This window comes from Ixodes scapularis, unplaced genomic scaffold, assembly GCF_016920785.2.
Source record: "Ixodes scapularis isolate PalLabHiFi unplaced genomic scaffold, ASM1692078v2 PGA_scaffold10__122_contigs__length_95168666, whole genome shotgun sequence".
NCBI lineage: Eukaryota > Metazoa > Arthropoda > Arachnida > Ixodida > Ixodidae > Ixodes > Ixodes scapularis.
The window spans coordinates 44,527,092-44,599,180 of record NW_024609836.1 but is presented as its reverse complement, the minus strand read 5'-3'; the positions used below and the strand labels follow the sequence as shown (position 1 = coordinate 44,599,180).

At 45.5% G+C, this 72,089-nt stretch overlaps 1 protein-coding gene and 1 long non-coding RNA gene across 2 annotated transcripts; both read left to right on the top strand.

Annotated features, from left to right (window-relative positions):
* The first annotated feature begins 19,655 nt into the window (after positions 1-19,655).
* Positions 19,656-30,504, top strand: LOC115330683. The gene is made up of 3 exons (XR_003920328.3): positions 19,656-19,693; positions 22,450-22,515; positions 30,388-30,504. It is a non-coding gene; the product is annotated as an uncharacterized LOC115330683 (long non-coding RNA).
* A 9,537-nt stretch (positions 30,505-40,041) lies between these two features.
* On the top strand, positions 40,042-64,046 carry LOC8032702 (ankyrin repeat and SOCS box protein 3). The gene is made up of 9 exons (XM_029992598.4): positions 40,042-40,553; positions 41,347-41,511; positions 45,518-45,784; positions 47,797-47,974; positions 49,806-49,952; positions 54,915-55,141; positions 61,234-61,453; positions 62,235-62,416; positions 63,736-64,046. Exons 1-9 carry the CDS (start codon positions 40,355-40,357, stop codon positions 63,909-63,911), a joined length of 1,761 nt encoding a protein of 586 aa, XP_029848458.3. The 5' UTR covers positions 40,042-40,354; the 3' UTR covers positions 63,912-64,046.
* Positions 64,047-72,089: the final 8,043 nt, after the last annotated feature.

The window sequence follows — 72,089 nt, the reverse complement described above, 5'->3', positions numbered from 1 at the left end:
GTCCTTAAACAGCGCGAGAACGGAACGAGCTCCCAGCACATGTCGTGACTGCTGGAACTCGAGAAGGGTTTAGTTCCCTTGTTTCAGTCATTTCCGCCAGCAGTACCTAGAGTTGTCATTTCATCGTTGTGTTGTATGCGTCTTATTGATCTGTGCATTTTGAGCGCGTGTTTCTGAGTTGTGCAAATCTACTCCTATGTTAGCCCTGTGTACCCATAGTATTTCAAATAAATGAATAATTCTCACAAATTCGCAAGTTTTCTCGATCTATTTATTTTTTTCCCTACACAAACTGGGGTACACATCGGGCGACACGCCACGGAGATTGTAATTTAAATCATAATAAACAAATAACTAAACGATTATTAATATTATTATTATTGTTGTTGTGCTTGTGTGACTTCACAGCCGCGTGGTAGTGTAAATAACAGAAGTTAAACAGCAGGAGTAGGGATAAGGCTCGGCTCAGTGTCCCCGGAACAATCAATGTGACGTAATTGTGTACTGCCAAGCTGTATTTCAAAATACATTTTCAATTGTTTTTTCTCCCCTCAGGCCGCTGTAAGTAAACATTCGAAATCTCATACCAAGGACGCCTTTGCGTCTCTAGTATATATATGCGTTAGTCTGCTGAAGATTCTTTTGTGGCTTGATGCAATGCACTTTAAGATAAATTTTCAATTAGAATGTATCGTCTCCAGGTCTACAGCGCCACGAAAAGCTGCTACGAAAATATGATAACACGGCAGTCCCCGAGAAACCCGATAAATTTAGCTGTGTCTAGTGCAGCACTTTGGTCGCTCCCTATGCCCGAGTCCCACTAGAGCGACAAACAGAAGCAAACGACAGCGACAAGCCTCAAACACAGGCAGCATGCTCGCGATGATATAAATTTGGCAGGCGTTTAGTCGTTCGGTGGTCGTGAAGCAAGCACGAGTGATCGTAAGCCTGCCAAAGATACCCTCGTGTGAATGATGCTTGTGTTTAAGCATAGACCGCTTTATTCTACAAAGCCTGTCAAATCGCGAAAAGCTCTAGTTTGAGGCTTGTCGATGTCGTTTGTTTCTGTTTGTCGCTCTAGTGGGACTCGGGCGTTACATGTAAAGACGCGAAGTGGCGTAACGGTCGCGGCAGCGCGTGAAGTTCCGTCACGCGATACATAATTAGGTGATGTTACAGTCTTATATAATATAGTGGCGTGACGCGCTCCCCGCGTGTCGGTGTCACGTGAGTATACGTCATGCTGACGACGTCGCGTGACTTCCAAGTTTCACTTCCAAGTTTGTAGTTTTATGAAAAAAGTAACTTAAAAGTAACGTGTTTACTTGTTAAAATCAACTGCAACTGTGACGAGTTACTTTTTCATCGCGGTAATGGTAACCTCGATACTTTTAACTAAAAAAGAAACTGCAACGAAATTTTTTTTTAAGTAACTTGCCCAAGACTACGTTACCCGTACACTCTAAAAAAAAGCCCGTGCGTCTGCTTTCCCGCACAACACTCGGAGAGCCAATCAGCGCAACTTACGGAGCCAACTCAGCGAATGACAATGCCGAAACATATGGTTAGACCAAAAAAACGCAGTCTGAGTTGTGACATTAAGCAGTGCAAGCGTGACGTTTTGCATTGCTTAATGTCACAACTCAGACTGCGTTTTTTGGTTTAAACGTATGTTTCGGCGTCGTCATTCGCTGAGCTGCCTCCGTAAGTTGCAGTGATTGGCTCTCCGAGCTTTGTGCGTGAAAGTAGACGCACAAACGTTTTTTTAGAGTGTAGGCCCAGGGTTATATTTAACTGCCCATTTCCGGAAAGTAATGCAATGCGATTGGCAAGGGATGAGCCAGCGAATAAATAGGCAGCTTCCGCCTCACCAAAGGCCAGCGGCGGCGCCGACGCTAGGAATTTGGCCCGATCCCGAAGCCGAGCTTGCCAAGCTTTTGCCGATGGAATGTTAATGCGCAAAAAGATGGCTAATTAATTTGTGTTGATTAGCCGGTTTGGACCATCGCAAAAATATCTTAACTTGTTCAATAGGACGCATGACGTACAGTCGGCACGGAATGAAACGCGAACAGTGGGTGCATGGTTTTGGCTAGATGCTGCACCACCTGAACCAGATGGGAGCTGCAAGAAGATGGCTCAGTGCATCCAAACCTTCGGTGTTGCGCCTTTAGGTGACTCAGCGTGGGTCGAAAACCATGTGCTCCATGTTCGCGTTTCATTCCGTGCCGACTTACGTGCCAGCTTCTTTTATTAATTTTCTTAAGTCATGGGACGTGCTTGTGCGTGTGAAACTCTCCTGTGTCTTGACGCCATTTTTACCGTGTTGCTCGCAGTTGGGGAAGATGAAAATGAAGGTAAGAAGCCGTAGTTGTTTCTTATACATGATTTCGGCTAGGGCTCCGATCCCACGGCAGCCATTACTTCAATGCAGAGAAAGCTATTTTTAATCTGTTCAATCTGACGTAAAAGCAAATATATTCCTAAAAGTAGCCTTGCGAACAGACATCTCTTGCTTCAGGACATTCGAATGTAACATATATTAGTCATGAGGTATAACTATGACATTTGATTAAATATTACAGGCGGTTAAATGTTGCTACGGGTTCCTTATTTCTCTCCTCCAATAATAATGGTAGGAGGGTAATAATTATAGCTCGACTACACGATGCTACATAAATCTTAACGAGGGCTTTTCCGAAATTTTTGTTTTAAAGTATTTTTTTTATAAAAAATAAGAAGTTATCTCTTTTTATAAAAAATCTTAATTTATTTTTTAGATTTTTTTTATTATATCATTTAGTGTGCGATGCTGAACGATCACCTTTACCAACTTTAGTATCGGTGGAGAAAATTAAAAAAAACCGTGGAAATAGTTACTCGTTAATTATCTAATTAAATAATTTACCAATGGACATAATAGCTTACCCAAAGGGCCCAAGAACACGAAAAATACGTTAGAAAAGCAATTTCTTCAGATATGTTTTTTAACATTTCTTTCAATAAATTAAAAGTGCTTTGTAACCATTCCAGATTATTGCTCCAAGTCTACAGACTTATAATGTGTTCTTGTTTACTGGTTAAGATGGAGCGAGAATTTCATACGGATCGAATGTTCGCTATGAATGTGCTTTATCATTTCCTCATAAATACGCGCCGTGCAAGCTTTTTCTTTTTTTCACACAGTCAGCGTTGCAACATTTCCTATTGGGCTTTTCTTGATTTAATTTTTTTTAATAAACGTGCCTTTTAAAGATACCGATTCTTAATATCAGCGGGTCACCGTTTTTATCGTTTTTTTTTTCGAAATTCCGAATAAACGAGACAAGGAGCCATCAATTCAAAAACATTATCGTGGTGACAAGACCTATAATTACCGGAAGTGTTTATTAATTTAGGAATCAATGTAGAGATTTAAAGGAAGCTGCAGTTTCTAACGGGTTAACAATGCACTCATTAACGAATTCAGAGCATCGAATTACCACTTCGCAGCCAGTGACATTGAGGCACAATATCAATGACATCGTCAATGACATTGTCAATGACATGTCAGCGGCCCAGGCAACACAGGCCATCGGGCCAGTAGTGGGAATCTCCTGGAAAAACAGGGCCACCGTCGGCCCATTGTGTCTTCTCTATAACCAGCATTGGAAATGTCTCGGAAAAATAGGGCCATGTATGGCTATCTTTATCCTCGCTATTTTCACCTATAGTGGGTATCCATTGAAATACCATGATAGATTGGAAACCACTTCCAATGTCCTATGTCGCCCAATATTGGACGATCGTTGGCAACCCAACGAATAAATTGGATACTATTTCCAATAAACTTACAATGGCATTCCAATGTTGTTTTATATTGGGCAGTCATTGGCGCCCCATTGGATAAATTGAAAACCACTTCCGGTGAACTTCCAATGAGCTTCTAATGTAGTCAAATCTGCGACAGTTAGTGGCACCCCATTAAATAAAATGGATACCAACCCCAATAAAGAACCAATGGCTTCCAATATTGTCAAATATTAGGCAGTCATTGGCACCCCATTGGATACACTGGCTACCGCTTCCAATAAAATGCCAATGTGCTTCCAATGTTTTTTTTAATATCGTACTATTATTCTTGCAAATTATACTATTATTGCAAATCGTACTATTATTCTTGCAATCTTGCAAACTACTGGGCAGTCAGTGGCACTCCGTAGGAGGAATTGGATATCACTTCCAACGAAGTGCCAATAGGCTTCCAATGTTGTCTAATATTCCGCAGTTATTACCACCACATTGAATAAATTGGATGTCATTTCAAATAAAGCACCATTTGGCTTCTAATGTTGTCCAATATTAGTTAGTCATGGGCACCAGATTGGATAAATTGGATTTCAAGTTAAGTGCGAATGGGTTTCCCATGTTCTTCAATACTGGGCAGTCATTGGCACCACACTAGATAAATTGGAAACCATACACTTCCAATGGAGTACTAACAAGCCTCTAATGTTGTCAAATATTGGGGAGTCATTGGCATCTTATTGGATAAAATGGATACTGCTTCCGATGAAGTGCCAATGGGCCTCCAATGTTGTCAAATGTTGGGCAGTCCTTGGCACCCCATCGGGTAAATTGGATACCACTCCCTATGGTGTGCTAATGTGCTTCCAATGTTCTCCGATAATAGGCAGTTATTGGTACCTCCTGGATAAATTCGCCCATGTCAAATAAGTTTCCAACGTTGGACGATATTGGAGAGTCATTAGCATTACTTTTAATAAACTGACTATCCTTTTCATCAAAGTTTTGTATTGGTTTCTAATCTCGCTAGCTATGGGGGAGTCATTTACATTCATTTTGATAATTTAGAAATAAGCTATCAAAGGTTTCTGGAGCGCAGCTCTTAGCCGCCAGTTTCCGGCTTGAGCGGCGTCGCCGTCGCCGTAACCGCGCGTTGCGATATGAGACGTTTCCCATAATGACGCCAAACGTGACGTCACGAGGGTCACTAGGGTCCCGAAAGGCGTCACGAAGGTCACTCGTGAAGGTCACGACCCTCACAGTGACCTTTACAAGGCCTTAAGGAGTGAACTCTGTGACGTCACGAGTGACGTCATGAAGGTCACTCATGAAGGCCTTGACGAAGGTCACGAGTCATGTCACGAGAGAGAGAGGGAGGGAGGGAAGAGGAGGAGGAAAAGGAGGGGATACCCTCCTCTCCATACACTCCCCTCCTCCTCGTCAAGAGCTGCGCTCTAATTCGGCATAACAGGGAATTGTAAACGTCTAGTTTTTTTTAAATATAATTTTACAAGATTGGTAATTCAGCGTATGTTCTGAATCAGTTTTCTAATTGCCTTGAAATGTTCAACTATACTCGAATTTTGGTGGGTAATATATACATTTGCCGCGATGCCAATGACATCGCGGCATTTGCATACTTGTAACAGAAATAAGATGCCACCCAACTTGAACCACACAAATTATAAACAATCAAATATTGACTGAATGAAAGAGGACAACTCCTCGTGGCTCGCCCAAAACACATAGGCACCGATAACTTAAACAGAGACCTGAGCGAGTTTCGGGCATCTAATGGGATTGAGGCATGAGCCGATAAAACACCGAAGAACGAGTCATGAAGCATGAACACAAGGCCACACCCCCGTTTCTTAGGATGTCAATGACTATAGAAAATGCTTTTTTTTTAAACATTTTTTTTAACGCCGTCTTTATTGTTACGTGAAAGCGTCTTCACTATATGTTCTTTTAGCTCGGCGGACATTGGAGGGGCGAACAACCATGGCAGACTGGTGAGTAATTAACTAAAATTCGTTAATTATTTTTTTAAATATTGAAAATAAACACATGGTTCCAATTAGACTCTTGTTGAGCGTCATTTAAAACCCCGTAATTTTAGGAGACAATGAACGCGTTAGAAGCGCAATAGTGCACTTAAGTTACCACTCGTGGGGCAGGTACAAGGCTGGGGCTACGATAAGAGACGGAAAAATCGCGCGGGCACCTCATCGCACCGGTAGCTTTGTACCTGCTGCGCAAGTGGTAATTATAGCGCACTACGGCAACACTCACGCGCTCAAAGTCTTTCTGAAAATTACTGACTTAGTGGTTTTAAATTACGCTCAGAGAGTTTCTAATTTGAACATAAAGAATATTTTCACTAATTAAAAAGTTAACGAATTTTAGTTAATTACTCACCAGACTGTAACGGTTGTTCGCCCGTCGAATGTGCACCGAGCTCAAGAAACAGTGAAGACGACACTCACGTGGAAGTAAAGACACCTTTAAAAAAAAAAAAATATGTTTCGAACAAAAATAATACCCTGTATATGGTCACCGTCAACTTAACGCAAGTCGTTGCGAGTCTCGAGCATAAAATGGGATTGCGGTATTAGCCGATAAGAACACCGACGACCGAGTCACGAAGCGTGAACATGAAAGCCCACACCCTCCGTTTCTTAGGACGTCAATGACTATATATGCTCCCCGACAACTTCAGAAACGCAGGCCATGACTCAATCATTATGTTCACGCTTCTCGCTTTGTGATTAACTCTTTGGCGTTCTTATCAGCCGATGTCGTGATCTGATTGGCTGTGAAGCCAAAATGAGATGCTCGAAACACGCCCCGCTTGGCATTTCTTAATTAAGCTGTCAACGACTGTAGTTGAAATGAAAAATAAATAAATTAATTAATTAATAAATAAATAATAACGCTAGTCTGCTAACAAATGTTATTGTTTGTACCTCCCCGTGACCGTCACAGAAGAAGAGGATGAACCTAACAAGAAAAAGCAGATGAAGGGCGACTATGAAGGTAAGTATCACTATTCATAGAACTTTCATCAAACACTGCATTCGACCGTAGCACCCCTAGCGGCAAGGAGAGTGAACTGTGTTCCCTCGTTGCTTCTTTTGCTAAGGCCCGTTTCAGACGGGGTAACGTTTCCAGCAATTTTATGGTTGCTGGAGGGTTGTTCCCTAGCTTTCCCCAGATGGATACGAATTGCTGAGATCGGGTCCGGCTCCAAACCGGACGAGCAACTCGTACAACTCGGAGACGTTTGAAGCGGCAGCAGCCAATCAGGGACGCGATATTTTCACGTGAGACGCCTGTGGTGGTAACGATGACAGCTAAAGACCTCGTTCTGGTTTGAAATGAATCGTTTTTTTTTTAAATAAACCTTTTCAGAAAGATGAGTTAGTATTCTCAACGCCAATCAAAGGTATCAAAACACGTTTTTAGCCCGCAGATGTGCGTCTAAATACTGCAAGAAAAATAAAATTTAATGATGATGATGGCAAGTCGTAGCAATTCGGTTGCTGCCTGTGAACGCGGGCGGCCCGTGCTGCTGGTGTTGCGACGTCAAGCTGCTGGGTGAAATTGCCCCGTCTGAAGCGGGCCTAAGAGTTAAAACACAGCTTGCACTGCGCTAAGCTATCGCCTGCGCCTGCGAAGTGCGAGCACGTTCCGAAGCCCTGGATCACAGATTTTCGTTTTTAGTGTAACTGCCTGCACTGCCAGCACTTGTACTGGCACACTGGCGCCATATAGGGCAGCCCAGGAACTCTTCCGACATGCGTATAGCTAGACTAAATGTTTTTGCATCATTTGAGAGGTCACATCTATGCTCTATCAATGAGAAATTGTCCCTTATAGCCTTGTCAAAATTATTTCAAGCACACGGTGAAAGAACGCGTTGCGTTAAACGCACGCAAATCAGAAGGGTTCCAGGCTACCCGGCAAGTGGCGCGAGTGTGTTGTTTCGTCATAAGCACAAGTGGTTGCAACGCAGTCGGCCATATTCACACGCAAATATGTGAGCTAGCCTTGATGCAACGCTAAGAATTGCGTAATAGACTCCGCCCCAGAATTTCCTGGGAAAAATGACGTCATTCAATACGAACGGGCTGTTTTCCTGACGTCACGAAGAGGGAGGAGCATCCGTAAGGGCCGTTGACGCCGACGAAAGCAACCTGCTTCGAGTAATGCCGATGTGCCTCGGCGCGTTGGACATTGAATGCAGCGTGGTTTTCGTGGGCAGAAACTCTCCTGCAGTTTATAGCGTTGCAACAGGCGATGAGAGATGCGAGCAGCCTCTGCAGCCTTCTCGGTGGCGCCTTCAGTTTTTGCCCCCGCGGAACAAACATACTACCCTCCGTTCTCGTACGAGTTGACGTGTCAAACTATTGTTTTCAGTCGCTGACAATGAAGATAGTGGGGATGAAGAGCGTAAGTGGTTTCGTATTCTTTTTAAGCGTTTTCTTGTGGTTTTCGCGTCCGTAATTTTTTAAGCCGATCCACCTTTCCCTGTCACCCCGGCCCGAATGTTACTGCTTTAGTTCATCGGCCTAGGGATTTTTTTAAACCTTAGTTTGCAATAGTCTGTGTGCTATTTTTTGTGTTTATTATTATTATTATTATTATTGAGTCGTTTCATTTCAAATCGAACACTCTGGTTTTCTCAATATATAGAATAGCCCCATGTCCGGCAAAAAACAAAACCGCTTATTAAAGAATAAAAACTTTCGTTTTCACGAAAAACTATATTAGGTGGAGCAAGATGAAAATCAAATTGTGTGAGATTTTTGTACACAGTCCTGTTACTTCTATGCATACTAAAACGATTAAGATATCTATAGAAACGTTTCGTGTAAATCTATTGTACACCGAGTTTTTTTTTTTTTTTTTTTTGTTATACACTTGGCAAGTACGCCTAATTTCATTAACGAGATAAAATAAAACGCCAAATATTGTACCTCGACGTTCGGGTGACATATATAGAGCCTCGTATATCCATATTGTTTTTAATTAGCATTTACCCGATACTGTCCTCGTGTAGTCCTATCCGTGGGCTATACGCTGGTAGTACTTTTGTTTCGTTGATATTCACGAATTATTTTATATTAATTTTCAAACTTCATAAAAACCTAAATTCGGCCATATATTGAGGCTGTTCTTTTAAAAAATATATAGTATATTTTTGCTATAATTTTTTAATAGTTCCCAGTCATATTGCTTTCCTAAAGGCGTTGTGTTTTCGCTAGAATACGTCATAATCAGATACATGCACCGGAATCGGCAAATAGCTAGGTTACGCGAGATGGCTTTGTTTCAATGTTCATATATTCCATACCCGGGGTCAACCTTCTGTGGCAATGCAGTCAAAAGTAGGAGCGCGTTTCGACGAGCGCGCGTGCACAGCTTCAATGGGCGCTCAAAGTGCACGAGCGTATGCGCTTCTACTTTTGACTGCATTGCCACAGAAAGTTGACCACGAGTATAGTTTTCAGCCTGAACGTTTAAATATTTGTGCCACGTCAATGAGAAGAAGCGTGTATGGTGAATAATGCTACTCGACTAAATTAAAGATGTCCACTCTATCAGCCACCCCACTAGAATATCCACCCTCGTTTTCGTAGTCAGATTATTTTTCAAACAAACGCACTTCCGTTAGGGTTAAAAGCCCTTATAACTAGATTTACTGCACAACTGCCCAAGGTAAACATTTCTTCTTTCCTTTCAATTGACAAAGGTGAGTAATGCTTAGTTTTCTCCGTCCAGCTGGCAGAGGCAAGCAGCATGACCTTGTGACCCGTATAGTGACAACGACCCGTCAAAGATGCATCCCTTCATACCTAGCGCCAAGACCTACCCCGCTATTGCTTAGGCACGGTTCCTTTAATCTTTTTATTCCTGTTCGCCACATTGTGCTGCTACTACGTCGGCTTGCGTTGTCGTAATAGACACGCTGCTTAGACACATTGCGTGTGGTCTGCAATTGAAAAGCCGTACCGTCTCTGCATGTTTTTCTAGTCGTGTTCTTATTCTAACAAAGAATTTACCAACTCGATCGTCACAGCTGTAAAAGATAACACCAACGAGAATATTGTCCTTGTGTCACAGCGACCCAACTTTCGTCTCCTTAAAACACATCAACATAAAAAAAGACAGAAAAAAAGAAAAAAAAATTTCGGATGTAGGACATCTTCATGTCACGTGCCATCCGAAAAATTTCTAACAGAAAATACCATTACAAGAAAGCAAATGAAAAAGGAAATTAAATAGTAGAGAAATATATAGCTATACATCGTTCCGCCTCAAGTCAGAACGAAGCCAAAACTACGGCGCGAGCCCTAATGCTCTGTGCATACCTGTCTCGCACGCGACGACTCACCGCTGTGCCTGTGTCTCTTCTTCTGCTTGTCCTTGTGTTCGTTTGCGCTGTTTTAATTATATGTTTACAATGCACTACCGACTAGCCCATCTCCAAACATTACTGCACATGATCCTGTCCGGTTTGCTCAATGGCCAACTTTCACACTTCTAATCGAGTGTCCCGCGTTGACTACGATGGTCGCCCTAAAAAGAAGATATATTGTAATAAACGTTTTCGCTCTGTGAAGGATCTGAACATGGATCTGCTGAAGTCAGCCCCCCGATATTTTGTGCCAAAATTGCTTGGCACGTACCGTGCCTCTGAATCAAGCTCAAGTTCATGCCCAAGCGCTGCCTCCGAGCATGATTTACTGAGAGACATTAGTGAGGAGAATTCTGGCGCGGACTAGAGGCAACTCCACTGAGAGTGCCGTCGGCAACCAATCCTAAATACAAAAAAAAAAAAATCCTACGTGGAAAGTGAGCAAGGCGAAATAGAAGTGGCTTTCAGTAGAAATGTCTAAAAAATATTGGCTACTGCCTATACACAGAACCAAGCAGCTCCATGTCTCCCAACAGATTGCTCTTGGTTCATTTGCGGCGACTGGTGGCTAAATATCTGCCTAGCTTTTGTCAAGGCGCTGACAAACAGGGAGACGTGCCAGCTTTTGACAGTAATCCCTGGTTACTTCTGCTGAAGCAAGGATATTAATTCCAGAAGCATCGAAATACCTGTTGCGCAAACGGAGAAAACTGCAGACTGACTATGGTGTCTGGTAATCGTCAGATCCACACACCGGCCACAAGATCGGCGACGATGTCATCAGCGCAGCGACTGAGTATTATACCAACGATGATCTTGATTGTTCCATTCAAAGTCCGAACAAAAAATATGCTATAAATGTCAATAAGGACGGCACGAAAGAAGTCGTAATCAGAAGGTTCATGACAAGGTCTATTCGGGAAACGTACCTAATGTTCAAGAAGGTCAACCCATAGACGAAATTTGGGATTACAAAATTTTACTCGCTCCGTCCGAAGTGGGTGTGGGTGAATTCGAAATAAACAGAAGGCGCCTGCATATGCTGCACGAATTTCGAACTTTATTTTTCCACCGTAGACTCTTGCGTGAAGAAGGAATCGGAAAGCAAGAGCTGATGTCTATGAGCCTTTGTTCGGATCCGACCCGCGTTTGTTTGGGATGCGAATGCAAGGAATGCCCGAACACCCATCCTACTTTAGACTTCTTAGAAAATGTTGAAGAGGAGCAAGTAACATTCTGCGTGTGGGAGAAACGAGATCTAGTCAAGAAGCCAACTCAACGACATGTCTTTCTTGAACAAATACAAAATTGGACCATTCGGTTCATTGCGCATGTTTGCGTTCGAAAACTTCAAAGAGACGAAATTCGGTTCGTGAAAAGCGAGGTAACTAACAAGCGCGTTGTGCTTCATTTTGATTTTGCCGAGAGTTGGACCCTGCACTACCGACTGAAGTTACAAAAGTTGCCATTGGCACAAACACCAGCTTTCTATTTTCACGTGCGTGTCATCAACAGAAGGTCCCTGAAGTTGTGGCGTCGTGTCTGAAGACTTCTGCCACGACTCATCACACGTACTGCTGGCAATTTGAAGGATTGAAGAACGGCTGGGAGCCAACGTTCCGGTTTCTTCAAGCGTCACCTAAGTTTCTGATTAACCTGCATCTCACTTTAAAAACCGATACCAGCACTTCGAGTTCAAGCATAGCGGCCCTGATGAAGCGAAATGGTTGTTCTCGGCATGCGGCCATGGCAACAACGCATGTGACAGAGTTCTTGGCTCACTCAAGCACCTTGCTACGGGGCTTCGTTGAAGAAATCCCCAAAAAATAAACAAGAAACGTCGTCTTTCAGAACTTACCCAAAAGAAGACGTTGAGACATTCAAGCAACACAAGAAAGAACAGTGGGCATGCCTAGGTGCTCACAAAAGGATGCGCTCTTTACATGTTTGGTCCAAGATTCAAGTCCCTGGTCAAGAACCTAAGGTGACATTGGCTCGAAGTGTTCCGTCTCGTCCCTGAGCCCGGCGTGACTATGCGTACAAGAAAGAAGGGAAGTGGGTGAATAAGTAACTTCTATTGTTGTCTGGTAAGTCATTCCTTGTTCGTGATGAACCAATATTTACATCTTATTGTGTTTCATGTGGACGGTGAAAAGTGCGTTCAGAAATGCGTGTAACCAGCGTATTTAATTATATGTAGTAACTTATTTAAAATAAACATCGCGTGTTCCGTCAAATAGTGTGTTTGATGGTGTAATACGCCAAAACAACAAAAACGAAGATAGAACCAGACAGGACGCGGCGTATAGTGTGCTTGTTTCATCTAAGTACTTATTATAATAACCATTTGTGACATATGTTTCTCGTTTAGAATTTTCAGTTCTTATTGACCAACTTTTGTTCCTCATGTTCTTAATAAACCATTTTTGTCTCCGATCCTTGATTTAATTCTGGGACCCACGAACGTACGAGGCAGAAAAAGCTTCTGATATCTCTATATGCCCGGTTATGCATTCAATGGGCTTTTACTCTCCTTATAAGTAGGGTTCTGCGTTTTCGGATAAATCAGTTAAGGCCCGTTCACACTCTTGCGACCGAGTAATACCCCTGTTACACGGGCACACTTAACCGCGGTTAACTAAGCTTAACTGCTTTTGCGCGGCACCACAGATATTGCACTATACTCTCTGACAGCTATTTCAGAAGAAGTGAAAAGCGCGCGCGCACTGCTTCGATAGATGCTCAAGATGCTCAGGCGCACGTTCGCCCATAGCTTTGACTGCATAGCCACAGAATGTTGTCCGCAAGTATTGTGCGCTATCTGTGACTTAGCGTAACTGCAGTTAAGTGTGCCCGTGTAACAATTGGGTATAAGACCGAGAGAGACCAGACCGGTTTTTAGGCCTCTTCTTAGGACCGGATGCGCTGCAGCAGGGCTGGTCCTAAGAGATCGCGAGAGGCTTAAAAACCGGTCTGGTCTTTTTCGGTTTTACTCAGTCGCAAGAGTGTGAACGGCGCTTTAAGCTCCAAAAAACACTCGCCGGTAAAAAAAAAAAAAAAGAAAAAGAAAAATTGGGGATTCGGATTCATCCGAAAATCTCCGAATTTCGAGACTGCCAGCTCTATGAACTCCATTGTTGTTCTTCTTTTTATATATGTTCCAAACAACTTCGGCGCTGCTCTTCTTTTTTTGTTCTAACTTTTGTGCGTAAGCTCCCCAAGAAATGCATTTTGGTTCCCTGTCAACAAAACGCATCGTCAAATCTATAAAGCAGTAGTCGAATATGGCCTCATGTATAAAAAAAACTGGTGGACCAAATTTGCGAACTGCTGTTTTCTTACTTTTATTTGCTGCAGATAAAGGCCGAAAACTCCGAATTTGCGTGTACTATAAAAAAAAGCTCCGAAAAATTCCGAATTCGTTTGAGAAAATGAGCTCTTCTATAGGCCCTCCGAATTTGTTCAAAAAGGAACCCCGAAAACGCAGAATCATACTTATAAACCTCGGCTTTGCGTTTTGATACTAATATTTAAAACAGATTTTCAGTTCAAATGTTTTTGTCACAATAATATGCCCATATAATAGAGTCGAATAATAATATTCCCCCGAAACGACTCTCCCAATTAAAGCGGCACCAAGCTACAGTCTTTCAGGCTAAAAACAAAAACGTATAACCCTTGAAACGGAACCAACTTGCGGAAACTACCGTTCTGCCGATTCAGTCGAGTTGTTGTTTCTTTGACGTCTTCTGGCGAAAATATAACAAAAAAGGGGAAGGGGGGATTCAGATTATCCCGCTAAAAAAGAAATATGACTGGAAATTATTTTAAAAAATTTAAAGAATTTTTTTTTAATAAAAAAGCCACAAAATATGATTAAATTTAAAGTTTTATGAAGTTTCAAAACTTATTATAAAATAGTTTGTGAATATAAATCAAACAAAACTGCTATCAGCCTATAGGCCACAGATAGTACTACACGAGGACAGTATTTAGTTAGCGCTAATTAAAAAGAATATGGAGATACAAGGCTCCAAATATGTCGCCTGAACGTCAAAAGTACAATGTTTGGCTTTTTTTTTAAATCTAGATAATGGAATTTGGCCATTTGTCAAGTGTATAACAAAAATACTCGGAATTCAATAGTTTAAGATGAAAACATCCTATAAGTATTTTAGTATTTTCAGTATGCTTTACAAGAAAACAAATAGACATGGCGTTAATATATGTGTTCAATTGAAGAAATCTACATACCCACCCCTTCCAGTGTATTCGATTTTAAATGAAACGACTCTATTATTATTATTATTATTATTATTATTATTATTATTATTATTATTATTATTATTATTATTATCTTTATATTATTATTATCATTACTTATCATGGCGAAGTGCTGTCAGGCGTAAGTGAACCGAGGGACCTTAGTGTTGTTTTTGATTCAACCCTGAGATTTGACACGTTACCAGAGTGGTTCAGTCGGCCTTGCGCACGTTAGGTGCCGCGTCTCGCATAACGAAGGAATTCAAAAGCCCGCCCGCTTTTTTCACGCTGTACTGTTCCTTAGTTAGATCCCAGCTAGAGTACACCTCGGTTGTTTGAAACGGCATTTCCAAAACTAACAGTTTCTCGGTCTAGCGAGTCCAAAACAAATTTATTTCCATCTTTAAATATCGTTACCTTGAGAAAGGTGATCCTTGTTTAGACGTTGGGTGTAACTCGCAACTCGTCAACTAGTTGAGCCTGCAGCAGCGTCGGGTGAAGGCAGATCAATTGTTATTTTTGTTTAAGACCCTACACGTGTCGGTTAACTCTCCCAGCCTTCTGTACGAAGCGAGCCTTAGAGTTCCATCTGTGCCTACACGGCTTCAATCATGCTTCTATATAGCTCGACATTTTAGCCACTTAAACCCGATCCAAAGGTCGGCTGAGTGTTATAACCGCTACTCTGGTAGGGACAGAACGAGCGGGTTGGTATGGATAGTAAACTTGAGGAAGAAAACGAGAAAGGACGGACAAACACAAACTTCCAACTGGCAACCAGTTGGAAGTTTGTGTTTGTCCGTCCTTTCTCGTTTTCTTCCTCAAGTTTACTCTGGTACAATTGATATTTTTAACTCATGCGGGACCAAGTTCGGAAACGCTGTTCAAAACTTTCTCTTGAAAGAAAAGGACTGATCGGTTGATGGGTTGATGTGTGTCAATCCGATATCCAAGTATTCGCTTTTTTCTCTCACATCTGGTCATGTCTGTTTTGTGTTTCTCATTTCCTTTGTTGATTTTAGTGTCTTTCGTACTTTTTAATATCCTTATTCTCAGACTGGTGAACGTTCCCCTTCTACACTCGTGTGTATGTGTGTCTGTATGTGTGTGCTTTGCTCGTTTTTTTTAATTGTGCCAACACTAAGACTGGTTGATTTTTCTTGGACACTACTGTAAGCACTGATAGATTCTTATTATTATTATTATTATTTATTATTATTACTAATATTATTATTTTTATAATTATTTGTATTAAGGAGCAAGTAAGCACAAAGAATATGCGAATTTTCTCGCCGTATGGTTATAAAAAATTCCCCGCAGCGATTACGCCGGGACATAAACATCTGTCGCTGTGGCACACAAAATACCGCAAATGCACTTGGATGTTTTTTTAAGCGAACCACGGTACCTGTCATTCATAGCCAACATTAGAATCGTAAGCGTCACCTATCTAGTAACCCTAGTCAACACCAAATAGGTGATGCGAGGCGCGTGCATTCCGCCTCATCCACTACGAAACGTGTGGGCGTTGTCCGATGTCAGCGCCCGGATGTGACGTAAACGCTGCGTCATCCTTCGGTAAGCGCTGTCCTCCGATCAAAGCGTCGTGTCAGCGGGACGTCAGGGAGCAAAATGCGATGACGCGTTAGGAGAGCGAGCAGGTAACATGGCCGCTCGCACAAAGAACAAGGACTGGGGCGTGAGGTGCGCAAGGCTGGGCCCGATGCTCAAATTAAAACAACTATAGAAACGCATTACTCTAACGTGTTCGTGGTCTGTCTTGAATTTTCAGAGAGTGAAGAGCAACCGGAAGGTACGTCATTGAGACACCTTGAATTGGGTGTTTTAGTATACTTTCCGATAACTCCGATAACGCTGTCCGATAACGATACGATGCGTGCGCAAAGGGAATGCCGGGTATCGTTAGAGGAGCTATCGGAACGATCAACTAAAACTTCTTGCCGTCAACGACAAAACGCGACACAAAAATAAAAAATAAAAAATAAAACGGGAATCAGATTGAGCCAATGTCAAGAAAAAAAAAGCAAAAATATAATTACAAAAACTTGCAAGTTTTTCGGTTGTTTGAGCGGTTTCAAAGTTCATTGAAGCTGCTTTCAATATGAAGCCTTTCTCGCAGTAAATCGCACTAAATGGTACCAGCCGTTTCCTTTTGTATACCAGTACATGCGGACATGTGCGTAATTACTGTCAAAATACTAAGCACCAAGTATGTGTATAAAAGTTATTATCTATATGTACTAAAATGTTTGAAAAACAATAATTAAAAAAAAAAAACAGATCTAAATTAGAAATGTTGTAAGAATAAACGGCCCCAATCATCCGGACGTAATTATCGTTATTTGTGAGTACCCAAAGTTTTGATAACGTGTATTAAGCGGCGATATTCGAAAGGGACCGCGTGTATAAAGAGATGACTCGAAACCGTAGTGCTCGAAACTTCCTCAGCAGTAGGGATGCTGCTAACTTTTGGCGAATCTGAGGTTCGATAAAAGTTCGAGCGTGACGCATACGCATAGAAGTCGAACTTGAGTCGAACTTTTGTCAAACTTTTGGCCAACATCGTGATAGAAGACCGAAACGTTCGGACCAAGTCGAACTCGAACTTCGGTGGGTTCGCGACATTCCTACTCAGGAGCTCTTGTCCCTTGCTCTCCCGCGATGCACTCAGAACACAAGCCATTGCTCCTCCTTCGGTCAGTTCAACCAATGAGACGGACGACCGAGGTCACGCTCCAATAAGCGTGCCATCCGAATCACCCTCCAATAAGCGTGCCATCTCAACGCAATAAAAATAAAAAAAGAGATCCGTTTTCACGTAGAAAGATATATACAAACAACCAGAATGTCTTAATGAATTACGTAAACACAATCTAATTTCAACAACTATCGGAATAGTCTTTTTTTTTTCACTCTAACGACGTGTTGCTGCGCTCCTTTGTTCATCGCGTGTACTATTCTAGCCAGACATAAAGATAAGACCATAAGGAAGGTTATGGAAGCTGACAATAAAAATCGTTCAGCCTTTCCACTCTCGTGAAGAAGGAAGACCAGCGGAGCTGTACTCGATACTCTGTGTGCTTCTTCGTCGTCGTCTGTTGTTCGCGCCGTTTCCTACGATGCATTCCCCACCAACGCTCCCAACTATCCATTCTTCTATTATAGCTGGAAAGGTTGCCGCCATCTACGAGCGACGGCGGAAACCATACTGGCTGTGTGCTTGCCGCCGTCGCTTATAGATGGCGGTAGCTGTCCAGGCAGGTTTGTGTCGACATAGCGGACACGATCCTGGGGAACCTAGCCCTTAACAGCTCCGCTGTAAAAAGATCCGGCGCAGCATGCGTTAGCCTAGCCTCCATTGAACATGCGGATTAGAAAATCGCATTCTTGCGAGCGGTGGTGAGGCACCGATTTGTTGAGAGTGGTACGATATCACAATGTATATAAATAGTTAAGTATTTTGCCGCGAATAAAAAGTTGAAGGTGAGTGCAAGCTGGCGTTCAGTTCTCCAGCTTTTGTCATTGCCTCCGTTCTCAAAGAGAGAATAAACGTCTTTATGCATCTGAAACTGGTTATTCGCAACCTCCAACCGCGAGATGGAGTGTAACGAAAAACGTTCAGAGAAATTTTCTGATGGTTACGCTTTGGTTGAGCCAGGCCAACCTCGGGCCTCCCTTTCCTCTGTTTCATATTTCGGCCGCGCGAGGAGACGCCATGTTTTACTGCAGGCTTCGACACGCGAGGGCACCTCCTCGTTTCTCTCTTCCGCGTCTTGTCCGCTAGGTGGCGTCGCATTCCTTAGAATTGAGTAATGTGACTTGATTTGGGAGTGTTTCCAACTGCTCGGTCAGGCCGTCACGTGTTTTTTTTTTATTTATTTACTTATTTATTTAGTTACCTACATTGCCCTTACCAGGGTGTTATTGTAGGGGAAAACAATAAAAAAAACATATATAGAATATAAAGTTGTGCCTCAAAAATATTCGTGTGATTCGAAAAAAAAAAAGTTTCAATGACACCAGGAATAAAATATTGACATCATAGAAAATTTGCCACAAAATAAAAACAACAAATCGCAAACGAACCAGCAATCAAAATCACAAAGTGAAACTTAGCCAAACAAGAAGGTCTGCTGAACCGGGAAAAAAAAAAAAAAAAAAGGCGAAACTGGCGAGCACACAATTTCACCTGGTAGGCTATTCCATTCGTTAACAGTTCTCAGAAAAAAATTCGAATTTATATACGTTTATTCTGCTCCTGTACTCGCGGACTTTTAGATGCTGATCTCTACGGGGCGACACATAAGTTGGATCGTTTATGTATTGTTCCTTATGAATGCCATTTCGGCCATTGAAAATGTTGTAAAACAAGGACAATCTCACATACTTACGCCGGCCAGCAAGCAATGGCCACCCTAACTCCTTACAAATAGCAGATGAGATTTTAGAAAAATCATAGTTACCGGACACAAACCGCGCCGCTCGTTTTTGTCTGCGCTCTAGCAGCTCATCCATACTTGACCTGGCGCGAAGGCCCCACGCGGTGCCAGCATATTCTAAAATCGGGAGCGTCTCCTGTTATCCTGCTGTCCTCACAACGCGGCAACGCACACGCGATGAGCAACCAATCTGCGCTGGAGAGGTCCACCCCTAAATCGCAAACGGCCTTCATGGGTTTACTCGTCCCCTCTGGTAAATATAGGCTCTCTAAAGTTGCGAATACCCATGGAGCACGATGCCAACGGCTCTTCTCATTGACGGAACTGATTAAAAGAAGTCTATGCGTAGCACAAGTTCGTCTGCTTCGTTTGCAGGAGTTGTGGTGACGTTAGAACGACGCAAAGTTATGATTGGCTCTGATTGAAGGATAGTGCGTCGACCTCAAAGCAAGCTGCCTTGAGGTCTACCCACTATCCTTCAAACAGACCCAATCAGACCCAACCCCTACAAGAAAAGCAGACGAACTCGCGCTCCGCAATGTTTTAGTGCTCTCAGTAGCAGACACGGAGGAACTTCTGAGAGAGAAGGACAACAGGTGCGGAGACATTCGCGAAAACAGCGAGGGAAAGAACATGGACTTGTACGTTTCAGATAAATCTCAAGAATCGCCGAACTCCGAAGACGAGCCCGAAAAGGAGCCCGAAAAGGAGCCCGAAAAGGAGCCCGAAAAGGAAGAAGAACCGAAGCCCACACGCAAACGAGGTTCTCAAGTTCCACAATCGGTCTCTTTTTTTACGAGTATAGCGACCGTGTCCGTTCACTATAAGTATATTAGTCCGAGAGAAGCCGATGCAACAAGACACGAGATTACGGGACTATGGGACTACGAGACACAAGACCTCGTCTTGACGGGCTTTCTTTCAGCTCTCCAGCGCGCGCTCGTCGCGTGCAGGGGCTCTAATCTGGGCACTTGGCGAAAACGTCGGCAAGGAATCCGGCGACCGTGATTGGCCGGCGCCACTCTTGATCCTGGCGTCGGCCAATCACGGCGGTCGAATCCCTCACCTACGTTTTTTTTTTTTTTTTTTTTTTACCAATTGTCTAGAAGTCCCTGGAGAAAGCTCCTTGTGCAGCTGTTATGCTGCAACAGATGAAGAAACCTGGATGATTCCCGAACTTCACAATTAGCATTAATTTCAATGTCCTGCAAAGTAAGCGGATTACTCGCATGATTAATGTACGGGGAAAGTACAGGGTCTGTTCTTTTAGGCGTTAACAACTTAGCTCTAAAACGCCGTAAAAACCACACTAATGCACTCTGTACAGGTGAATTATACGACAAGGGGGACTTAATATAGAGGAATATTTGTCACGATAAGCCAATTAACAAAAATGTATTTGCTTTTAATTAGGGAAGTTAAAGATGTGGTTTCAATTAAATACTTGCCGAGCGTGATCGAAATTTTTTAGAAATATTTGGGGCGATTAGGAAGCGCCGGTTGCGCAGAAGTTACCACTCGTGCGACGGGCGCAAGGCTGTCGGTGATAACATGCGGAGGATTAGAAACGAAACAGCGCGCTGGCTCGTTTTCGCAACTCCATACTTACGCCTTCTGCACGATTAGAAGGTTTAGCGCAGAGCCGCGCCTTCCACGCGCGTACCAAATCTTTCTAAAGTTTGCTTATTTAGTGGTCTTCGATCACGCTCAGCAAATGCCTAATCGGAATCATATCTTTATCTTCAGTAATCCACTACACCTGCACAGACCTCATTAGTCTATGCGGAGCACAAGTTCGTCTGTTTCTTTTGCAGGGGTTGTGGTGACGTCAGAAATACGCCGAGCTCTAATTGGCTCTGATTGATAGGATAGCGGGCACACATTAAAGGGGTCCTGGAATCATATTTAAGTGTCTGCCTTTTATGCGGTTTCCACGTCTCTTGGGGTTCGGGCAAGCCAGCGGGCACGGAGAGAGTAACTAAAAATCGGTGCATCATATTTTAACCGGACGACGCGGAAACCTCCTCCACCGACGGGGGCGACCTGCGGTACTGAAAGTGCGCGAAATGTGACGTCTTTGGTCCTGGGCTTACTACTGGTCAGAGCCGCTAAAAGCTTCTTTTTTTAGTCGAAATACAAAATATAAGTGGCGCGAACCGTTTCAATTATGTATGAAAGTAGTTTTTGTTCAGTATTTTAGATCAGAAAAGAAACAAATGCGGTTTCTAAAGTACGGAAATAAGAAATGACCCGTCGACATACCCGCCACCAAGCGGTGGAAAAGGCGGCGCATACTAGAAAGGAGTAGTGGGATCACGCGCCGACACGGAAAGGTCCCGGATGTACGCGGCAGCGCTGCGGTCGTTTATGGACTGGAGGATCCGACCGGCTCCGAGCGTTCCAAAGGCCTTCAGTGAGCAGCTTTGTCTTGCGTTTTGGCCGTTTCGCGGTAGGGCAGCGCGAAGTGGCTCCCATTCTTAACTTATCTTTACACCGTGTTTGCTGTTGTTTGTGGCCAATGAAGTGTCATGCCGAATTAGTGTTTAATAACGCAGCAAATGCAATGAGAGCCGCTCTGGATGCCCGCTGTATACAGCCTATCCAGAACACGCTTTAGTGGCGCCCTCTCGCGCCGTCGACACGGAGTGCGGCAGCCGTTTGCGCTCGCTGAGCTCACTATCCCTCCTCCTAGTTCACGGCCACGGAAGCAACCAAGGAAGTCACGAGGGAGGTTATTTTTTGCTTGTTTTTGTAATTTTAATTTCCCTATAACTTTTAAAATAAAGCGAAATTCGAGAAAAGAAAAATTGCATTAAGTTACTGCGGTCAGCGCGCTCAGGTTCGGTGCAAATTAAAATCCAGTAAAAAGTGCTTGCAGGGCCCCTTTAAGGCAGCTTCTTTTGAGGTCTACCCACAATCCTTCCAATCAGAGCCAATTAGAGCTCGGCGTCTTTCTGACGTCACCACAACCCCCTGCAAAAGAAGCAGACGAACTTGCGATCCGTACAGCTTCACGTCTCTTCTAAAAACAGCCTTGTAAAGCCATAAAAAAAAAAAACTGTAACGAAGCACTTACCCGCGCCAAGCAAACGTATTATTCGGAGTCATCTCATTGTTACGTGCGCCCTTCGCGAGCGTGGTCACAGCCGAGAACAGTTTTAAACCGTCGAATGATTTGTAAGGGAACTTCTACAATACCAGAACTTTTCCCGTCCGGCCGTCTGCCAGTCCATGCATTTCCTCGGTAAATTTAGCGGGAAACTTGACGCCGTGACACCAGGATTTGACACCGTGACGATATGTGCCGTCGTGGTACCACGTGACTTGACGGCGTCGAATCGCGATGTCAAGTGATACGAAGTGTTCCACAACTACCCGTTAGATGGCGCCAGTGTGTCTACTTCCGTCGTATGAGATCACGAGAGATCCAGTCAGTCGTTAGCAGTCGGTGGTCTGTGAACGAGCCTTAGGCAAAAGGGTTTGTTGCAAGTGCCTACAAAGATTCACGTCTCCATTCAGCGCTGAAAAAGCCGGCCAAGAAATCGAGGTTGCGCAAGGCATCATCTAAAAATTCCGAAAAGCACGGTAAGCTTGGCGAACCCCATTTTACCAAGGAGTTTTTTATTTTTATTTTTTATTTTGTTTACTATGGTTTTGTTACGCCAGACGAACAAAGCACCGAACACGACTTGTGGGAATTACGAAAGTAGCTTTTCCACAATAAAAAAAAAAAAAAAGATTACAATTTTTTTTTTTTTTGTTACAAACATAAATTACTCGTCGCCGAACGCTCAATCTCTGCGCCCACATGTAACGCTAGCAGGTCCGGACCAGATGACATTCACAGCTTCTTGTTATTTGATTCAAACGCGATTTTCGAAAATTTTCAATGGGAAAATGGTGGCCGATGAATGAATGGTGTTAAAGGGACACTGACAGGGTATTTATGCTCGCCGAGGTTTTTAGTTGTACGTGACATATGAGAGCTCAACTACCCAGAACAGAATTTGCGGCTCGAAATTCGGTTTTTTTCCGCCCGAAAACCGCCGATCAAGAACTGGCCGGTTCGAGTCTCGCTCACTCTCTTTTCCGTGGTCACGGGCCGTTTTCTAAGGTATCGATGCGACCACCAAATTTAATCGAAGTCGTGGGTCACTGAAAGCACACACTCAATATTAAAAATAGAAAAAAATATAAAACCCATTTTTTGTGGCTTCTAAAAAGCTGCAAATACGTCGATTGAAAAAAAAGTTCCACAGACAACCGGAAGCATTCTGTGCGTGCGTCGTTTCGCGTATCGTGGGACTCGCAGGGACGGCGATGGCAGCGGACGACGGGCGTGGGACCTCTATTTCAGAACTGTCGTTCGCGGTACCGGCGAATTTTGTCTGCCTTTAAAAGAGAAATTTGGGACTGGTCAAAAGAATTGGTATTCATCCCGTACGACACGCCCGACCACCAAGCCGATTTGCACGAAGACGTCGCCGAGCCGTCGCTCCCTTCTTGTGGCTGAAGTCATCGCTCGCGCAAACGTCAAGCGCGACGTGTCTACTTCGAGTGGAATATGCACGCGTACGATTTCTCTACTAGGTGAGAATGTCGCCAATGCGTGGTGCATCCCGACTTCGACCCGGGAGTGCTTTTGCTAGAGGAAAATCGGCAGCAAACTTTCCAACTTAGTTTATCGGCTGAATTATTACTAAGGAAAAAGATACCCCACTTTCGATATGCCCCAGTAGCTCAGTGGAAAAGACGTCTCCTTCATACGCGGTAGGACCGGGTTCGATCCCCCGTAAAACCTTTTTTTTTTTTTTTTTTCTAAATATTTTCTGATTTCTACATTTCTTTTTTTTTTTACAATTATTACTGAAGAAACAAAAAAAAAAAAGAAACAAATGTTGTGGACGACGCGTCGCTGAATTAGATGGTATGGGATATCCTTTTTGACACCTGCGAACTCAATGTAATCACTGGTATTCATGTTACAAGGCGCAAAAACACGGACACGAGAGAAAGAGACAAACAGAATACCAGCGTTTACCAACTAGCCCAACTACAAGTTCTTCTTCAATGTAATCACTTTCCACAAAATACAAGGAGCATATAAATCAGGTAGCGTCCGCTTTCCGAGGTGCCCGTAAATGGTTTAGAGGAATTGCAGCCAGCCATTGGTCCCGATCCCGTTGATCTTTCGGAAGCTCTGTCGCACAATGCCACTTCTGTTTCGGACGCGGGACATGTGAGCCAGCTTTTCACGCAACATCTTTGGTGTATTCTTTTCGGAGCCGATCAAAATTCACCACGGGCACTCACTACTCATCTCCAACTCCTCAATGTACAAAACAACTCATCTCGGAGTAGAGAACAACGAGCGGAACATACATAACTGCAAAAGAATCCCACGGCGAGCAGTTCCCAAACACCGCATGTCGTCTGCTACCGGGAAGGAGAAAAAAAAAAAAAAAAAAGGGTCGGGTGTAGCCACGTGACTTCCGCCACTCATTCTCTTCTCTCCACTTCTCCGACCTCAGTCGGGTTTCGGTTTCGGTTTCGAGCAGTTGCGCCTTTTGACTTTATTAAAAAAATACGCTACTCTGTTGCAAAATATTAATTGGGTAGTCCTCCGACACCATAATGAAGCGCCTGGCAAAAAATTAAAAAAAAAATTTGGGGGGTGTCAGTGTCCCTTTAACAACGGGGAACGAGCCCCATTTTCTGTCATGTGCGAATAGGCGACTTTGAGTTCGAAGCGAATTGGAGGCGAATGTTGGTTTTGGACGAATATTTTCGAGTCGGATAATTTCTCCAAAGCCTTTCACCACCGTACACCTTGCTTAAACGAAAATTTAGCTAAACTCGTGCAGGTTGTTGTTCTCAACCTTACACTTGCCGACTTCTAAGCTCGGTTAGTTTTGTTGAACTATGGCATGCAAACAACACCATTGTCACAGCTATCCTAATTGAGTGTATTTGTAAATCTGCTTGCTATATGCAAATACTCTGTCTTAAATTAAAAAAAAATGTACGTAAAAAAAAAAACAAGCACGAATGATGAGCGCGGGTTGTCAAGAAATCGCTGGCCTGACAAATGTATGGTCTTGCATACTCATGGCAGGTCCGGCGGATTAGCCCCGTTAGGTGCGCTTCACAGCAAGCACTTGTCACCGCGGGCGAGCAACACCCGCGGAGCCCGCGATCTTTATGGGTATTGCTTCCCCGTAGTGCGCAGGTGCTTGGCAAGAAGCGCACTCAACGAGCCTAACTCGCCGCGATTAACTTTTCGAAAAATACGAATATCGCAGTTCATCTCGAAGCGACTATCGAATAACGTATTATTCGAAACCACTATTCAAAAACTCGAATATTCGGACAACACTACTTCCCACTGAAACTTTAAAAAAATAAAAATAACATGTTTTAATAAGATGACGGTTAATTATAAAACTTTGGCATGTGGTCCAGACCGTTAGCGCTAGATTTGAGCAGAGGCAGAGCATTCAATGATGCCTTCGGGCTTGTTTGCGAACAGTGGGTTGGTCTATGAAAGCTTACGAAACGCGAAACTTGACCAACTGTACTCTTACAGTTTCTAAAACAAACTTGTTTTTAAAGGAATAATTACGCTCATTTAAAAGTTGTGGTATTCAGACATTTGAAGGAAGATGGAAACTCGGTGGACGTATGCTGTCAATCAAACCGCGATTTAAACTTCTGATTTAGTTGCAAGACTTCTTTTTTTTTATTTGGTTGTCGAATGACACACAATTTGATTCGAACGAGTCGATGCCTAATTAACTAGAGCACCGTGTGTTTCCAATTTCAAATTACAGAGAAAGCAAAGGAGAAGGAAGACGGTAAGATGTCGAATTTCATTTACTTTCAACATTCGTATTCTTTTTATGTACGTCATTGCTGTAATGCTAAACAGCTTCGCCTACGTTTCCTTTTTTTTTTTTTTGTCATCAAAATGTTAGCAAACAGTTAAAGCTTTGCGCTCTCTGTGTGTCTATTAATGTGTTGAACCAATTTCGAGGCAAATAATTGACTATCAGAATTTCTCCAGAGCTGTTCCAATAGACCGATCTCATAGCCAGTTTCACCATACCACCGCTGCCACCGTGCATCGTGGGAACTCTATGTAGTCTTACTGAGCGAGCGATAACCCTGCTGAGGGTCTGCGCGAGCAGAGCACGAAGCGACATGAGCTGTTCCGTGAACTGGTTCCTGCCTCCTATAAACTACAGTTATGGCGGCGCCACGCATCCGTGGTCGAGAATTTAGAAAGGATAAAAGAAATAAACCAAATACGATTTCCAATCAAAGTTGTTTTTGTTTAACTATGGTCTTGTTACGCCAGATGAACAAAGCACCGAACACGACTCGTGGAAATTACAAAAACAGCTTTTTCACGACTCAGAAAAAAAATTACAATGTTTTTTGTCGTTGCAAACATAAATTACTCATCGCCGAACACTCAATCTGTGCCCCAATGTAGTGCTAGCAGGTCCGGACCAGATGACATTCACAGCTTCCCGTTATTTGATTCAAAGGAGGTTTTCGGATATTTTCATTTTCAATGGGAAAATGATGGCCGATGAATGAATTGCGTTAACAACTGGGAACGAGCCCCATTTTCTAGTCATGTGCGAATGGTGAATTTTGAGTTTGAAGTGAATTGGAGGCTAATGTTGATTTTGTGACGAATATTTTCCAATCGAATAATTTCTCCAAGCCTTTCAATATCGTGCGCTGTGCTTAAACGAAATTTCGGCTAAACTCGGGCTGGTTGTTCTTGTTCTCAACCTTACACTTGTCCACTTTTAAAGTCGGTTAGTTTTAATGAACTATGGCATGCAAAAGTCATTGTCATAGCTATCCTAATCGAGAAGATTTGTAAATCTGCTTGCTCTATGAAAATACTGTCTTAAATTTCAAAAATGTACACACACACAACAAAAAACAAGCACGAATGATGAGCACGGGTTGTCAAGACATCGTTGCCTAACAAATGTATGTTCTTGCATACTCACGGCGGGTTCGGCGGGTTAGCCCCATTGAGTGCGCTTCACACCGAGCACTCGTCCACTGCGGGCAAGCAACACTCGCGGAGCCCACGAGCTTTATGTGTATTGCTTCCCCGCAGTGCTAAGGTGCTTGGCCAGAAGCGCACTCAACGAGCCTGACTCACCGCGATTAACTCTTCGAGAAATACGAATATCGAATAACGTATTATTCGAAACCACTATTCAACAACTCTAATATTCGGGCAACACTACTTCCCACTGAAACTTAAAAAAAATAACATAATGTTTTTAATAAGATGACGGTTAATTATAAAGCTTTGGCATGTGGTCCAAAGCGCTAGCGCTTCATTTCGACAGAGGCTGAGCATTCGGTGGTGCCTGCGGGCTTGTTTGCAAACAATGGGTTGGTCTATCTGGCCGCTGAAAGATTACGAAACGCAAACTGTGAAACTTGAATTACAGTTTTTAAAGCAAACATTTTTAAAGGAATAATTAGGCTCATTAAAGAGTTGATGAATTCAGACATGTGAAGGGAGATGGAAACTCGGTGGACGTACACTAAAAATCGGATCACGATTTAAACTTCTGATCAAGTTGCAAGGCTTTTTTTATTTTTTTACTTGGTTCTCGAATGACAAACAAAATTTGATTAGAATAAGTCGATGCCTAATTAACTAGAGCACCGTGTGTTTCCAATTTCAAATTACAGAGAAAGCAAAGGAGAAGGAAGACGGTAAGATGTCGAATTTCATTTACTTTCAACATTCCATTTTTTTTTTATGTACGTCATGGCCGTAATAAAAAAAAGTTTTGCCTACGTTTCTTTCGTTTTTCATCATAATGTTAGCTTACATTTTAAAACGTTGCATGTCCTGTTTTTCTATTAATGTGTTGAACCAATTTCGAGGCAAAAAACTGACGATCAAAATTTCTCCGGAACTGTTCCAATAGACCGATCTCATAGCCAGTTTCATCATACCACCGCTGCCGCCGTGCATCCTTGGAACTCTATGTATTCTTACTGCACGAGCGATAACCCTGCTGGGTCTGCGCGAGCAGAGCACGGAGCGACATGAGCTGTTCCGTGAACTGGTTCCTGCCTCCTATAAACTACAGTTATGGCGGCGCCACGCATGCGTAGTCGAGAACCTTGAAAAGATAAAAGAAATATACCGAATACAATTTCCAATCAGTTTTTTTGTTTAGCTTTTTATTGAGGGTTGGGAAAGATGTGCGATGATTTCTTCCTTCGCAGATGAAAATACTTAGTCCAAAGAAGAGCTTCTGACGACTGTCATTTTGGATGTTGCTACGTCTGACCCGTATATCTATGTATATATAGAAGCTCGTCGCCTCGTCATTTGACGAGAGCCAACAGCAAATACTCGAAGCCTGCGCACTAGCATTTTTGACGACATGATAGTGAGATTAAGCGTAGACATATATGTCGGATGCTGGCCCTTGATTATTCTACGTGGTCGTGGGAAACCCTTGTCGGCTAAACCGCTTTCATCGCCACACTGCGCTGTTACTTTTTATACACATGGAACTGTCCAATCCGCGGCTAATTGGCTCTTCTGATCCTTTCGTAGAAGAAGAGCCAGCAACCAAGGGTAAGCTTTATCGTCCAAGGAAAAGAACGTTCGTGACACTTTGCTTGCACGTTTGCGCAAGAATAATCTTTTAACTAATAATTTCTGTGCACTTTTGAGGAGAGATGTTACGTCACGAACAATCGTAATGCCGTCGGCAAAATGTAACGTCACGGACGGAGCGTACCGTCGCGCGCAATATGAGCTGATAAGAGTGTTTCACGGCTCTTAAACGCACCTGGCAATTTTTTTTTTTTTTTTTTTTAGGAATTGAATGCGAATTTGAGGTCCCATATACTTGGGACTTTTTGACGGGAATGAAGACGCATACAAAGGCCTGATCGGATGCTTTAATTCCTATTATACTTGGTTTCACCTCAAGTATACACGCAGCCGACGTTATCAGTTCATATACAAAGCACACCATCCTAGTGCTCGTCAAGTTTGTACGTGTTCCATTATCGCTGAAGCACCCATGAACAGAAAAGGCCCCGTGACTTACGCCTCTGTCGCTGCTTGGTTGGGCCCGTTAGCTGGTATAGGATCAATAGCGGCTGGACTGAAGCTGAAACGAAGCATAGGAAGTATTCACTGGCGGCCATAGCTGTGTGAACGACTGCTGAGCGCGTGCTGATGGCGAGCTTCCAGAGTTCTTTTGTAACGTGCATTCCGCACCCTCAAGATTGCCGGTCTTAGCAGCCTATTAATGTGGGCTCGTTCAGAGCATGCGCTCTAGACATCACCCACAAATATGGCCGCCCAGTGAATATTCCTTATAGAGGGTTTTAGTGGATCGTTGCAATGCACCCGACAACGATACGGGATACGACGCTGCGCAAATGCGGCTGCCGAGTATCGTTATCGGAGTGATCAGAACGATCTACTCAAACTTTTGGGTACATTGTCAAAGCTTGTGCAGCAGTCCCGCATTGCTGTGAGAGCAAGTGGTTTTGCCTTTTGCGCCTCATTCGCATGCGCTCGCGCAACTAGCTTTAGCAGAGTTGGAGCATTGTGGAAGCTGCAGGTGAGCTTTGACAACGTTGTACAAAATAGTGCAGCTGTCGAATCCTTGTACGACGGCGGACTAAAACCGCAACGTCACGGCGCCCACTTCATGCGTTTGGCTTTATTAGATAGCAAAAACACACACACAGAAAAAGGGGATGAGCGCAGTGACGTCGCACTTTTGATGCTGTTTGATTGGATCGTCGGCTCTATAGCGTTGGCCGCGCTCCGACTTTCGCTATCACGTGAAATGACTTGCACGTTCCACGATGTCAGTTGTTCCGCCATTGTGCATGGATTTGAACCTTCTACTGGCGCGAATTTCAAAAAGTGTCTATATTATTCTCAACTTGCACGACCTGGGGCACTAAGCTCGTCAAACACAAAGTTGGAGCCAAAAGTTTGCGGAGCGCGCCGATTGGACGTCGGCGACGAAAGCGCAAAGTCATCGTCGTGATATTCCAATTGGTGCGCTCGGTCAACCTCGGCCCCAACTTTGTCTTTGACGAGTTTAGAGGTCCTGTAAGGGCGCACTGGCACCTATCGAAATGACTGTCATCAGAATGATCGTCGTAGATCACAGGTATCTGCGACGCATAAGTAATTCTAATTTTGCTATGTCCGCGCGATATTAGAGACATTATTTTTTCACGTCACAAAAGCGTAAGCAAGCACCTTTATTGTGAATCCGATCACCCAGGAATCAGGCAGCGCGATTCTTACACCGCGGTGCACATTGCTGAAAGTAGCGATTTTTGTGTGTTTGTGTTTGTGTAAGGGGGGGGGGGGGGGAGAGGGCGGGGTTTAACTGACATAACATGCTGCGACTTTTACAGAAGTGACCCTGGATGCGAGCCCGTTGCCGAACAAGGACCGATGATGGGGAGTGGACGGCAGGTTGTTTCCTCCCACGTCACCTCACGAACAGTACAAGGGGGATGAATGGGCCTGCACGTGGCACTTAAAGCGTTGGTTTTTTTTTTTTTTTTTTTTTTTGTGTGTATATTTTGAAACAGCCCCGTAATGAAAAATAAAGCGGCCTGAACAACCTCGGAATAAAGGCTATACTTGGTTGCTCCCCATACTTGTCGTTTATATCCGTAATCTAGGTTCACTTTCCCGAAAGCCGCTCGGGAAAACCATTTGCTGCGAATTACGACGGCAGCTCGATGAATGACGAGGCTTAAAATATTATTACACCTAATAAAACCTCATATTCAAACCCTGAGACAAGAAGAAAATAAAATAGCTGACATTTTGTGTCGTCCTGCCCGTTATTCCATTCCCTCCGTGCTGGTGGTGCGTTGTAAAGTATTAAAAACGCGAAAAACACGGACTAGTGGAAGGACGTACACCACAAAGCGCCATCGACCGGTGTTGCATCGGGGAAACGGGTGGGAAAGGGGAAAAGGCTTGGGGAAGGGAAGGTGGTGGAGGGGGAGGGGAAGGGGGGTTCGCGGGGGATTATTGCCCTGGGAGCCGCTCTAGGGAGGGAAAGGAGCAGTGGGGGTCACCCTAGTGACGGCCCCTTTCCTTCTTTCTTGTTATGATCTAAATCGGGGGTCTCTAGTCTTTTTGGCTAAGGGGCCGGGTTAAGCATCTGTAGCAGTCTCGGGGCCAGAATAAAGGGTAATTAAAAAAGGGAAAAACGATCCTAGATCTCCCAAGGTGAATGTCGCAGCTCGTTGCTCGCCCTCTCGCGGTGGAAACGGGAAGCTCTCTTGTGAGGGTCCCCCGGTTCTCCTGCTCAGCGGGCATGGCGGAACTCCTCGCAATCATGGCTTGTCAACAACTATTGCCGAATGCGAACAATACTCTTCACTGTCCCAACGTAGTGCTGCAGGCGGTATGAGATTGTACCTTACTGGAGAGCTTTACTAGTGCGTATAGAAGCGCGTTTGCGTTTGAGTTGCGTACTCCATGCTGCGCATGCGCGTCGTCGCCATGGACCAATCCAAGACCGCAATTTTGGGCCCCGCGCACGGAAAGTGTGGAACACGCGTTAACGCAGACAGAGTGTTTGCGTTCACTCGTATACGCAATACTAAAACTCGCTACTGTTTCACCGGTTTTCCAACGCGAACAAAACGTGATGCAGTGAGGTGCAAGCGAGTAGCCGTTCTTTCGAATTGAAAAAGCTGAGACTGACAAAACGACGGCGCGTACAAATTAAAGCAAATGTTCTAGAAAGTTCTGTAAAAACTATTTTTTTTGTGTGTGTATTTTGGGGCATTTGATTCGGAAAGATTGGCGGCGAATACGGAAGTATTGTCAAATGTCGCGACTTTGATAGCATCATATGTTTACTCACAGACGTCATTTTACATGGCTCTCTCAGACTATAATAGTCGATGACAGGTCCAGAAGGAAGTGAAAGCTCCTCCCACCTCTTTCGCCTTTCTTTCCGGACGCTGGAGAGGAGGTCGCCTCCTCTCCAGCCATGGGCGCGCAGGCGCAGTAGCGGCTACTTCGTTGCGGAGGGCTTAGCGGAGGAGGAAACGCTGTTTACGAAAACTCCCTAATGTAAAAGTTATCTGGCAAAAGTAAAAAGGTCATTTCATGGTCCCTTTAATATTGTCCTATTGGCTAAGAAAATTCACCAGACGTAAACCAAAGAGCATGGAAAATTTTGTACATTTGCTCAGTGCAAAAGACTAATGAGAATGATTGAACCAATGCTTACACAATATTAAATAGTTGTGACAATGCGCACTCTAGTGACGTCATTTCTTTACGTCACGAATTTTTGTTTGTTATAAAGGGGGCACGTAAGCAAGCACCTTTATTGTGAAGCCGATCACCCAGGAATCAGGCACCGCGATTCTCACACCGCGGTACCTTCACTGCTGAAAGTTGCGATTTTTATGTGTATGTGTGCGTGTGTGTGGGGGGGGGGGGGGTGTTAGCTGCCTCCCCCCCCCCTCCTCCTCCCCCCCCCCCCTTTTGGCTACGTGCCTCGGCGAAAGTATATCTCGTTCTTCCTGGTATCAAGTACTTGCTGGTATCTTCGTTTGCCCATTTGGAATAAAGCCCCTTCATGTTTCAAAAGTAGACGTTACACGTTACACGAGGCACGTGTAACGTGCAGCCATGGGAAGATCATGGCGGCACAGCGATGGACTGAGCTAGATTTCAGCAACGTTACTTTGGATTTCAGACCATTGATCTCTTTTGTAGTAGGCTGGATCGCGGACCCGGAGCCCGTCGGTGTCGCCACCGGCGGCCATGTTGCTTGACACCATGCAATACACGCAAGTCTATGGGAGGAACGCACAGAAGGAAGAATATTGAACCATGTACGCTGTGCTCGGAGGCGAGTATTTCATGGTGTGCTGCGAACCTTATGTCGGGTGTTTGGAGATCGAATCGGTATATGTCAAACGTTCGGTCGCCGACTAAAAATATCAAACGTACAGGAGCACCTACGGCTGAGCGGGCAAGGTTGCTCTCATAGGAGTAAACAAAGGAACTTGCCGTCAATGAGACCATCCTCGTGGAAGCCCAGAAGTTGATGAATGTCGAAAAAGTTCCATCTCGACAGCGGGTTTCTGGGAGTGAGCGAATCCCTTCGTGCTTGTCGTCTGTTAAACCTAACTCAACGAAACCGCCACCGACCCCGCGGTAACTCTATACCCGTTTTCACCTCAAGAACCATAGTAAAAAAAGTCCGGCGCCACGCGGACCATTACTAATTTCGCCCTTTATGTGGATAATTAAGATATATGTGGGTAAACCTTATATTATATATATGTTATCTTATCCAGACGTACACGTTTCAAATGCCAAAAGCATCGCTTTTTCCTCCGATAACCAAATCTCGTAAGAACTATTTCGCGCCGCGTATGAACAATGCGCAAAACTTCCTTTTTTCTTGAGGTGAAAATGGGTGTAGGTATCTCTCAGTCTCGCCTCATTGAGCTGTACTACAGTGGAGTCACTCTCGACCACAAAATATTTATTTATGAGATCTGCGAGGGCTGTCAATTGTAATGTTTGTTCGCAAGCTATTTAACGGGCTTATCCAAAAGCATGTACCAACAAGCTCAACTCTTAACCGTTATTCAGTGCCGAAAACAGTTTCGAAACGGGGGAAACTGCACTTTTTCTCGTTCTCATTGGCTGGAGTGAATCAACGGCCGCCGGTGGCGACACTCGGCCCCAGCCCCCAGCTGCCGTGGCCGCGGTCCGCGATTCAGCCTGCTACAATCATCAAGGAGGATAGTACTTCTAACCTCCTTGACAATCATAGACTACAATAGAGATCAGTGTTTCCAAGGAGGTTAGAAGTACTAGGAGAGGGCACGTTGCAATATTGGTGAAGCCTAGCCATAAAAAGTTTATACAATGTTGTGGCCATGGTTGTGGCCAACGTGACCGTAGATCTCTCTGGCTATTGGTGCGCGTGACATGTCACGTGTGAGATGGATGGTTGACTGTAGGACACCTTGCAGGCTTGCGCGCGCTCCGTCCGGTGGGTTTTATCAGATTGAAGGCTGGCCTGCGGTGTATTCTAGTACCCCATAGCTAGACGAAGGCTAGCGACGGTCACGTGATGTGGTCGCGTTGGCGTGGTAAGTGAGGAGAGTAAGGAGGAAAATGAGAAAGAGTCGAGACGTCAAGGGAGCATGGCTTGTGGAGGGTGGAGGCTTCACGGCTGTCGTCATGCCCTCTCCTACGCTTCTATCCTCCTTGAGTGTTTCAGACGCCATGTCCTTCCCAGAAGTGGCGCGCGGCACGTGTCTCGAGCATTTCCTCAACAATGAACGGCGTCACTTTTACCAAGATAGAGGGGCTTTAATTTGGAAGATTTGGAAACGAAATATTATCCAGTGCTTTAATTTGGAACGCGTTGCAGCGCCGCGCCGGTAGCAGGACCAACGATGAGCAGGACCGTGGTCAGCCACGGGCCAGTCGGAAGACTTCCGCGGGCCAGGATTTGGAGACCTCTGGTCTAAATAAAAATATTCTACTAGCCGCGGCTCTCCTGAGAACGAAGGGCGAGGGTAAGACGGGCCGGGGAGGAGGGGGAAGCAGACCAACGAGGTAGAGGGGCTTAGAGTGATAAACCGGAAGTTCGGAAGTGGCACCCCCCCGGTTGCCGCCATATTTTACGCAAATGTGACCACTCGTCACGTGACCTCCCAAGAGCCGTGACGTCACAGGTAAGATGGCAGCGCCCAGAGCTGGCGGATGCGAGTTTGTTCGGTGCGCGTGATGTGCAGCTGCTTTCCGACGACTACGGGCTTCTTCGTGCTCGCTGACGCAGGTATAATGTGAAAATATGAAGGAATGAGACTTTATACCGTTTTTGCGCAAGATCGCTCTGGATCATCTGGATATTAACGCCTGTGAGACAGCATCAGCTCTGCATCGCCGTACCGGTGCTTGGATTCCGGGATGTGTCCGAGGATCGATATAACTTTGAGTGCTTTTAACATGAAATTTTCGCATTCTCTTAGCTTTGTTTGAACGTTGAAATATCTGAGAATCTACGCGAAATGTATACGTCGCGTTAGGCCCTAAGGGAAGTTGATTCAGCCCTCCGTCACCGAACAACCAGAGCAACTTTTAGCGAGGAAGCTCCTGCGATTTTAACCTTTTGTGCTAATCCACGATTCGACATTCGATCGCTTTTCTTCCTTTTTTTTTTGTGTGTGTGTGAGTGCGAAGTGCACCCTTATTTTCAGCTACGAGGTTGGCGTTTTATTGAGTATGGGGAAGAATAAATCGTTGCAGGCACCTGCTTCAAAGCTATTCGACTTGCTATAAGGACAACTGTTTTGGTGCATGCATAGATTAACTGCGCATTTTTTCTTTTTTGTAGGATTTATTGCAGCTATACTCTTTTCCATCAGGAGTGCATTGTATTAGTCGGTCAATTATTTAATTGTTCTAATTACCTGGATAAGATGATTCATATTTGTGTTCATCCCTTTCCTGGAGAGCAGTCTTGTTGAAAACTGTTGACTACCATTCCTTTCGGTCTCTTCAATAGACTCTTTGTAAAAGTGTGGGCTGTCTATACTTCGCGTCACCGTAACTTGGAAAAGGCCAACCGCCACAGCCCCCTCGAGCCAATCAGAGAGACGGAGCGAAAGTGTGTGACAAATCTGTGCAGACAAGCATTCTGGTGATATGCTGTCATGTGCCTCTCTCCAATGTGTGTATTGACTCACCGAGACCGTAGCCTTTGCCGTCTGCCAAATTCTGATGAAACAAATTACAGTAGCTACTACTGTAATTACCCCAGGCTTTCATACTTTGGGTATTTGTTCGACAAGAATGTTATGTCCGCCATCCCTGTGAATTCGGCTCGGCACCTATTGGACTCGAATGCTGCATTGGCGTTCGACGTGAACTGGGGCCCATTTGTGTGCATTGCGCCGAAAAAAATGGTGACGGTTGTGTTGCTTGATAAGGTTCTGCAAAGGGTCTATTGTGTCATACATATAGGAAGTGTCATGCTACATAACAATGCATCAACACATACTATTAAACTATATGCTCAGAGGTGTGTTTGTTTTTCCAATTAACAAGTTACAGCAGTGTGCTTTAATGCTATTATCATGTGTGTAGTTTTAAGTATCCTCTCTGCAATGCCTACGAAGGCCCCTGGAAGGAATAAATTAATAAATAACATTTTCACATCACTGGAGTTGGTTTTCGGATGCACCACATGTTCAGGAAAGGTTGAACGAGTGCAGCCCCTTGCAAGAAGTCTGCCAGTCTGGTATGACCCCTTAATTAATATTGAAGGGTCAGAGAAGCGAGTGTCCTCGTAAGGTCCAGAGCGTGCAATGGACACAATTCTCGGTGTGTAGACTCTCAAGGCATGAAGGCAAGCGGAAATATGTTTATCTGGTTAGTGTATCAAATATGTTTATTTCCACTTGATTACATAATTATTGATTCTTAGTAAATGGTTCCATAACGAGTTCTTTCTGCGACAGTCTCGTGTCAGGCGTTCAGTCGTAGCACCTGTGGACCTTGTTGTCGGATGACGCTCCTGGCACGTCGGTGTTCAGTTTGGTCGAGTGGCAACTTTGACCGACTGATGCTGTCTTGTAATCATACGTCATGTGCACTGAAGCTGCAGGGCTGGCTTCTAATCCGAAAATTTTCCTGGTAGTTTTCGCCATCAATGTAGCAAGCTCGGGCATGTACTATTGCTTACGTGGCTGTGCCTTTTGCTGTACCGTTGACTTGAAAGCTGGCAACAATTTTTGTTTGCTATCCAAGTCTGGTGATGCTTGCAGTTCACTTTTGAGAGCAACCAACCATTCTATTCCTTCAAGTCACTCAGGGGCATTCTCCCTCAAAGTTGGAAATTGTGTGCTTCGTGGAGTGGACACAGAAAATTGGTGTCAGCAAATTTTTAGGTATTGTCCTTGGACGACAACCGACACCAAATCCACTGTCACTGCATCGCCGCTCACCTGCTTTGTCGTGCTTACCTCTTGTTGAGGTGAGCTCCTCGAGACGTAATCGAGGGTCGTTTGGCACGAACCCTCGCCGAACAATTCATTGGTACGGGCTGCTTTGGTAGACATGGTCGGCTTCATGCAGTGGTAGCAAAGTGGTTTTTGGTCGCACATTCGCATCACCTACGTTTCCCTCGGTGTACTTTGTTGAGCACAGTCCTACACATGATGTCGGGAATGCTTCGGCGTTAGAGTGTCTCATTGAATTGGCATTGAATACTAAGGGGCAGCCGGTGGCGGTCGTCGTGCCAATGTGGCACGTTGCCCTTGGTTTGTCAGATGCCGCTTCGCTCGCAGAAGTCTCGGTTGAAATACCTGTCAAACTTGTTCCGAAACAATCTCGGTAATCAAAATAAGAGCCGGGCAACTGATGGCAGGAAGTAGCTTCCTGATCTCCTCCCAGACAACGTCGTGGGTGATGTCGTGGATGCCTGGGAGGCTGGCGTCGAAGTAGTAGCTGGACAACTCGAGTGTCGAGACGCCGGGAAGTTGTTCATAGTGGCAGGCTCGGGCATGCAGTGCACATTCCATGTTGGAAGCCTCAGTGATATGAACACTTCGACTGTTGTTGGGGTGTTGCGGACAAGGCTGCCGAAGGTGTTGTCCCTCACGTGAGGCGCATGGGATTCTTAGGTTCTTGTCTTCTGTAGCATCAAGGTCGGCGTGGGCGCTCGATCAAGCGCAAAACATCCTCCACGAGTGTGGTGGCGCTCTCATTAGGACAGTGTCCTGGACAGAATCAAGAATGCGGCTCTCTTTCGTTGATGTTGGCTGTCGGATGCGCGCTTCAGCTTGATCTTGCAAACTTCCCATGACGTTAAGGAGGATCCATGGTTCTCAGACCAGCGCCGGCAGTTGCTTCCACGAGAAGTATAGGTTCTGCAGGAGCTGGTTGTCTGTCCACCCAATGTGGCGGGCGACACTGTCATATTGTTCAATCCAGTCCTTGACGTCTTCATACAGCTTGCATGAAAAAGCGTCGGAGTGTAATTTGCGACGGGCATGCAAACAATGGTGGGAGGGGACACGGTTTGCTGCTACAGGTTTGTCATTGTTGGCTTAGTCAGCTTCGGATTTTCTGACAGGAGACCGAATTCCGGTGGTTTTTCCTGGTAGCAGCAACTGGCTCGGATTTCAGGTGCTTCGTGGTGTATTTCCGAGCTTACTCCTTGTGGCACTCGATCGTCTTGCGGTTTTTCTGCCAGGCTCGGGTCAGGACTTTGCCTACGGCTCGACAGGGGTATAAGACGCAGAATACTCCGCCAGCCGTGTCCCATTATCGGGTAACTCGGCTGAAGAGCCGCCGGGTTCACACAGAGTGAAGGGCTACGGGTAAAGTGCCCAGCACCTCCACCTGAACATACGATTACAGCTGAGCATGACCTGCAGTGTCCCAGAATAGTGAATATTGATAGAAGATAGGACTGGAACAAGGATCCGTGACAGTATAACAAAACTAGCAGAAGATAATCTATCCTGACCACTGAAGAAGCTGCATTGCTTTAGTGGCATTCTGTCCGAATAAATCCTCTCCTTCGGGGTTTGGCGACTGCCGTGGACAAACTGAACTGAAATGGATGTGGGACCACTTTTCTGGTAATGAGCCACTGCAGACTGTTGCCACAAAGCGGCGTGAGCTGGGTACGTAACACGCTCGGTGAAATGTCCGGACAGCTTGCAATTCGCGTAACGAGTGTGGATGAAACGTTTGTGTTGACGAAACGTGCGACAGACCAGCGGAATCAATACCAACTGCAACACCTGTGCTCCGTGAAAGTGCACGTCTACGCCGGAACAATTTCGGAAGCAGCACAGCATCACCTAAAGCATGGCACAGGAACTACCAGCTTGAAGGCAGCTCTTCGGTGCGCCGCACACCTGTGCTCCGTGAAAGCGCACTTCTACGCCGGAACAATTTGTAAGCAGCACAGCATCATTCAGCACGGCACGGGAACTACCAGCTTCAAGGCAGCCTTCCGGTGCGCCGCACAACCGAAGTGAGCCCTGGGTCATTTGATCGAAGCTGCACCGCGATTGCACACCGCCAAGCACGGCCCACGCAATTTCCGTCGCTAAACTGTGTATCCAAATATATTTCACACGCTTCACTGCAAACCTCGAAGATTCCGATGGTCAACGCGAGCACAGAAACGTCGCCTTAAAATATCCTAGAGGTAACCGAATCACTCCGAGATCCGAGCAACGTAGGGCCGCTTGTCTCTTTCGTGGCAATACCCCCGTCGGTCACCAGCGAAATGCACGCCGTTCCTCCTTATTCTCACCTTGTACCTACGTCAGACACCACGCTGAACTCTGAACTCGCTTTCGACCGGCCTCATATGACGGCTTCCGCGTCTGAAATCAACTCGCCGAGACGAACGACAACCAACAAAGCATCCGACAAGCTCCGGCCCTGCTGGGGCCAGCCGCTGCATGGGCGCTGCCATCTTTCCTCTGACGTCACGTATTTGGTTTGGTCATGTGACGTGTGGTCAAATTTGCGTACAATGGCAGCCTCCTTATGGGGGTCACTTTCGAGTGGAGACCGGAACCCCGGTTTATCGCTCTAAGCCCCTCTACCTCGTTGAAGCAGACGGAAGGCTAAAGAGAGAAGGGGTTTCCCCCTCTCTTCTCCAGCGTTCCGTCCGCTTCCTCCTCCCCGGCCCGTCTTACCCTCGCCCTTCGTTCTTAGGTTTGCACCGACGTCACATCGCACACTTTTGAACACCAAGTAAGAGGAGGAGAGCGAAGCTGCTTTTGTAAGAATTTTGAGTGACAGGTAAATCTTCTATAATCTTCTGGGGGGAGAATAGCGACGCCTGTACAAATCCGGGAGGTACAAAGGAGGGTCCTGATAAGAGGGGAGCTGCTTCTTCCCCTCTTCTTTGGAGGGCAACGGAAATGACGTCCTGTGCAAGCATGTCCAATCTATTCAATTTTAACGCCATAGGTGGCGCTAATTACGGCCCATACGACGAAAAATGGCGGTTACTATTTATCTATCCTTCCACAAACGCAGAGTCGCAAAGCATCTCGGTCAGGTTTCGTGCGGGTTTCGGTATGGTGAGCGTTCTGTTTTGAGTCTGTTTTGTTTACACTCGTGGAACTAGCCTACCGCTTTCCAGCAGCTTTACTTCACACCGAACTTTCAATCGGGTGACTTTTTAAACTGTTCGAGTTTTGCTGCACGACACAAAATGTCGTGACTTGGACTCGCCGGATCTACCAAGATCTCCGCTGAACGCATCGGATCTTGCGTCCATACTGAGTCCTACTTGGGCAAGGTGGTGTGCGCTCGGGGTCCCTTGTACGGTCTCCGGAGATGAACTTCACGGAGGCCTGGAGCGATACCTGTTCGACGGTGGGCGTCGCGGCAAGGACCGGTAACCTGACTCAGCTTCTGCATCTCATCGAAAGCGGGAGGCCCGTCGACGTTCACGACAACCGTGGATGGCGCCCGCTGCACGAAGCCGCGGCGTCGGGCAGCAATCTCGAAGTCCTCGACGTGCTCCTCAAACACAGTAGGAAGTCTTCCCCCTTCCCTCCTCTCGCTATCGCTGTGAAAAGCTTATTGCGAAAGCTACCCAGTCAGCAAAGTCAGGTAATTCTGTCGGCAACTAGAATGAGCTCCTTATCGGATCTTGTAAACAAACAAACAAAGAAACCCATGCTCTCGTTGTGCATTTCTCAAAGCTTATTTCGGTGTTTTCACATGAAGTCAATCTGCCACTGTGTTGTTACAGTGAGTGAGTAAAAAAGTGTTTGGTTTATCAAAAAAAAAAAAAAAAAAAAGAGGCGTGATGAAACTTGCAAGCTTCTGTGCACTCTTGATTTGAGGGTGTCGTGCGAATCTTCGCGATACTCGCTTTCAGCACGGGCCAGACAACTGCTAACAACAAAATGGTGGATGAAATTGCGTCAGTGGAAACACCCTTTGATCTCTCAAACGATCCCCCACGATGACTCGTGTTCTTGCTTTGATGCTGCATGCAGTTACCGCAATGATCAGGACGTAATTAACCACCCGCCAGAAACGTGACGTCAGTTTTCTTTTTCCGTCCCCACGTATTTTCTCCTCCCACAAAGCCCTCCACCCTCTCCACATTAACAGTGCAAACGTTGGTGACGAGGTGACCACCAGCATCACACGCTGATAGTCACTCTTACTTGTTCATGCAAAGAAAGACAAATTCGACGGTGCACAATGTAAGCTGCAGAAGGTACGCGCCCAGCCAGCGAGGCTACCGCAATGGCTGCCGATGTGACATCGGAGCTGTGTTAACGCTGGTCTGTTTCTGTTTTCTCCCCAAAAAGGTGAGACGGACGTCAACTGGCAGACGTACGAGGGCGAGACAGCGCTGCTTCTTGCCTGCAAACGGCTCAATGGGAAGCCTCTCCTCAACACTGTCAACCTCCTGCTAAGCCACACTGCCGACGTCAACATCACTGACTATGAGGGGGATTCGCCGCTTCTGGCTGGTAATGCAGTCTGAGATGATCATTTAATTTTGATTCCGGAATCAAATGCGATAGAGCAGTTTGCTCCCTAACGGATGGAACAGTTAGTTTTCCAATAGATTTTCTGTGGTGGGGAAAGCGTGAGCAAGTGTTTTGCATGCTCAAATGGGGTTACCTGCGTGCAGTTTATGTGAAGGCAAATGTAAATAGGCACAGGACATTAATACAATGCAGGCATTAGCTTTTTTTCGTCAGCACTTGGAATGGTTTGTTTATACTGCGAGGTATGTTTGTGTTTGTGCACGGCTCTCTAAAATATTTAAGTTGTGTGAATGGTTATGCGGAAGAACAGCCTTTTGGAGTTGGCACTGTCATGTTTCCGAGGTCGAACATTCATATGTCACGAGAGAACATGTTTATTGATACTCGGTCGTTACGCCATCTTGCCAGCGTCCTTGTGGCCGCACTGCCCCTGCTTGCTGCCCCGTGCGCCGGTGAGGTGGCGCCCTCTGTTGAGAACGCGCCACAACAGTTTGCCGTACACGACACCTCCCCCTCCTGAGAAGCGAGTCTTTGGCTCAACTAAAGGCTGAGACGTTCTGGTGGTCTCACGGCTCGACCGCTGCGGGTGACTTGAATGGCCTCTTCTGGGCAGGGCGGTTTTCCATTGTTAGGAAGATTTCCCTGAGGCACTGCGTGCAGGTGCTTTCTTGTACGTCGGACATTCCCAGCGGCTGTCTGGACGATGTATGATCTCAGTGTATCTGCTGGTCCAACAACGGTTCCTTGTTGTTGGGTGCCTTGCCTGACGTAGACCACCATACCTGGATGGAGGGGCTCTCTTTCTTGCGTCCTGTGTCGTATATTGTAGTTTTCCGCCTCCCTCTCCCGAATGGCCTTGTTTCGTTGTCGATACGTGGATCGATACATCCACTTTGGTTGCAATGCCTCAGGTATGGTAGGAACATTTGTCTTTAGCTTGCGGCCCATGAGAAGTTCGGCAGGGGAGTAGCCCTCAGGGCCTGGCGTTGCTCGGTGTGCCAGAAGGCCTTCAATGACCCTGTCAGATTTTCGCAGAATGTTTTTGGCCGTCTGGACCGCTCTCTCAGCCTCACCATTGCTCTGGGCATAGTGTGGGCTAGATGTCACATGTTCTACGCCCCAGCCACTCAGAAATTGTGCGAACTCGAGTGAGTTATACTGTGGGCCGTTGTCCGACCTAATGATATCTGGAATGCCATAGCGAGCGAACAGGTCTTCCAGGAAATGGACAACATGCTTCGTCAGTGTCCCGTGCAGCTCTTCAAGTTCAAAAAACTTTGAGTAGTAGTCGACGGCTAGGATGTAGTTTCTTCCTTTGAAGTAAAACAAATCGGTGCCGACCACTTGCCAAGGACGTTCTGGGAGAGGAGTTTGAAGCAGATGCTCGGTTGGTGCTTGGCGGTGCCTCTCGCAGGCTGGGCATCTGCTCCTGTATCAACTTTGAAGTGCACTGGACGTCCTTCCACCGTTGCTGTGATGAACCATGGCTCTTGGTTTTCTTTGTCACAGAGCTCACCGAGGAACACGGCCTCCGCATTTGCAGTTCCTTTTTTTGTGGTGAATGGCCTCTGCTGTGGTTCTCCTCCCAAGTGTTGATGTCCCGACAAGCATACAGTGGCGTAATGCCCGGTCTTCCTGCAGTTGTGGCACTGCTTTCCAGCCGCAGGGCATTGTTTCTTTGAGTGTTGTCGAGTGCTGCCACACCACTTGCAAGAGGTTTGTACCGTCGGATGTCTGACTGGTGCCTTGCCTCCTTTTCGTGGCCCATTTCCGTAGTTCAGGCGTCCTTTTGGCCCTCGCAGCTCGTCTACCGCAGCACCTTGTTCAGCTTTATCGCGCAGCTCGTTCTGTTGTTTTTTTACGATTTCCGAGTTACGTGCTTTCTTTGTGGCGGTCTGTAACGTGAGTTTGGGATCTAGCTGTAACTTCTCGCTTAATCCCACGTCTAAAAGTCCCACAACCAACCGGTCGCGGATGAGGTCTTCCTTCAGCCGACCGTATTCGCACGTGTCGGCGAGCTTGTGGAGATCCGTGATGAACGCCTTGACGGACTCGTTCGCTTCTTGCTTACGACGGTTAAACTTTGCTCTCTCGAATATTATGTTCGTGCAGGGGATGAAGTGTTCCTCGAACTTGCCTTTCACTGTTGTGTAGTCGGCGAGGTCGGCGTCGGTCAGTTGCAATGACGCTAAGATGTCTTCGGCTCCCTTGCCCATCGCGTACAGAAAAGTGTTCACCTGTGTTTCCGCGTCGCGGAGGTGAAGACCCGACACGACACGGTAGCGCTCCCAACGTGCACTCCACCGTTTCCAGTCACTTGGATCGCGAAAGTCCAACTTTTCTGGAAGTTCGATGGCGAACGGGTTGAAGAAGTTCCCGCCATTTTGCTGCTGCGCTGCCGCTGCCCTTTGTGTGGCGATGTTTCCTTCTTCGTCCGGCATGTTGAGTAGTTGGTGGGCGCTCACCGGTCTCTGGACGGCGTCTACTTGTTCTTGAGGTTAGTCGTTTCTTTCTTTTACCGCTGCCACCATGTCATGTTTCCGAGGTCGAACATTCATATGTCACGAGAGAACATGTTTATTGATACTCGGTCGTTACGCCATCTTGCCAGCGTCCTTGTGGCCGCGCTGCCCCTGCTTGCTGCCCCGTGCGCCGGTGAGGTGGCGCCCTCTGTTGAGAACGCGCCACAACAGTTTGCCGTACACGACAGGCACATGTGCCAGTACTTTCTACTGCACCACTGAACGGCATTCATTGAGCTCTAGGACAGAAGACTCCCTAGATGTGCATAGAGCTGGAAGATACATGTGCACTTGCAAAGCTTTCAAAATGTGTGAAGACCTAGTCATGTAGTGAAATTGTGTATTATGGCCATGTTCTCTGTCCGAACGCACCTCTCGTTCATGTGTCATTTGAATGACAAATCATTAATGTAAGCTCCACGTTAAGGCATTGTTTTCCTTCACAACTGCTCATCTAAGACAAAATTTGACTCACTGAGTGCGGGCCAAATAGTGTATGAGTGTGGTTATGTAATCGCATGGACATGCAGTTACCTCAATGCACGCCGTGCGGCGACAGCCACAGTTGTGACTTTTTTGCCAGAACTTCTACAACCAACCCCCGAGATCACAACATCTTGACTCCATGACATGCCACATCCTGTGACGTAATTTGTTGATATGTCGAGACCACTTTTGATGCACGGGCAGTATGAGATGCTAAACATGGCTGTCACAGTTGCATTTCAGGCACCGTGGTTTTGGTGCAGTTAACTGTAAAGGCTGATTCTCACATCTGCGTTAGACTGTGACTGAGTGGTGCCATCTATCGGATAGACCTGAAACACTTCCAACCTGTGCGTAATTAAACTGGAGGTTGTGCGCTATTCATAAGATCAAAACCTATGCACTCTTTATGAGAAATGATCACCTATAACATTGTCGAAATTATTATCAGCCCGTGGTAAAAGAATGGTGCATAAAAGATAATAAAAATAAATACGTGGTTGAGGTGCGTTTCAGGTCTGCTTGATACAGTGCAGCCCACTTATGATACCACTTATAACAATGTACCGCCTATAATGATCAGTTTCTAGAGTTCCTAGACTGGAAATGATCAGTTTCTAGTTCAGATACAACAATAAGCGGCTATAATAATTGAAATTTTGGTTTTTCTCATTATCGTTATAAGTGGGTTGCACTGTAGATGGCGGCAGCGTGTTAAGCAGTTACAGGAGGTCACTACATGCTCGTTCATAGTAAAACAGAAATGTGTGAATCAGCCTTGACGTGCCAGCTTCCGTTACATAATTTGTTTCCGCTTCGAGACCATTTTCGATGCACGGGCGGTACGAGACGCCAAACGCAATGGTCGGAGGCGTGCCCCAGGCATTATAGTTTTGGAGGAGTTAACTTTAATGTGGGGCTTCAATACCTGTCTTTTCCCTTACGACAACTCGCGCTGCTCTCATGCGGCACCGCAGCCACGCGGTCATCGCAGACGGAGGTGGTGCAACTGCTGCTGTGCGTGGGAGGCGCCGACGTGAACGTGGGCGACTGCGGCCACTGGTACCCGCTCCACGAGGCGGCGTCCCGGGGCGACCTCCCGACGCTCCAGTGCCTGGTGGCGCACGGTCGCCAGGCCAGGCTGGGGGTGCGGGACGAGTGCCGCATGACGCCCCTCTTCGCTGCCGCCCAGCAGGGCCAGCTGGCCTGTCTCCAGTTCCTCCTGGACACTGCCAAGGACAGAGGTGAGACCGCCCGGAAGCTGCCCTGGCGGCACAGCGCACGCAGTTTGTGGACGTCCTCTGGATATCTTGACGTTCTGTCATGTCTATGAGCGGTTCTTTGCCACTGGGGGAAGGGGACGATGAAGGACAAGGAAGAATGGACAGAAGCAGTTAGTTGTTCACTGAGCCTAGCATAGGCTCCAGTATTAAAGCACAACGACAATCCATGGGTGTCTTAACATCTTGCGGATTATAGTTTCTCCGACTGGGTTCCAAGGAGCCAAAGAGTTCCTCGGAGCACCCTTAGGGGTTCTCCAAGTTCCCAAACTTCCTTAATGGCACCTGCGTCTAAGTAAAGTGCTTTCCAAGTTTAAAGGGAAGCTACGGAGCTTCTTGGAAAAAATGAGCTAGAAGTGAATTCTAGTGTATTTTTACCCCGTGAACCCGAATACCCAAACCATTTGCTGCGTAAGTATTGTTAAACGCGCGAAAGACAGTCGCTGTCCGTGACGTCATCGACGGATCTTTTGGCTGCCCAAGGCTAGGGGGGCGGGGCTTCAGCCCTATTTTGAAATTGCTCTTGTGGCTCTCTGGCGCGTCGCATTGAAATATAATTTTGATATCTGTTATTCTAAAAACCAAATGAATGCAATTCAAGCGTTTTTTCTCAAATGTAGAAGTGCCCCATCTTCCCTTTAAGCTCTAGTTTAGCAAGTGTGAGTTGTCCACAGAAGCATACTGGGAAATCGCAAGAGATGGCCCACCCCGAAAGGGAACCCACCCCTGTTTGTGGCTTGATTTGCTATTTCATTTTAAACACCGAAAGATAGCCCACTCCTAGTAATCATAGTGTTTGGATCAATGATGACCTTGGCGTAAATGCGTCTAGTTAGCTATGGCAGGATATAAGCCAACACTGTTGACTGGGAAGTACACTCATCTTTGCTTCATTTCCCCTCGCCGCAATGACAAGTTTGACAAAGACACATGATCCAAAAATAGCATTTTTTTGAACTTTACTTTATTGCACACTGAAAGTTGGCCCACTCCTGATTTTCACCCAATCTTTTATAGATTCTAAGTGGGCTACCTCTCGGAATTTTACGGTGACTATGAGCCAAACAGCCCCCTAGTATGTGCATTATGGTTTACAAGGTCTGTAGGCTTCTACACTGCTGTACTGCATCACTGCCAAGACCTGTAGGGGTTCCTTGAGATTGAAAGGTGAGAATCCCTGCCATGGATGTCTTAACATCTAATAGATGTCCTAACCCACTGTGAATATCCTAACGTTCCATGGACGTTTTAACGTTCCATAGATGTCCTAATGTTAAATGAATGCTCCAATGTTCCATTGATCTCCTAACATTCCATGGATGTCCAAAACTTTTATGGATGTCGTAAAATTTCATGGATGTCCAAAACATTCCATGGGTGTCCAACACTCCACAAGTGTCGTAACATTCCATAGATGCCGTGTGGATGTTTTTAGGACATCTCTGCCACTTGGTGGAGAAGGAGGGAAGTGCTTCTGACTCCATCCACATGAGAGTGTAAGCTGAATTCAGGTACCAGGGAATAGTTAAATTTTTGCAGCTTTTATGCATTTCGTATGACACACAGTAATCTGGTTGTCTGTTTAGCCATACCGGCTCTCGCCAGGAAGAACAGGCACTTTTAAAACTTAGTCGGACTGTCTTTCATTCATTCATTTGCAAAAGCTTTGAGTGCAAGTCGGTGTATCTGGAAACTGATTCCACTAGTAGCGAGCCAAGCTGAGCCTCGAGAAAAATTCCTGAGGAACTGATTTCACGTTTCAATGTAATCTCTAACTCAGAGCTTGTTCATAGATGTATGAATGCTTATTCATGGCTCTGAGAGATCTAATGACAACTGACTTTTCGTCGACAATACAATTGGAACATTTCTGCAAAAGAATGTCGGGGACAAGAGGGAAATCTGCTCAGGGGTTGATGGCCTCGGGTGGCCTCTTTGCTTTCTCTTGTCGATGTTGATGACGTTTCAACTTGCAGGTCAAGAGACCCTGGTGGACAGGGGTGCGGAAGACAAGGCAACACCCTTCATGATAGCGGTGCAGAAAGGACACCTTGACTGTGCCACCCTCCTGCTGAAGTATGGTGCCGACCCCAACCGCAGGACCACCGACAACATCACTGCCCTGCACTTGGCTGTACAGTCCAAAACCGCCGAGTGAGTGCCGCTTAGCTGTAGTGATCATGCTTCTACTTTTCTCATTGTCGTAGCAATTGCATCAAGATTTGATTGACGAGGCAGCAGAAGGTCGCTTATGGTGGCAACCAGAAATATTTGATGGAACTCCACAGTTGGGGACCATAACAATGAATATATTTACCAAATGTACAGTTATGGATGAGTTCGCATCACAAACTCCAAGCGAAGAAAAGCCTCTCCTTTGTGCTCATGCTTTCTTGCATAGCTCTTTTTGAGTAGACGTAAAACCGATAATACAGCGTAGACCGCATATAACGTATGTCGCGGAAGTCGCGAAAATCCGCACTATAAGCGGTACCGCACTATAACCAAAACATCAATTTTTCAGGCCAAAATACATGCCATGAGACAACTTACCTTTGTAAAAAAATTTATTTTATGTTAGATGAAAAATAAAGCTTAGTTTGAGGAAAGTCTTTATTTCACCAGACTAGTGCACTTCTTTCTCGAGTGTGTCCCACATTTTTAAAGAAATGAGCGACTTTTGCCTGGCGCAGCCTTTAAACGGCGTAGCGGGTTGCGGACGGACGTCGCGAGCGTTCAGTATTGCTAACCCTAATCACTTTTCTCCGGTGATGAAAACGCGTGAAAATTCGCATCCTTTATACGGTACGCGCCAGTAATACCTTCAACTTGAGCACAGGCATGAAATGCTCTAAATAAGAGGTCCGGATGATGTTCGAAAACACAAATGCTTGGAAAGCACCACTGTAGTCGAAGTAAACAAACACGACGACACGGGCGTTTCTGCCGTCTTGAGAGTGCCGCCACGACATCGCCGCACGAGTAGGTGGATCTTCCCTTCTAGTAAGTGCTGGGTTATCATAGCAACACACGACGAAAATTCAGTCAAGGATAGCGCTTTTACGTGGAACGATGAGCTTCCACTACGCCGTCTACGTCGACGATCACGACCGACGCCATGTTTGCGGATAGAAGAAGCCGGTCCGCGATCGGCATGCAACGCGCGCGAACGGCGCGAACATTTTTCCTCGACTTGCGATTGGTCTGTTGTTGCGGTTGTTTCCGACGCAGCGGAGGGACGCACGCACGTGAACGACACGTGCGTGCATTTTTTCGTCGCTATGGCAACTGAAGCCTCTCTTCGCTTCTCCCCGCTTCTTCGAGCAACCTCCTTGCCCCGCGAGTGCCGCTTGCGGCTAGCGCTGTCGCGCCGTTATCTAGTGTCGCACAGGGAAGCGTGCTCGCTGCGCTGGTCGGTCGGCGCGGTCGGCGGGCTGTTCCAGAAACCGCACTATAACCGGTATTTCCCTTCGCGCGCCTGCATTTTAAGCAGTGTGTAATTACATGGAGTTCTATGGGAGGCGAACAGGTGGTTTAAAAAAGCCGCGTTATACCCGGTCCTGCACTATAAGCGGTTACGTTGTAAGTGGTCTATACTGTATAAATCGCAAAGGGACAGACAAGCACATAAATTAGACAGGACAGTGCTATACTTACAGCTGGCATTTTAGTAAAAGACCTAAGGAAGTCCTGGTACAGTTCCATTGACACGGGTCTAGGGAAATTTCTGAGGTGCAGACCATCGTAGCTTGTAGGGATTCCCGTGCCAGTGCACCCTCTGTGTCGTTGTTGGACAAAGAACTGCTACACCTCTACCACCTTACATGATATGTTATAAGATTTTTTGTTTTGGTGGATGATCTTCTGAAACTTCATTCTTCAGTCTTGGCTAACGTCCGTCTCATGAAATCGTGACCCCTGGCGCCTCGAAGGGCAACTCGCGGCTCAGTTCTTGGCTTTCCGTCCTCTGTTTCGGGGGTTGCAGCTGCCTGCGGCTCCTGCTGGCCCAGATGGACTTGAAGAAGGTGATAGACGGCTGCCTGCTGCCCTTCCAGAGAAGAGAAGCTGGCACCACACCGTCCTCCGAGGAGCCCATGATTTCCCCGCTTCACCTCGCCGTCGAATGGCGCAGGCAAGTCGCACATATCTTTTGTTCCTTGGCCCTAGGACGGTAGTTGAGTCTTGACTAGACGTTAATTCCCACATTTGTGTTTGAGTGAGTAGCGTCCCTAGTATGCATTTACGATAAGAGAACAGACTGGAATGCTGCTGCCACCTCTCGGGTGGCCCTGGAACTCTTCTGATATACTGTCGAAACCGGTTATAACGAAGTCAATGGGAATCAGAAATTGCTTCGCTATATCTGCTTCTTCATTATGTATGAAATCATACAGATAACAAAAAAAAAAAAGATAACACGGGTTGTCACGGGCACATGTTTATTGAGCCTGCAGAATGCAGTCGAGGCGTCCCTGCAAGCATCGTCTGCTAGATCCGAGCCGCTTCTCGCCAACTGCGAGAAGCTTCGATCGAAAAAAGATCCTGCTACGTACGGACCGTGTCGGCAGATGCGACGGCCCCGTGGAGGATGCCGATAGTGAACTGCATTGTTTACGTTTATGCGCGCTCCGTCGAGGATGGCACGCTTTTGATTCAAGGAGATTGCCTCCGTCTTCCCCGTCGAGGTGCCGGCTGTGTCGGACTCTCCATCATTGAGTGGCAATGATCCACCGAATCGGTGCTTAGGCAGAGTAGACTTTTCGTGCGAGAGCACCCTCACCGATCAGACGCCGACACGGATCACGAAGCAAACAAAGAAGCGCGCATGGCACCGAGTTCGTGCTCAAGCTTGCTTGTCGTTCTCTGGAGAGCCTAGATTTAAGAGATTGAGCAACTGCTTGATTGGGGTCACATGGTTTGTGGGTCGCGTCTGCAAAACGAGTTGCAGCATGCAAGGAGTCAAGACTCAAAAGCATTCACCTTCTGCAAACGTGTCCACCTCACCACCAAGTTTCCTCGCTACGCTGGCCACGCGACAGTCAAATGAAGGCGTACTTACTGCTCTCTCTCTCTTTTACATCTAGGCTCTCTCCGTTATTTCCCGCCGGTACGTTGTTGCTAGCACTCCGAACGTCCCTCTCGGCATGCCACGACGGCTTCTGCGCGTGCGATGCGGTAAAGCCGCTTCCCAGATAAAGAGCGAGGAGCAGACGACGTTTCAGAGACTGCCGCCGGCGAATCATCTTCTGCAGCCTGTTCCGGGTGGCTCCTTGGCCGCGGCAGCAAAGTGTGGTGGTCTGAGACATAAACATTCCGAGTTTTATTCTTTTTTTAAATTATCACAAAATTTTTCTTCGGTCTATCTGCAAGAGTTGCTAAATTTCCTTCATTAAACACAGACACTAATGCATTGAAAAAGTGCGAACGGGAATGAGAAATCATGATTGACTCGCCGTAGCCGCTATTTCGTTATAACTGACTTCATTATAACCAGTCTTGATATTATGTGTAACCAGACTGAAGGTTTCGCGGTATTTGCAAGATTGGATCTATGCACTGTTTATGAGAAAATGGTTGCTTGCGACAGTGTCAAAGTTATTTAAAGTCTACGGTGAAAGAACGATGCGTAAAAGAATCTAAGAAATATACAAGGTTTTGTTTTTTAGGCTTTACAGATTTGTTTTTAGAAAAAAACAGCGAAGGCTATATGGAAGGAGGGAGAATTGTAGTATTATAGGTAATACCAGGACTGATGTATGGGGACGACATAGCACTCATAGCAGATAACTAGGATACATTAGAGGAACTAGCTGGAATATGTGGAGAGGAAGGGGACACATTGGGCATGATTTTTGGTAGTGACAAGTCTGGAGTAATGGTGTTTAACGACGAAAAGAGGGAATCCTGAGGATATAAGACCATGTAGGAATAGACCATGTAGGAAAATACAAATATCTGGGAGTCTGGCTCATTGAGAGAAGGAAATATCTAGAAGAATGTGAGGAGAATATAATTAGAAAATTTTAACAGAAATTCGTCAATTATGAAGCTTAAGGCAATATGGAACTATAATAGATATGAAGTGGTCAGGAGTAAATGGAAAGGAGTGATGGTGCCAGGACTGTCTTTTGGCAATGGGGCACTGTGCATGATATCAGAAGTTCAATCAGGATTAGAAGTTCAACAAAGAAGTGTGGTCAGATTGGCACTGGAAGCACATGGAAAGACACCAAATGAGGGATTACAGGTAGACATGGGATTGTCGTCTTTTGAGATCAGGGAGGTAATTAGTAAGTTGAAATTTGAACAAAGGTTCACCAAAATGGATGATATGCGGTGGGCACGGAAGGTATTCAAGTATTTATACATGAAAAGTTTAAACACAAAATGGACTAACCGAACCCGAACGCTTACATTTAAATACCTACACACTAGTGATGAGGCTGATCAGACTACTTCAGTGGTAAAGGGGGTGAAAGAGGCAGAAAGGAGAATGTGGGAGGGAAGGATGCAGGAAATATCAGCTCTAACAATGTACAGGTCACAAAATCAGGACATAAGATAGAAAAATGTGTTTGACAATTCTCTGAGAAGTTCTTTACTGTTTGAGGGGGCGAACGGGAGTTCTGAGGACAAGGACGTATAGGGATAAATTTCAGGAGACAGACACATTATGTGCCACATGCCATAATGAGAGCGAGACACCAGAGTATTTGGTTTCGGAGTGCACAGGGCTTCGCCCTGCCTTTCCCGAGGGGTAACAGATTTGGCCGGGGCCCTGGGCTTTGCTGGCTGGGATGGAAAAACGGAAGATAAGAGGATTACAGTCCCAAAGAGGCAATTAGAAGATTGGTGGAAATTATCTAGGGAAAATTGAATGATGTACAACTAATTAGCACAGTTGGGGACAGGTGGGACAGAGGAAAATTGGGACTCCCTACAGCGTGGCTCCAACCCAAAGTCTCAACCCTGTCCCCAGTGGGTCCGATGCTGGGGTGATTCCGACTAGGTTTGACCAGAGGAAAATTGGCGACTTCCTCACTGGGGGGGGGGGGGGGGGGGGGGGAGGGAGGGAGGGAGGGAGGGAGGGAGGGAGGGAGGGAGGGAGGGAGGGAGGGAGGGAGGAGGAGGAGGAGGAGGAGGAGGAGGAGGAGGAGGAGGAGGAGGAGGAGGAGGAGGAGGAGGAGGGAGGGGGGGGTTGATGTTTTTAGTTCTTTCGCTTGATCCCTCAAAGGTCATCCTGGTGATATCCTGCACTGCCTGGTGATAGAGGGAGAAAATTGGCTTTGAATGGCAGGAGGAATCATATGCTTGCCTTTTTAGACTTGAGCTAGGTGGCGCAAGCTACCGCCCATTACAAAGGGTACATCCATTAACAACCCTCTATCCTTTGTCTAATCTAGGAAAGTTTGGCAAAACTCCGGCTTTACTGAATCCCAAGATTCGGTGCTGAATTTTAGTCCATCATTATAAAATTTGTGAGCTTTTTACTTGGGAAAAATGAGCATGTATAGTTCCAATGGGACACTTGCTAAGCATCTTTAGAAAGCACTAAATCAATCAATTTTAGAAAGTCTTGGAGCATGTGGGAAGCCTGGTGGAAAGCTAAAGTTAGCACTCTTACAGCAGGAGCAAGGCTGCCGGTACTATAAAGAGCCCGTGCAGTTTTCCCGTCTCCTGTCATCCATGTTTTCTCACCGCCAGCCTTCTGCCTGAGTGGTAGCAATAGCGCACTACTGCACTTCCCATGATCTGTCTTTCTAAAAATTGCTTAGTTAGTAATTTACAGTGACATTCAGCAAGTTTCTAATGAGAATCAAGTTTATTTTCACTATTTAAAAAGTTCATTAACGAATTTGAGCTAATTGTTTGACTTCTCGTAACGATTAGCCTTCTATATTATGTCCTCTTGGTCGTATATTCGACCTGTGCAGTCGCGTTAATGTAACTTTCACAGCTTGTGTAAAAGAATTTTGTAAAGCCTAAAAAGAGGAATCCCTTTATATGTGCACTCAAACGCAAATGTGGTAACCAACCTATGAGGGGGCTGCGCGACGATATTGGATAGGAATGCTTTTCACTTTACATCAGCTTACTGGCACTAGTGGGACCCAAGGATACTCCAACGCGACGCCACTGACCAAGAAGCATCTTCGTCATGGTGGAATTTGCAGGATAAAAACGAGCCTTTTTTTTTTTTTCAGTCTCTCCTTCGCAAAACTTGATGACGAAGCTGCGGTACAACGTCAACAACGCGATCCCCGGGATTGCGCCATCAAGCTTTGCGATCCCCGCTGTGATGATATTTAAATTTAGCTCATTACAGTGGACAGGAGCACTGCATAGGTGTTTGATTGTGGCTCGTGACAATGTCTTGACATGCATTTGGTTATTGGCTCGTGCCCTAGTGCTAGGATGACGGGAATAGCCACACTTTAACAATGTGTGGAACTCGGCACTCACCCTGTGCTTTGCCAACCCCAGCACGTGGCTATATGAAATAACATTGGCGGCACATAATCGGCTTCAGATCATGTGGCAGCTTTTTCTTGCTGTGATTTGAGGGGGTAAACAGTGTTCATTTTCCTCTGATTTTTCATGAGACTCCTACTGCTTGGAGAAAAAACAAACAAAAAAAACAACAATGTGTTTGGGTTATAAATATTAAGAAAGAGTCCTGAGCTATATTTATTGAAAGTAGAAAAATTGTTGCATTGCCCCTTTAATTCTTTAACCGTTTTTTTTTCCTTGATTTTTTTTATCCTAAATAATTTTTTTTTCTTTTTATTGCACGTGTCTCCACAATCAGTCGCCATCCTTAGAAACGTGTACAGTAGAAGCATATGTTGCCATGTCCGAGCAGCGCAGCAAACTAAGCTCTGAACGAGCCTGGGTCGTCCAAAACAGCCAAGGGGCGAGGTAGGGTGCCTGGACAAGCTACACTCGTCCTAAAGTGATTTGGGGATGGCTCTAGGTAGACGAGCTAGGCTTGTCTAAAACGGTTAAGGGGTTAAGTGCACCTTTCTGTATTCGCACTGATAACTTTGTGCACATATATTCGATTGTCACTGCCCCCCCACGCCTGTGTCTGCAGCTACGAGTGCTTGCGGGAGCTGCTCAGAGCTGGGTTCCCAGTGGATGAGCTGCTCCTTCCTGTGACGCTGCCATCGCAGCGCCTGCCTGTCAACGCAGCGCCGCGCTGCGAGACGGCGCTCTCTTACGCCGTTTTCAAGCAGGACCTCACCTCCATGGAGATCCTGCTGGACGAGGGGGCCAGCCCAGATGCCATCCTCCCGGAAGCCATCAGCCCCGTCCTTTCTGGTGGGTACACTGGGAACCAGAGCCCTTTCTATTTGAAGACTATCTTTGCGGCATGGAATATGCGGATGACCAGAGCACTTTCTGCTCAAGAACAGTCTCTGCACTATCGGCCACACAGATGACTAGAGCCCTGCAGCACTTTCTACTCATGGACTCTCTGCGGCATCAACTAGCAGATGACCAAAGCACTCTCTCTACTTGAGGACTATCTCTGTGTCATCAGCTATGCAGATGACCAAAGTACTTCCTTCTCGAGTACTGTCTCTGCGGCATCCACTATGTAGATGACTGGAGCCCTTTCTACCCTAGGACTGTCTCTGCGCCATCAACTACGCAGGTGGCCAAAGCACTCTCTACTCGAGTGTTGTCTCTGCAGCATAGACTATGCAGATGACTAGAGCACTCTTCACTCAAGGACAGTCTCTGTGGCGTTGACTATGCAAACGAGTAGAGCCCATTCTACCCGAGAACTGTCTGCACCATTAACTATACAGATGACCAAAGTACTCTCTACTCGAGGGCTGTCTCTGCAGCATTGAGGTTCCCTTTTACTCTTGGACACTGTGTACACTCAAGTGGCACTTGATATGTAGAGTAACTATATTTGCTGTGCTTGCCGTGTGCTGTGATGAGGGAACTTGTGCCTACTAACATAAAAAGAAAGTAGTACCATGCATCTTGCATGAACGATGGAAGGGCGACTGGCCAGAAGTACCTATCGCGTTGGAATCACCAAGTTGACCACATCTTCCTGAAAGCCTCGCAGATGCTTGGCTTCCTGCGTTGCATTTTTAAACTTGTACCCCCTGTCGCTTAAGGGAAGCTATGGAGCTTATTGGGAAAAATGAGTTAGAAGTGAATTCTTGTGAATTTTTACTCAGTGAACCCAAATACCCAAAGCATTTGCTGCGTAAGTATTGTTAAACACGAGAAAAACACGAAAGACAGTCGCTGTACGTGACGTCATCGACGGATCTTTTGGCTGCCCAAGGCTAGGGAGGCGGGGCTTCAGTCCTATTTTGAAATTGCTCATATGGCTATCCGGCACGTCGCATTGAAATATAATTTTGATGTCTGTTATCCTAAAGGCCAAAGGAATGCAATTCAAGCGTTTTTTCTCAAATGTAAAAATGCCCCCATCTTCCCTTTAACAAAAAAAAAAATTTTTTTTTTACACATGTTTGTTTTATTTGTGAATACGCTTGTGTAGCTTGGGACCGTTACACTAAATTTCCTACACAGAAATTTGAAAAATTTCAAAAGTTAGCCTTCAGGTTTCTTTTAGGAATTTACAATTGGCAACTTAGTATGATTGAGTGTAAACAGAGGCTCAAATTGGCAATTTTTAAATCTTGGGCAAATCCTTTGTTTCAAATTCTATTACAATGTTTATTGAGAAAACAAGCCTGCGTAGATAAAAATAAATATTTAAAAACCTTTTTCTACACATGCATGCTTTTTTTTTTTTGTGAAAATTGCACATGATTGGAACTCATTTCCATCACGCAAAGCCACCATCACATTTAATGACTTGACATGGTGAGTGTAACAGCTTCAAAAAACGAGGACGATAAAAGGAAAAGACACGACAGGACAACATTGTCCTCATTCTTTGAAGCCGTTACATGTTAAACTTTTACTAACTCGCCCAGTTCAACACCTCATTACATTCAATGACGCCTTTTTTCGTGCACTAGGTAGTAATTTTTGTTCTCGTGTTTTCTTTTTTTTCCGTGAATTCCCCCTTCCTCCCCCCGACTCTAATGCCATATGGCAAAACTGGCTACTTGAATAAAGGTAAAGAAAGTTACCGCCGCTTTTGTACACGTGGTACATCCAGGATTGAATCGGAACACACAACGATGGCCAAGAACGAGCTGGAACTTTCCAGAAGAGCACAGATTAATAAAAGAAGGAACAGGGTCGAGCAAGGTTTGAACGCCGATCCTCCACGTGGCAACCACGTGCGTTGCCCACATTTAAGCAATGAAGTGCTTAAAGGCGGACCAGCAGAAATATTCTTCCGCCTGGCGGAAATTCCTCCTCGCCCTCTTTCTTTCGTGTATTGTAGCACGGCGAGGCGAGGGGAAAGGTCCCCTTTTGCGCCGGCTTCTTCTGAGAGGATAAGCCGAGAAAATCTCCATGCTGAGTGACGGGCGATGGGTGCGGCAGCAGCGACCTCGTGACTTACAGGTAGCTTCAGATCCTATCGCGTAATCTGCCCCATTTTTCGGCGCTCACCAAGCCTAGCCCCTCGGGTGTAGGTTTTTGCGGAGCTGCAAGTCTGCGCCCGCGCACTCACCGAATTTCAGCTGTCGAAGGTCTTTGGTTTTGCCCGTGGCAAAATAAACACATACTTGAGAGCTGCGATGCATCCCCGCACCCATTGAAGGAACGTTTCATAGATATTCTCGGTTGATCAAGGAGCTCAAAAGACATGCGCGAGAAGTGGTGACTTGAATATGTAAGGATGACTTACATCTTTACAAAACATTCCATCTTAAAAAAAAACGGCTTATCGCGCTCAAAACTGCCTCAAATTAAGATTGATGGAAAAGAAAGCGATGTACCAGGCGCGGGCATCTTTTAGAAGGTCTTTGTTTTCTAGCAACGAGCACAAATATTATGTGCGTAACTTACACAATATGATGGCCAACGAATGTACGTGACATTTATATTTACGCATCCCAGCAACCACATGAAGTGAGAAGACAGCAATGGTGTGTGTCGATACTAAAAAGGTTTATTGGATCGTCTTTAGCTCTTGGATAACCGCACCCTACGACAATATATAAGCTATAACCTTTCTGTGAGCATTCTTGATCGAGTGCAGCTATCGAAGCGTCTGGTGTTATAGTTCAACGTTGCTTAAATCGGTGCTATAGAACGTGCTGCCACTTTAAAGTATTATTGAGGCATTAAAAATAAAAAAATAAATAAATCAAATGTAGCCGATTTTTTTAACATGATACGCGTTTGTAATTCGTCTTTGCAAACACATTTTAGGTATACTGCCACACAGCACGGACAAACTATTGCCGGTCTTTCTAATTTTGTTTTTTAGAAATAAATTATGTTTAGAAAACTGTCAATGCAACTATCCAACCTAAGTGGCAGAGCTCAGTGCTAGACAATACATGTTGCTGGGCAGAAATAGTAAATAGCGCCGATGTCGCGTTCGGGCTAAAAGTGCCACGTAATGCACGCGTACCGCTATAAGTGCGTCCGTACATTTCATCGAACGCCGTTTCATCAAAGCCGTTTCATCGAAGCCGTTTCGTCGAACACCGTTTCATCGAACGCAGTTTCCTCGAACGCCGTTTCAAAGAAGCCGTTTCCTCGAACGCCTTTTCATCGAACAACCTTACAGTGTGTAATATTTAGGAATTTACTTTAATTTTTATACACAACTTCATCTAATTCTCTTTTTTTTTTCTTTTGTTTCTGTTTTTATATCACTGGGTGCAGTGACGAGATAAGTTCCATCGTGAACATTTCCTGCTTCGAGAAGAAGCCTCCATGAAACAATGACCCCTCTCCATGTCACATAAAACAATTAAAAATGAGGCAAAAACAGAAAGCACGGACACTTAAAAGTGTTCTAAGTGTCTGTCCTTTATTTGCAGCGTCGTGGTTTCAGTCATATATGTATATGAGTAAAGATTTTCAGTAAGTCGCATACCCAATTGTTTTTATTTGTTTTTATGCCAATTGCTTTTATCTTTAGTAATTTGACACCACCTTCAAAACAATTTCACAAGTGACTACCTTAGTCTTAACAAATGCAAGGTGAAACATCTATAAAGCACTGTTATGCCCCAAAACTCGGTACAGAGCCATGACAGAGAAATTCGATGAAACGGCCCTTAGCGATTCGATGAAACGGCGTTCGATGAAATGTCCGTTCATTCGATAAAACGAATTTCTATAAAATGGCGAAAAAGTGAGGTTCAGGCTTGGTCGGAGATAGCTACGGTTACACTCGTACGCTTTTTCAGTTCTATCTCGCATATATAAGCTTCTTGCTCAAATAAACATTGGCATCTGACTTTTCGCTCATCTTGGCCTTTAGCGCGACTTTTAACAAGTTCTAAAACAGTCAAAGCAAAAGTGATTTAATTAGCTCAGGATTATAGGTTGAGCGAAATATTTACAAAGTTCGAGGTTCCCTGAGTCGTCTTTTGTATTCAATCCGCCCCCCCCCCCCCCCCCCCCCCCTCACCACCACTTCCTTCCTCTAAATAAACAACGTAGGTTATATTATGAACCACCAGTAATGGAGCGTACTCGCAAAACGTCTCTTTGGCGTAAGAAAACGTAAGAAAGGCCTTGTTTAAATGTTCGAGCAATGAACTGGTCTTCTTACTGTGCGTGACACAGCTAGCACGAACACAATATTGACATTTCTACGCAAGGGCCATGCAGAATTTAGTGTAGAACAAATTGATGCCTCGTAAGTTGGTGCCCAACGGAAGCACTCTTTTTACCGAATTGCTTGTTTAAATATAACAACTTTTCAACCATAAAAATAAAACAAAATAACACCACTTCTTTGGGGGCCACTGAATTTACTGATTCACTCCGTTAGCATTGATTGTGCAGCGGTATGCGTACATTATGCGACACTGTTAGCGCAAACACGACATCGGCGCATTTTGCTATTTTCCCCAGCAATGTATCGACTCGCACTAAACTCTACCGCTTAGCTGGGATACTCGCATTAACAGTTTCCTAAACATCATTCAGTTCTAACAAGAAAAAAAAAAAGTGGGAAACACCGGCGATTGTTTGTTTGTGCTAACTGCGTGGCGTAGGGTACCTAAAAGTTTTTTAAAATGCTAAATACAATTCTGTGTCACGTTAAAAAAATTGTCTGCTTTTGCTTTAGTTTCTTTGAGACACACAAATACTTCGAAGTGGCGGCCCGTGCTATGGTACCGATACAAGCAACGTTGAACCATAACACGACACGTTGGACTCGCCAAAAAGGGTTTTAATATTGTCTTTTCCGCTCCATAGCCACACTCGATAAAGAATTTAAAGAGCGAATCTAGCTTACATTTCGTTCTGGGGTACGGACCGTACGGTTATCTAAGTGGCTAAAAGTGACCCACTAAAACTTTCTAAAATTGACATCCACCCTTGATGCCCTCTCACCTCAGGTGGTTGTTGGGAATGTGTAAATATGAATTTCATACATTTTGCTGGCCATCATGTTCCGCGAGTTAGGCACACAACAGGGCATTTTAGTAAATCGTTTTCAAAGGCCCGCTGCCACTTCAGGCGCGTGCTTCAGAGAATGCATCGAAGTGGCAGCGCGAGCTTCCGCTAAATATATGTGGCCTGAAAACATAGTCTGCTAAAGTTCTCCAATAATTTGTGCTCGCTGCTAGAAAACAGAGAGAACTTCTAGAAGATTCCCACGCCTGGTGCATCGTTTTCTTTTCCATCGATCCCAATTTGAGGCAGGTTTGAGCGTGATAAGCCGTTTTTTTTTTAAAGATGGAATGTTTTGTGAAGATGTAAGTCATCCTTACATATTCAAGTCACCACTTCTCGCGCATGTCTTTTGAGCTCCTTGATGAACCAAAAATATCCATGACACGTTCCTTCAATGGGTGCGGGGATGCATCGCAGCTCTCAAGTATGTGTTTATTTTGCCACAGGCTAAACCAAAGACCTTCGACAGCTGAAATTCGGTGATTGCAGCTCCGCAAAACCTACACCCGAGAAGCTAGGCTTGGTGAGCGCCAAAAAATGGGGCAGATTACGCGATAGGATCTGAAGCTACCTGTAAGTCACGAGGTCGCTGCTGCCGCACCCATCGCCCGTCGCTCAAAATGGGGATTTTCTCGGCTTATCCTCTCAGAAGAAGCCGGCGCAAAAGGGGACCTTTCCCCTCGCCTCGCCGTGCTACAATACAAGAAAGAAAGAGGGCGAGGAGGACTTTCCGCCAGGCGGAAGAATATTTCTGCTGGTCCGCCTTTAACTGTGGGAAAACACAGTTCAGCACTTTCCCATGCTTACGGAAATCCGTACGTAAAGGAACATCTTCCAAACCGGGCTGGTTTCTCTTTGCGGCTGTCATGCAGCGCTCATCAGCCCGACAGGGAGGGAGCTGCGGCTGCTGTTTGCCCGCGGCGCCCGGCTCAACTACGAACGTTCCCAGGGTTGCCCGAGCAACGAGTGCCTCCTGGTGACCCTCAACGACTATGGGTCCTTCGTGAGGGTACTCAGGCTCGGGCTCGACCCCAGGCTCTGTCTTGGAGGGGACGCGGACACTGAAGGAACCTCGTCCTCCATCTTCCTCAAGTAAGCACCTGGCGTCGCTTTAAAAAGATGCTGAACCGAAATCTGAATTCCCCAAAACACGCGGCAAAAGCGTGCAACGGAATCCTACAAACACCAAAACATCACTCATACAGCGATATCTCGAACGGACAACCGCATTTTTAAGAAAAAGAGGCGCATTCGGCAGGAATGTTTGATATCATGTTTCTCCGAGAAGGGGAGGGAACGGCCTCGCATCTTCTCCGCCCCGCGGCCTTCAGGGAGTGAAGCAAAGAGAGGAGAAAACTAGGTATCTTGACGTCACGCGCCTCGTCGGCCTGGTTCAATCTCGACTCCTTTTTCCAAAAATATGGCCGTCCATTTGAGATATCGCCTTACTAATGGTGTTGTAGGGATTGTAGCGTCCCGCATACATCTCCAGCATTGTGTTTTTGAAATCCAAATTTTGGTTCACCATCCCTTTAATATGCACAGAAGCAGGAAAACATCACTTGGTACAGACCTTGTTGTAAAACAATAAGGTCTGTACCGCGTCATTTTACACCTGGAGCTTCATTTTGCACGAAAGCACTGTCGTCGCGCGTTCTGTAAGTGGTAGAGAAGTTGACAAGCACTCAAAGAATGCGAACTCGCTGCAGCAAAACGAGCCCGCTTAATCTGTCTTCTGCTTTCTTTTTCTGCCCTTCTGTTGCCCTCTGTCTTGTCCTTGCTCTCGAGGTCACTGGCGTCGTCGTTTGATATTACCCCCCACCCCAGGGTGGAAACCAATTGAAGATCCTTTTGCACTGTTTTTCTCTGTCAGCTGCCTGTTCCACCCAGCAGAGAGCCAGGAGCACATCCTCGCCGTGTTCAAAACGCTGCGCATGTTCCTCAAGAGTCCCACATCCATGAAGGACCTGACTGTGTCCGGTTATCGTAGGGCCGCAGCATTCTACGGGTCGGCCCTGCAGGCCGACGCTTGGGAGCCGCTGCTGAACAGCCTTGGTAAGCCCGTTGCCTATTGTCTCTTAACAAAACACGGAGCTCACCTTTCCCCACGCTATTTTTTTTAAGTGTCTCGATAGAACATGTATATCAGAAACCACACTTAAAGGCCGACGTACAACCTTGGTTTTCTGCAAGAGAGATTATCCTCTTAGTGCTCCCTCTCTCCTAAGCTGCAAGGGTAGTCAAGTTGGGGCAAGGTAAAAAAGTGGAGAGGATGCAGAAAAGGAGAAGACGGGCAAAAGTCGCAAAATGTACGTCGGTCTTTAAGGAATTTCAGTCGCTGTTATACGTTACTTTTCTCAACCACAAATGTTTCAAGGATTGGGGGAAGTGATACGGGACCTCATCTGCTGGGGGGGGCACGAGGCGGTACTGAACAATTGCAGTGACAAAAGCGTAAATGAAGAAAACTAAATGCTGGCAAACCAACTTTGCCATCCTGAAAAAGAGAACAATCAACTCTACTCACTTAGTGTACCTACATGGTTTTGTCTACTTAACTTCGTAAGGCAGCCAGCATCAATAAAAAAAAAAAAAACTTTAATGCTCGGCTTGACTGATGGTCTAAGGTTTCAAGGATCCCAAAGGGTCCGTGGTGGATTCCCATTTGAGAACCACTGCACTAACTCTGTGGGTTGACAGTCCAGCAGTATGATCCGAAAAATTGGTTGGCGACAGTAAACATTGCGGTAGCATCTACAATCACTTGTGTGAGTAGACGGCGAAGAAACCAACTTCCACGTTCCTTGGAAGACTGCATTCTCAACCTGGCTACAATGTTTTTAAAAATTGTTTTTGGTTGCACTTTAGAATTTAGTTTATCTCTTATTTTCACCCAGTTCACTCTTAATTTTAAGTGGGCTATCTCCCGGGATACTAAAGCAGACAATACTTGCATTCTGCCTGTTCACGTGGTAGGTGACATGACTGCTTGTACCAAGTGGATGCGTCATGCGTTGAAGCATTGGTTTTTCATTGTGTCTAAAGCAAGATTGCACAAAACATATTTGGCCTTTTGGGAAACGGATGACGTAGAGCCGTTCGTTAGTACTTCCCATTGTGAATTCATTTGTTACGTTGGAATGATCAGAATCGAGAAGAGTTGCTTTTTAAGTTTTACTTAGGGGAAGGCATGCTTGAGAGAATTGGGGTACTGAGGGAATGCCATGTCACATGCGAAAATCTACGCCATACAGGCTTGTGGTCTCGCATCCAATGGTTATGAGGTAAACACTCAGAGGCATTAGCGACACCTACATACCACATTTGAAGAATGTGTCGTACCTCTTTACATTCATCATTTCGTTTCCTTTCAGAGCAACCACTTCCATTAACATTTCAGTGCCGCGTCAGCATGAGGAATCATCTCATGCGCGTCCACGGACACTTTTTCGAGGAGGTCATTCCCAAGATGGTGGTCCCACAGTCCATCCTGGACTTTGTCTTGTACAGCGAGTGCGGACCGGTGGACATGTGGACCGCCTCGGGATGATGACTGAGCACTCCTGCTGCATTTGCTGCCCACTCTGCCATTCTTTTGCTCGTCACACAATAGCCTCATTTATTTATTTGTGTGTAAAAGTATTCTTGTATACCCATGTATATAATAAATATTTGAAACTGTTGACCTCTCATGCATATGTTGCTCACTCTGCTTGTTCCTGTGTACCGTAATATCCCGAGTCACCGCCCATCCCCGAGCCATCGCCCACCCCATTTTTTGGGCCAATATCGATTTCCGAAAAAACACCGAGTCATCGCCCACCCCTTCAAATACCCCAGCGCGGACTCTGCGATCCGCGAACACTCATCCTACCCGAATGACGCGGCCGCGGACCTTACAGTTGGAGGACGTCCGTGACAAAGTAAAACGAAGGAGGGAAAGACACTTCTTTTTGTTTACGCATTTCCTCCGTGAGCGACCCCAAAGTGGTCGTGTATCCGTGCTGCGAAAAGAAAACGATGGAGATAACAAAATAAGAGTTTGTTAATGTAACCGCGGAGTGTTAGGTCAAAGTCTGTCTCCGCCGAAGTAAGGTCACCGCGAACCCGCTCCTTCTTCCCGCCCGTCGCGACCGCGGTTGTGCAATATTTTAGGCAAAGCCAACGCGTAAATAAAGCTTTGCTGGAACGCCCTACACAGACGTTTGCAGAGCGTCCAAACCGTGCATTGACAGCCCGCCGTGCACGGACGCACGTATGTACGCACCAAACAAGAAAGTTGCGCAAGAGCTTGCAATTGACAAGGCGCCCAACTTGGCCCGACGCCAAAGTATTTGCCAACGCGACCACCGGCTTTCCCGCTTTCCCAGCATTGCTCTTGGTCGCTTCTTTGGTCCGCTCGCTCGCTCGCTGGTTGCGCCTGGTCAATTTTTTTATTTTCTTGTAGACTTTTCTTTCTTTTTTTTTTTTTTTACTAACTATTAGAACATAGTGGTGACATTCTTTCACGGAACAAACGTTCGCGCTATATGCAAACCGGCGGTGTTTCTAGCGCGTATGCAAGCAACGGACTTCGCTATAGTAAAATATTCTTTCGTAAGCATTTTTTTCTATAAAACAATGAAACTAAATCGAGTTTTGAGTTTGATGTATCTCTTGTGCATCAGCGCTAGATACGCAGAGAAAAATAGGCGATATTTTCCGCTTTTTTTCAAGTGTTTGTGCTCACCCACCGAGACATGGCCCACCCCACTTTTTTAATGAATTTCAGGCGGTAGGGGGGTGGGCGATGACTCGGGATATTACGGTAGTCGTGCGAAAGCCATATATGAAACCAAATAAATATCACCTAGAAAACAAGACCCCCCCCCCCCCCCTTTCCTCAAACGTCGCCGACGGATTCACGCAGTACCGCCCGACGTTACTAGGTTTCCTCAGTTGTGGAATTCCCATGGAGAGGGGTACATCACTTCAATCCGTCTGGTTGTTTGAACTGCCATCTAGATTTCCGTTTCATAGAGCAGAGCTGGAATGCCATCTAGACGCTGTGCTTCGAAACGTACGTATTCCATGGAACACGCCGCAGCTACTATGGGAGCCGTCTGGCGCGTCGAACGACAGAAGGCGAGCCTTGGTGAAAGAGGGGGGTACTGTTCGTTCAAGCAGCATCTATGAGCAGTTCCGTAACTGAGCTAATCTAATAATGTTGCCACCGCCTAGCTTGCATCAGCATCGTCGCGCACTTTGCAGTGTCTTGTGAAAAATAATGCCTAGCATCGCTAAATAAGCTACGCTTGAGAGTAACGACTCTGCCCATTGTGGCTTAAAATCATGGTTGCCAGTTATCTGAAATCACAGGAAACACTTTTTCGTCCTCCACAAATGTTTCAACAGTTAGCGACAGAGCAAAGCAATATTGCATGAGCTTCGTAACTCCAAATCTAATGCAGAGGAAGTCACACTTTTGAATCATGACGATCGGCAGTTGCGTCTGCCCTGCCCAAGCACCAAAATGGTGGCGCACGATACTCTAAGCACAGGTCATTTAGTGGCTCTAATAATACCCATGGAGATCTATTGGTGGTGGCCGAGAAATAATAGAAATCGAAATATGCCTTAAAATTATGAACAGGAATTTGGATTTTTTCTGCTACATACATTGCATACAAATTCATACCACATGGACAGCCCAACCTTTTTACGACCTAAAATATATCTATTTAGCGTTTGTCGACATTAATTAAATAACTACGAAAGGGGGAGTTTTTGAAATTTTGTTCATGTTTCTCAGCAAAAAAAGACAACACAATTTTGATGTCTTTTTTTTTTCTAAGCCGGCTTTTTTTTTTTTTTTCTGCGTATTCTTGCAACAAATTTTAGGAATATAGTTTCAAACTAATGGACCTCTAAACATGCTATCATCAGCATGGTGCGATGACGTCACGCGAAAGACAGTGCGAACCGCAAGTTCGTGTGCTTTTGCAGGGGCTTTGGTGACGTCTGGACGCCGAGCTCTGATTGAAGGACTCAAGGCAACTAGCACTTTGCACTATCCACTATCCTTCAGTCAGAGCTCGGCGTTCTGACGTCACCACAACCTCTGCGAAAGAAGCAGACAAAGCCAAGGCCTGTCATCCCCAAACGTCACCCCTAATGACCCCGCGCAGCGACGCCCAGCTTGCTTGACCATCGTCGACGGCGCGTCTTGCAGCTTCTCGCAACGAGCACGACGTTAGCACGCGGCGACGCCAAGCCGCACGGGTTTAGGGACACGGGTTCGCTTATCGGTGGCGGCTCCCGACCAGCCAGAGCTTGCGCGAGGCGTGCGTGCGTGCGTGCGTCTGTGTGCGGGGGGGGGGGGGGGGGGGAGAAAGGTTCCATCGACGATGACGTAATGCGCATGCGCGACTACTGAGCGAGTGCTGACTAGAGGCCTAGCCCCTAGCCAGGGGAGAGCGGGGAGGGGGGGGGGGGGGCGAAGGATTTGAGGCTTCAGCCTACTACTCCTCCTCCCCCCCCCCCCCCCCCCCCCCTCCGACATCCAGCCGACCCTAATGGCCTCGTGATTGACCTAGAGGTGGCGCTACTGTCGCACTATCATCATCATCAAAGTGGGGATAGTTTCATGCGGTTTCATGGCCACCCCATTGGCTCTCCACGTTCGCGCGCAAGACAGTGTAGGTCCCTGCGTTTATTTTCTCGCGCAGTATCTGTGGAAAACAATTTTAGCTGAAAATGGTGGGGTACCATTCGGTGTTTCAGTGAAAATTGAATCGTGTTACGAGCGTACGGCCTAAAATAAACGTTCGTATGGATGCGTCGACTGCACCATGCAGACGTTGGGAAGCATGGATAACCACGACGGATGCCTGTCTCCGGGTGAACTGCACTATTTATGTTATTTCCTCGGTTCTTTTAAAATAAATGTATCAGTTCACCCGCGTGAAAATTAAACAAAACAATGAATTCCAACCCGGATAACATAATACAGGTTTTGTGGGCTGTGAAATCGTAGGTTCTATGCATTTTTGTAACCTTTAGCTTTTGCCGTAATATAAATATTTAGCTTAGCAGTTAGTGCTGTATGGGAAATTACTGTGCTATTGACTTCCGCTGCAGCCAATGTTTCCCTTTACTGTACCATGGTGTGGGTAATTTTTCCGTATAGTCGGAACAATTCGACTACGTTGCGATGAGGAGAGGGTGCCTCTTTAGTTACGATCCGGAAACTTTTCGTTGGCAGGACAACTGAAACAAGTGAAACAAACTATTCTAATATGCCTGCCGCAAGTGTAACAAACGCTTGTAACCGTGCAACGCAGTAGAGTGCGCGTTATTAGATGCTTTTCTCGGTAGTGTGGGTTCACCCGCTTCGATTTTCTCGGTGAGGGCCGCGGATGTCAAAAGGCTAATATTATAAATTTCTGGCTAAATGATCTTCGATTCAGACATAGTAGACTCTGCAACTCCAGCAAACGACTCGCACTACGAAACAGACGGCATCGGCCAGCGACACTATTTTACTAATGAGGACTAGCGACTCTCACGAGACTTTCCGATCACCCTCCGAGCTCATCTAACACATATCAGGACTTGGCATTCAATCGATTAACCTTCAAATTATTTGAGTGATGCTTTAATTGTTTTTCTTTTTCGTTTAATCGCAGTCTTTTGCTGGAGAAAGTCAGGAAAAAGTGAAACAAATGTCTGCTTTAATATTTCTGGCCTCTTTATTTATTTTAGTACAGGGGTTTGCAACGGTCAATCGCTTCATCATGCTTGTGATTGTCATCGAGGGTGAATATGCCGTTTAAATATTAACTTAAAATTACTTCACCTTCAAAGGCTTCCCGTGTTCATATTTCTGTAAGCATGGCGTCACAACGTGAAGTTTAAAATGAGAATGCATAATGCCATTTATGACATACTAAAAATAGTAAAAACAACAAAGTGTAGTTCTAACCAGAGTGTCGAACCGAAATTTTTATCGGTTCGGTTCCGGTTCGGGTTCGCGGCTTTCGGTTCGGCTCCAGTTCAGTTCCGGGGAGCAAAAATAACGGTTCAAACCGGTTCGAACCGGTTTGAACCGCTAAATTGAGAATATATTTTTCGCGTTGTTCTGGCAATATACACTATTTACGCCGTGAAACGAGTAAATATATAGTTTCTTCAATCGTCCGTGCAATTTACTTTTGTTTTTAGGTGACAGAAATATTAAATTCAGTTATTTAATTTCGACGCAAGAGTAGAAAAAATCTACCCTAACGTACACAACGTCGTGTTCATACGACTCCCCAGCCCTTTGTTTACCAGTAACATATATTTTACCTGAATCGAAATGTTTAAGTACAAGAGTAAAGAGTTGAGCTGGCTGGTACATACATGTAAATAGATCAGCTTCAAATTTAGAAATATACTATTGTGCTTTCTTCGTGTTTAAGTAAAATTCTAAAGTTCAAGCTGATCTATTTACACGGTATAAAATGTTGTCGCAAAGTGTGGTAGGTCGCCTAAAATACCCGTGATTGGTACAACTTTGTGTCGCAGTGTTAAAAATGAAATCGGGATTGTCTCCTGGAACTAATTAATTACATCACATAAAATTATGAAATGATCAACTCGGTGCTCATGCTAATTATAAAATAATGTTTACAAAATACACTTCACAATATATATGTATATGATGACGACATAACTGAGCTAAAAGCAATGAAATTTTCAGAATGTAACAAAAGGTTTAGGATAATTCCTTTCTGTCTATTTTTTATAGAAACACCAAGCGGCAATCCAAATGCGTGTTGTTCTAACTAAACATTGTTTACACTCAGCACCGCATGCATGCCACTAATCATGCAGCAAGAAGGAATCGGAATTGTTCACTCTAATCTATACGCACCTTCGCACTCAGATCGAATGACCCAAAATAGCGCTTGCCCAAGTGCACATTTTCTTACGCAGAATAAGCTGGCATAGCCTGGCTGTTGAGGTTTGTTCTTGACAAGATGTCGGTCAATTTAATTTGGAAATGAGCATCACCTTTGCTAACTGGTGATTTTAACTCGGTAGCGTTAAAAAGCTCGATCATGTCGCAGAAAACCCGATGTCAGTGGCGTGACTGGAAAATCCTGATGGGTCGATAGGTTCATGACGTCAGAGCTACATACCCTCGCGCAATAATTACAAGCAACCCAGAATGCTCACGTGAAACGTGACATCACGCGTGGAATGAGGGTGATTAAAACATGACATGTAATGCGAATTAAAGGTCGCCGTACGTCTCAAATGATTTCACTTTTGAAAGTAATTATTTTGCCTTAAAGAAAAAGATTAAGAATTTTAGGCGGGATTCCCACCCACGACCCTTTAGTTGCGAGTCAGCCCCTTTTCACTAGGAACGGCGCGAGCATCTGGCACGACAAGAACGTGCTTTTTGGTAAGAGCTTTTTGGCAAGCAAAGTAGTTTTTGGAGTCACGCTTTTTGGTCTGCGCCAAAGATGCAGGGAAGAGGAACCTTTACAACACAGTATGCTTTTAAAACCGCAACCCTTCATTGCTTTTATTTTGCACCCCGTGAAGTTTAGATGGGTCAAAAACGACATCGGGTTGGAATGTTCATGACTTTTCCAAGACGTACTGGTCCTAGTCTGGCCCATGTATACTCGCACAGGCCGCCACTGATTCAGACGCTTCTTTGTCGCGGTGTAATAGCTAGGATTAAATGAAACTATTTCTTTTAGTCTTGCCTTCCCAAAGATTGATGTCACAATTGTAGGATCGAAACCACCCGCCTGACGACAGTCGAGCGCGGCTCGTGGATTGGACAGGAGGACCGCGTGAGCACCGTACATCGACTCGTAACAATCAATGCCTTGGTGGACACTTTTGTAGCGGCTCGTGTCCAACTGCTGCGGCGATAAGGACAGGCGAACTCTAACAATGCCTGGAGCTCCGCACGCGTTTTCTTCTTTTAAAACCTCAGCGCGGGGGTATGATTAACGTTGGCGACAAAAGATAGGCACCAGGCCACATGGCCGCTTCTGGCTCCGAGTTGAGGGGATGAAGGATGCTCATATTTCTCGAATTTTTTGGCGACTTCCATTGCCTAGAAAAAATAGCAAAGCTAAGTTAATAACTGCTTATCTCAAGCAGTTATTAACGTTAGAGAGTGATCCTGAGTAGTATTTAGGGATGTATAGAAATAGTTTTATAGCTCCTTTAAGCAAAGTACAGAGGGAGTCGAAACTTGGGCAATAACTTGAGAACGACGCTCGTGTGAGACTTACAGCGACTGCCAACGTTCGGCTGTCTCTCTGAGGTCACTAAAATATATTTTTTTTCTTAGTATTCTTTCCGCACACACGTCATATTAATAAGTCGCATTTGGTAATTTCAGTACTTTTATTCTCAGGGACATCTTTCGGATGCAGTTCAGCAGCAACGAAAAAATATTTGGGTGCCTCAATGATGTAAAATGGGTCTTGCAACATTTTTTTCTTTTACTTTCAATAAATAGTGTTAAGAAATAACCCCTAACGTTGAAAGCTTGCGGAAGCATCCATTAGTTTTCCCCTAAAAGCAGATGCAGAAAAAATAAAGGAAAGAGACAGCTGTCGATATCTCTTCAACTCGCAATTTAAACAAGCAGCCACGTGACCTGATACCGCCAGTGTTCATCACAGTCATGTTCTAGGCGGCTAGGGTTTGGAAAGCAAAAGCTTGGGCTAAGCTTCAGATATTGTTATAGTTGGGCTATTATCATATGTAATTGACATGAGCCGTTACCCGAATGTTTGGCGGTGCTGATTGTCATGAACCCGAGCACTCGACCAGGGGTTACGTAAATCGCTTACGTCACGGTGTCACGTGACTCTCGGTGCGAAATCGTGATGTCATATTACGTCATGCTGTCAACAATGTTAATACATCTAGTGACTTCCTCAAATTAAATCGAGTCGACGCAGCGAGTCACGTGACGTCACGAGGTCACGTGACAACATGTATTGACACCAGGACGTCACGTGACAACGTGACACATGGTTAATCATAGTGCCATGAAAACCCACAACTTACCATACTTTTCAAATCTGTATATGACGATTTGATCCATAGATAGAAAGACTGCAGCCGCCAATTCTTTATTCCCAAATGTTCATTTTGTGATACTAACAAAAAAGAAAAAAAAAATATTACCGTGAACCGTTTTGAACCGGTTACCGTTATATTTTTTTCGGTTCGGTTCCGGTTCAGTTCCAAGATGGTGGCGAAGATTTCGGTTCGGTTCAGTTCCGGTTCGGCCAAAAATAACGGTTCTGTTCCGGTTTTCGGTTCGGTTCGGTTCCGGTTCGACACCCATGTTCTAACATCTTTTATGCAATATGATCGGTGAAAAATCTACTAGCGGATTTCTTAATTGATTAGTCTATTAAAAATGCCGATCAGTCGATTTAATTTTTTTCATCGAAGCACAGTTCCAGTCAACATTCAATGTTTTATGAAAGCTATGCATGGTTTGTGCGAGTTAACAAAAATATGTAAAACCAGCGGTTGTATACAAACCACAACACTAAGATTATGGAAGCACCCGACAATAATCGCTTTGCTGAATTCCCACGCACGTGAAACAATACAACACAACCTTTAGTGGGAAGAAAAGACAACAAGAAACAACACGCGTTTAATGAGAAGGGTTCAGCTCAGCCGGAAGCGCGCTTACGTCGTCGAGATCCAT

What these genes read in the sequence shown, in the direction of transcription:
- LOC8032702 (XM_029992598.4), top strand. Translation starts at nt 40,355, where the DNA reads ATGAACTTCACGGAGGCCTGGAGCGATACCTGTTCGACGGTGGGCGTC. An exon ending in GGATTCGCCGCTTCTGGCTG is followed by an intron (nt 41,512 to 45,517) that starts GTAATGCAGTCT and finishes GCGGCACCGCAG; the next exon opens with CCACGCGGTCATCGCAGACG. An exon ending in GGACACTGCCAAGGACAGAG is followed by an intron (nt 45,785 to 47,796) that starts GTGAGACCGCCC and finishes TTCAACTTGCAG; the next exon opens with GTCAAGAGACCCTGGTGGAC.